Genomic DNA, 55203 nt, shown 5'->3' on the forward strand with positions numbered 1-55203 from the left:
AAAAACACAGATTTTGCCAGAGATAAATAAACAGGAAAATACGTACTAACCGCACTGGCACCGTAAAGGACTGCTCAGCACAGTTATCGTCAAACTAAGAGACTGCTGCTGGGGGGGTACAAACACTTGAAAAGAGACAGAGATAAGTAAATAAATAAATGTTAAATAAATACATTTCACAGTGAATGATGAGCGAGATCAAAGAGGTATGTCTTAGGTACATGTTTAAAGGTTTCAACTGTTTCAGCCATCCTTAGGTATTCTGGCAGAGTGTTCCAAAGGCTGGGGGCATAGAAACTAAAAGCTGCTTCCCAATGTCTCTTTGTCCTGACTTTTGGAACTGTTAGGAGTTCAGTGCCGGAGGACCTCAGGGATCTACTGGGTGTGTACCTTGAGAGCATGTCTGTTATATATTCAGGTGCATGACTATGGAGTGATTTATAGACATGTAAGAGAATCTTGAAATCTATTCTAAAGCTAACAGGTAACCAGTGCAGTGATTTTAATACTGGTGTGATGTGCGCTCTCCGTCTTGTTTTAGTGAGGACTCACGCTGCTGCATTCTGTATTGTTTGTAGTTGACTAATGGCTTTTTTTGGTAGACCAGACAAAAGCAAGTTACAGTAGTCTAGCCTGCTCGTGATAAATGCGTGCTTCAGTCTTTTAGTGTCAGCCTGAGCGAGAAACGGTTGCACCTTAGCAATGTTTCTTAAGTTTCTGTACTTGAACTGTCTGTTTCTGTAGAAAATCACTGTCATCTTCTACAATTTATTTATAGTTATTGAGGTTAACGAACACAGTTTTATCTCTGTAGGGATCATTTACATGTAGTCAGTCACTTATAACTACCCTATGAGCCTGTCAGTGGCCTATCATGATTACAGTTCTTTAAAGATTGACAAAATTATACAAACAGAAAGTATATTTTGGTGTTGAGAGTTGAGTCAGGCGTTATTTAACACGTCATCATCGGGTTTGGATTTAGTATGGGGCAAAGAAAAAAAAATCTAAAGTGGTGCTTCATCCCCTTGGCCCGGATCGCCAAAGACCAAACAGACTGCCCCTGGGGAAAAGCCCTGTCTTAGCAGTCATGTCAACCTCATTTGATATCCATCACTGTTAAACACATGTACTTTCTTATTTCTTACATATGTATTGAAAATATGTATAGTTTTACTCAACATTACTTTATTTTGGCACTGTGCTTGTGTCTCTCTGTATGAAATACTTTACAAGCAGAAATATCATTGGTTGGAGTATTTTTACATGTTGGCTCCACATGTTGGTCAGTGTGTAAGAGCAAAAACAGATGCCTAAATGAGACCTGGTACACCTATTTTAAGTTAAACTAATGTGCTTTTGTCTTCGTGGGGTTGCTTGTAAGGAACCTATTTCTCCCAGTGTTCTCTAGGAGGTGCCCTACAGCTACTAACCATCCTGAACTAAGATTTCAAACCTCTAGCAAATTAGTGAAGACTTCTGTGTAAAAGCCACTATGCAGGTGCCCTAGAAATAAACCCTCTACAACCCCCAATCAGCTATAAATCTGCTAAATTTTGTTTCGTACCTGGGATGTTTCAATTCATTACCTCAGGGCATTGGGGTTTGCCATATTTGCATTAGATTACTAACACTTACTGAGATGCATGCCAGGCATAATGTGGTGGCTTTTGGTATGCTGTTTCATCCGCTTGTACGAAGGTTTATTGTCAGGTCTACAAAGGGTGCTTTGAGAGGCTCAATCTTTCTGTTGGAAGATTCTCAAGAGGAAGAGTATGCAAATCTCATCCACATTCATGTGGGTCAGACTGTTTGTTTGAGATGAACAATAGAGGCGAAGTATGCAGGTAAAACATGACACGCTGTCATAAATTACAGCGGGTATAATAAGTATTGAACACGTCACCATTTTTCTCAGTAAATATATTTCCAAAGGTGCTATTGACATGAAATTTTCACCAGACGTATGTTACAACCCAGGTAATCCATACATACAAATAAACCAAAACAAATACGTTCAGAAATTAAGTTATGTGTAATAATGTGAAATGACACAGGGAAAAAGTATCGAACACGCTTACTGATATTTAGTTAATACTTTGTACAAAAGCCTTTGTTGGTAATGACAGCTTCAAGAGGCCTCCTGTTTGGAGAAACTAGTGGTATGCTTTGCTCAGATGTAATTTTGACCCATTCTTCCACACAAACAGTCTTCAAAGCGTGAAAGTTCCGTGGGCCTCTCCCATGAACTCTGATCTTCAGTTCTTTCCATAGATTTTCAATTGGATCCAAAAGTCAGGTGATTGGCTGGGCTATTCTAGCAGCTTTATTTTCTTTCTTTGAAACCAGTTGAGAGTTTTCTTGGCTGTTCATTGTCTTGCTGAAATAACCACCCTCGTTTAATCTTCATGATCCCGGTAGATTTTTATCAAGGATGTCTCTGTACATTTTTCCATTCATCCTTCCTTCAATTATGTGAAGTTCGCCAGTACCGTATGCTGAAAAGCAGCCCCACACCATGATGTTCCCACCTCCAAACTTCACTGTTTGGGTGATGTGCAGTGCCATTTGTCCTCCAAACATGATGTGCATTATGGCATCTAAAGTCATTGTCATTTAGCTCTCATCTGACCAGACTACTGTATATTCTCCCAGTATTTCACAAGCTTGTCCAAATGTTGTGCTGCAAACTTTAAACGAGCTTCAACATGCTTTTTCTTCAGCAGTGGAGTCTTATGTGGTGAGCATGCATACTGGCCATGGCGGTTGAGTGCATTACTTATTGTTTTCTTTGAAACAACTGTACCTGCAAATACCTTTCTGAAGCTCTCCACAAGTAGTCCTTGGCTTTTGGACAACACTTCTGATGATTCTTTTCACTCCTCTGTCAGAAATCTTGCGAGGTCACCTGGTCACCTGCGAGGTCACCTGGTCGTGGCCAGTTTATGGTGAAATTATGTTCTTTCCACTTCTGGATTATGGCCCCAAGAGTGCTCACTGGAACATTCAGAAGTTTACAAATGCGTCTGTAACCAATGCCATCAGTATGTTTTTCTCAGAGGTGAAAAGAAGGGTCGAATTGTGCTTGTTCGACTCTGTGTAAAACTGACAACCTTGCATTACAGAAAGCGGAGTTGGGATGACACAAAAGGACTTTTAGTCAAAACATTTATGGAGCCAGCGTTAGATAAATCTTAAATATATAAATCCTGTGCGATGTTTGTGAAATGGCTTCACTTTCATCTTTGTGCTGTGAGTGAGCCCGACAATTGTTGCTGAATAAATATAATCTATATATATGCCATCGGTTCGAGGGTCAAGAGCTAAACCAGCTTAACGTTCAAGTAAAGTTCTAACAGGACTGCTGCCCTCAACTCTTAACAGTTTCACCCAGCAGTATCAACTTGAAAGGTGTGCAAGAGGTTTATACCTGCAATACTGTCTGCCACTATGCAGGTGCCCTAGATATAAGCCCTCTCCAACCCGCAAAACATGACACGCTGTCCTATGTATAATGAGAGATTCAATAAAAGGTTAATGTGAATATACACACATTGGACACTGAGAAATGGGTTGGAAGCAGTAACCTGTCCCTAAAGTTGACCTTGACATAAAAGATGTGATTGTCCTTCAGTTGGGTTCACCAAAAAGTGTTCAACATCCTTAATACACATCTAAACACCATAAGACACAAACAAATACCATTATACACATATAAACACCTTTATACACATATAAACACCATTAGACACATCTAAACTTTTTACCACTGTTGCATTGAAAGTGTCATCACATACTGTATCACTGCATGGTACGTCAACTGCACAGACAAGGACATAAAAATCCCTCATTCGGGTCATAAGGTCTGCTGAGAGAAAAATGGGACTTCCACTGCCTCCCCTGGACGACATCTTTAGGACACGCTGCCTCCACTGGGCATGTGGCATTTTGAACGATGAGACCCCGCAAACCATCTCTTCACCCTGCTACCCTTTGGCAGGCGCTACCGGGCCACTACAGCCCCCACCTCCAGACTGCAGAACAGTTTCATCCCCAGGGTCATCACAGAACTAAATAACCACACAACCCTCCTACCCCCCACCCAGCACAACCGCACTTTCACTTTGTGCCATATATGATGTCTTGATGATCTCCCTATTTATGTTTTTAATATATTTATGTGTGAGTGCGTGGGGTTGCAAGCATGCTTTAATGTGCTTTAGTGTGGTTGAAGGGTGTATGTGGATGTAAGCATTGTTCTTTTTTATTAGTGGTTGCACAAACAAATTTTGTTGTGTATCTAATGCACAATGACGAATAAAGTCTATTCTATTCAATTCTAAACACCATTAGACACATTTAAACACCATAAGACACAGAAAAGCCATACAAGGACAAACCTGGGAAATGAAAAACAAATATTTTCAGTTCTGTATCTCATTGCCACACACACCCACGCACATTTTTGCCACATGAAAGCACAGAGGAGCAGCAATAATGAAAGTGTTGAAAGCCATGATCTGCTGTGCACAATAACATGACAAGGATTTACCTGGAAAAAAAGTGCACTCCTTTGTCACACCTTCTTTGTGCGTGCGTGTGTGTATGTGTTTGAACAGGCCTGGATTCAGATGGATTTGTCATATCTGGGTTCCGCATTTGCTGGTTTGTTCACCACATCTCTCTGATAAGAGACGGCGCTAAAAGGGCTGGAAGGGAATCAGAGCAAAGCCTTAGAACTGATCTGAGAAAGAAGGGTGCACTTGAGTTCTCCATCAGGCCACCCATTCTCCCTATTCAAGTAGGCCATTCTTCCCTATTTGAGTAGGTCATTCCTCCCTATTCGAGTAGGCCATTCTTCCCTATTCTGAGTAGGCCATTCCTCCCTATTCGAGTAGGCCATTCTTCCCTATTCTTTTTGCCAGAATTGATGACTGCATCTAGCCTGACAATGTCATACTCATAATTCTAGTCAGAATATGAGTCTGATACCGCTACATTGGGCTGTGATTATGGGGCGTGTGAAAAAATGCCTCTTCGCTCAATTGGTTACCTACAACCAATCAGAACAACGTAGTATGTGACCAGGGCCAGCTGATAAATTAAACTTTTACCGGATCCCGTAGGAAGGAAGGCAAACACATCTTTTCGATTGACAAATGCCTTGATCGCGTTTCTCTGTTCCTCTTTCAAAATGAATGCACTGTCAATGTCTAAATGGACTCGAATCTATACATTTCAGCTCTCCAGCGGCAGCCATGTTTGTTGAAAACGAATTCAACCCGTGTGTTGGTGACGTGGTTGTTTACGTTACTGTTGATCATCTGTCCATCATCGTATAAAGCCCGCCTTGACAATTTGATTGGTCCGACTATTCCTGATCGGAGATAGTTTCTCCCCAATGGAGCAACGCCAGACCGAACTTCCCGACTTCAAATGTTGTGGGCGGGGCTAAGTTCGGTCTGGTATCCAGGCTAGACTGCATCTTTACTCAGGTGAAACAATGATAGGTTGTGTGCAGGTTAAGCTGCAGGAACAGGTTTGAGAATCCCTGGAGCAGAAGGGGCTTGGCTGTTAAACTAGGCAGTGAATAAACTGTATTTTGACAGGGCAAGTTTATCTAAATAGCACAATTCATATACATTGGTAATTCAAAGTGCTTAACAGATAACAGAAAAGATTCAAATGTAATTAGCTTCTGTAGTTAGCTTAGCTGACTGAATACACATACATCAAATGTTTATTCCCATATTCCTGTTGACAACAAAAGTTGCTCTTTTAAGGGACCAAACCAACCGATGCATACTCCATGAGAAGCACAGTGCTTGGGACAACACAGTCAGCCACAACCCCTGAAGGATCTAGCTCTGGGGACGACCCTGGATGGATAGACGGTAACTTTGGATAGACGGATAGAACTTTGTGTCCAGCGAGAGTCCTGTGGAGACGACCAAAACTGAAGGGGAAAACATCAAAGAACAATAAAAAAGAACTTGAAGACCTCAGTGGCCACACACCCTTATTCATTTATTTTAAAGGAAAGGCCTTTTCGTGTAGGTGCACCGCAGTCGAAATGATGTCACTCTGTTTGTACTCAATATTCTATCATGTGGGCGTAGATTCAGATTCTGTCCCACTTTGTTGTTACCTTTTCTCTATGTTCTGTTAACCTAAAATCTCAGTGCAAGTTCAAAAAATAAGTTCAAGGTTGTTGAATTTGCTTTTTTCATCCTGAAATGTTTAAAATTCTAGTGGTTTATTCTTTGAATAAATAATGAAGAATAACATTACCGTGGCATAAAAAGGTCATAGGAAGGTATAACTTTTCATGACCATCATGAAATAATATTATAATTATTATTATTATTAATAATAATAATAATAATGATGTAATAGTGTCATATAATTATGAAATAAAGATAAATAATAATAATAATAATAATAATTCATTTTATTTGTAACGCACTCTTCATTCAGAAGAATGTCAGCGTGCCAACATATTAGAAACTAACTATAATAATACAATAAAATAAAAATTAGTAAGCATAATAGAAAACTTAACATTTTAACAAGATTACATTTTAAGATTATCGGTAAATGCCACTATTTTGTTCTCATGTATAATTTTTCTCTTAACGGTCTAGTCTGGGTTTTCAAGATGTGTGCTTTGTAGAACAGGTCATGCGAGTAATAAGGTGACAGCTGTGTAGGTGTTCTTTTTTAGAGTATGGTCAGAATTACCATTATAGAGAAGCCCATTGGCAAAATTTAAGGGAGGTTTTTGGAAATGGAGGATGTTTTTCTGTGTGCTTATTGTGAGTTGGATTACTGATAAGTAATTGCTCATCACATTTGAAATTGTCACAGAGTTAGGCATTTAGTGCTGATGTGCCTATCTTCCCTGTCATGAGAAAAAAATTGAAAATTAACATCGTTTCTAAATTTAGATGATCTCTTTGAAGGTACGCCCTGAAAAAAAATGTGATTGTGAAATTTGCTAAAAAAAAAGTGTGTAATAATATTGCCTTAAATATTTGTTTACACTGTAAGCTGTTAAGGTTGTGATACTTTGGCCACTTTATGAGTATCGCTGACCAGTTCCAAGTGTTCTAATTGGATGATCGCGACAAGTTGCCCACTGACCATTTAAGTCCTCCAGTTCTCTCATTTGTTGCCCAATATCCGTTGGAACGTGCCTGAACAACATCGCTCAGCAATGCCTGGCAAAATTGATCAAAAAGTTGCCGTATGTATCATCACCTCAATATTATGTTAACCTTATAAGGAACGTTAAAGAGTGTTGAGATGTTGCCGTGGCAACCTTTGACCTAAATTGTCATGATAAAGATATACTATCTGCCACAACAAGTCTAACGCTCATAATCTAATGTTCAAGTGAACTGTTAAAGAGGCAATCGTTACCTAGTCGCTTATCCTATATGTACCCAGTCTATGAATGTCTTAGGATTGAGGCTATCGTTTTGTTCTATACATTGCATTAGAGGACAGGCTTTTAACCCTAAAGAGTACATAGCTTTTCTTTCAAGGATGGCCATTTTCTGACCAGCTAACTTTCTGCAATGCACAAAGTGCAACATACTGCAATCTATATAAATATTTCAACATTACATGTTTTTGGACCAAATGTTTTTTGGGAAAAATGTTGCTAAACAGGCTTTCATTAATTCTTAAGAATAGCAGCACTGCAATATCAAATGCTTTTGACGGAAGGAATTTAATTAGGGTATCAGGATGTATCTGTCACGATTCGGATGGCAGAGACCCAATCGCAGACCAGATGCAGGAACTGTTCAGGTTTATTTACAAAAGGTTAACAAAATAAAGTCCAAAAGGCAAACACACAAAAGATCCGGGCAAAAACTAGAATTCCAAAACACAGAAGACACAGAAGATCCCAACTTAGGGACCCAAGCACTGGCAAAGCAACAATACAAAAAGCAAGGAAGGAAGGCAGAGCAGGAATACATGAACGCACACAGCTAATTGAAACAGACCTCTCACCATGCTAGTATGACAAACCCACATGGAACAAAGGACAAACTGAACTTAAATAACAGAGGGGGAACTAGACAAGGGGAATTAACAAGACACAGGAGGTACCAATCAGGGAAACAAACAGGGTAAAGATTGGGAACAGGTGAGGGTAAAAACCAGGAAGTGGCAGAGGGCAGGTGGGGGCGGAGTCTCAGGACAAAGACAGGAAACACATGGCCGGACAAGACAAACACAACAAGCACATGACAACATAAACAAACAGGAAAAAGCAGGAATCAGGTAACACCAAAGGGAAACAGAGCAGGATCCTGACAGTATCTATGCGCCTTAGTGTGTGTGTGTGTGTGTGTGTGTGTGTGTGTGTGTGTGTGTGTGTGTGTGTGTGTGTGTGTGTGTGTGTGTATGATTTTGACAGTAAGGATGTAGTCTCGCTGTAACTGTGCGTCACTGTGCCATAGTGATGCTCAAGTGAGTCACCCGTGAAAAATTAAGAATTCAGAATACAATCACTGGGGCTGAAGCACAGAACAGAACAATCTGACACGACAGAAAGGTGGGGTTTAATCCTGCCAACAGAAGCCACCCAAACCAATTATTTACATAATTTGTTGTAAGAGCATTAAAAAATTATGTCATGTTCAAAATAAAAACTTCCTTGAAAGCAAAAGGAAAAGAAAATATTTTCAAATTAATTTCCATGGTATATGTTGCTAAATAATTCCCATGGTCATGTGAAGGACAGATAAACACACAGGTAATTCCAACTGGCCAATCAGGCTATGCACTAGACAGTTCTGTGAAAATGTAAAATTGTTTAGCATGCAATCAAGCCTTTTATCAGTGCCAACTGTGCTGCTGATGGTGAAGGGTTGGCATGCCTTGTCAGTAGTTGCTAGTTACTTTTGCTAGTTGCTACTGCTTGTTTTTGACTAAAACGTTGTACTGCTGTTTTAAGTAAATTTAGGCATGAATTCTGCGGAAAAATGGGGGTTGGCTATACCATACCATCAAACCACAGAATAAATTAGCCAGATGGGGGGGTCCTTATGACATGAGGGTTAGTTAGGGTGTGTGGATGTATCTATGTGCCTAAGTGTGTGTGTGTGTGTGTGTGTGTGTGTGTGTGTGTGTGTGTGTGTGTGTGTGTGGCTCCTTATGACAGGAAGGGTGATCTGCTGAGCATTTGAATCTGGAATTTGAAATAACTTTATGTTTTCCCTCCCAGTGTACATCAAACTTCCCCATGTTGCTGATTCATGTACAATGTCCTCCTCATTAATGTGATGTCAAGATGACAATGCTTTTTGATTTTATAGAGATCAACCCATGGCTAGGAATCCCAACAGAACATCCTTGTTATTTGTACTCACACAAGGGTTGTTTTTCTTTCTGTGACGTATGACTTTGACAGCCAAAGGTTCATTAGATTCTATGACTAATAAACAAATTATGTGAATGAATGCTGAATACAAGGCTGGCTGGATGACCAGGCGAGAGAAGGTGGGTAAGCACCTGCGTAATACTGTGCGTCTGATGACAGACCAACCAACCACAATAGAAAATATCAGACGTCAGATGAACAGGAGTGGCAGGTTGGCAACATTCTTATCAACAGTATTAATAAGCCAGCATCCTCTCATCTTCACTCAGACTCACTCAGGAGAGAGGACAGCAGTGTCACATATAATCAGGATTCACAAAAAGGCTCTTCACAGAGGACATCACACTTTAGAGGTAAGCTATTAGTTGTGACTTCATAGAGACGCATACATAACTTTTGTAGGAGACTTTAAGACTTTACATTGTTGTCCAATTATCAATATATAATTTGTGTTGAAATGTGGAAAAAATACTTACATATAATTACATTGATTACATAATTATATTTCAGTCATATGGTGTACTCAACTACTGTGTATTAATCATACATTTGTAGAATTCAATTTGATGAAAATGCCATGGCACTATAACTGAAATTGGCCAATACTGGAAGTACCTCTTTTTGCCAGAAAAAGCAGTCATAGTGGTGCTGGCACCTTAATTTATCATTGTAGTGTATATTATATTAATACAGTTAACCAATTGTTAATCTTATGTTATGTTATGTTATATCTATCTCTTTCTCATTTCAGATAAACTGATAATCATGTCCATTCATCTGCTCTCCACAGGTCAGTGATATTTATTTATATTTAGCATCAGGGAAGAATCTATTTTCATTTACTTTTTTTTTTTTAAGAAATTGTTTCCTGTTCCTAAAAGAATAAAGCTACCCCAGTGTGAAATCTCTATTCGTGGAAACACAAACATCAATCTCCACATTGCAGCATTAACTTCTAAACCATTTGGTCGATCTTGCTTTACGTTTTTTTTTTTACATTTTTCTACCTTTTAACTTCCACTTTTTAACTTATTGACCCATTTTTTGCCAATTGGTATGTTATGTCTAAAATAGTGGTGTTAATATCGACTCAAGGGGCAAAGAAATGCACAAGGTTTTTTTCCTTTTTTTTTTTTTTTTTCATGACCGTTAAAGGTTAAATTCAATTCAATTCAATTTTATTTATAAAGCGCCATAACAATACAATTGTCTCAAGGCACTTTACAGAGCCCAGAGCCTAGACCCCCTTAGTGCAAGCACAATGGCAGCAGGGAGTTTTCCCTGTAAGTCAGGAAGAAACCTTAAGCAGAACCACGGCACAAAAGGATGGGACCCATCTGCTTGAGGTCGGCCTGGTGGAGATAGGAAGGGGGGGATGGGGGAGGGTTGTGTGGCAGAAGGGGAAGGGAAACAACAATTGTTGTACACAGCATGCATTTGGTAGATGTACATAATTTATATTCAGGTTGTAGATGATACATACAAAACCACCTTAGTGGGTAAACGCTGTGCTCATAGGGTTACTGTTACAGGGGTAAGGAGAGTAGGAACCAGGGTGGAGGCAATAATATATTGTATATAAATGCTAGCATAGGGTATGGCAGTACGGTAGCGGTGGGTGCAGTGGGCAGAGGGTTTCTACAGGTAGATCGGGTGGAGAGACTACAGCAGCGTCCCGTAGCGAAGATAGTCTAGTCTTAGAGAGAAAGAAAAATGTGATATAAAAGGAGAGGGAGAGAGAGAGGCTGCCTGGCTAAGTGTATGGGAATATTATTTAGCATTTAGTTTGGTTTGGTACATGTGGAGATTTTAGTCATAGGCTTTGTAAGGGTGGCAGGGTGAACAGCAGTGCCCAATTGGCTGGTGACAGCTGCAGTAAAATGCACTCCTTCACGGTACAACATTCGCTGTCAGTAGCCCAGTTTTATTGATTTGGGTTTTTTGGTATGTGTTTAGATATGTTTAGTTATGCTGGCATTTAGCATTTAGTTTGGTTTGGTACATGTGGAGATTTTAGTCATAAGCTTTGTAAGAGTGGCAGGGTGCACAACAGTGCCCAATTGGATGGTGACAGCCGCAACACGCGCCGTATGTTGTACCCGGGATCAGTAAAACGCACTCCTTTACGGTACAACATACGCTGTCTATAGCCCAGTTTTATTGATTTGTTTTTTTTGTATGTGTTTAGATATGTTTAGTTGACGCAATTACTTGTGGCTATAGGATGCGCTAAAGAGGAATGTCTTTAGTCTCGATTTGAATATAGAACGGTTGTCTGCATCTCGGATGGAGGCAGGGAGATTGTTCCAGAGGAGGGACTCGGTAGCTGAAGGCTTCTTTTGTGGTTTTTGATATTCTTGGAATTACGAGGAGGCCTGCACTCTGGGAACAGAGCGGTCTTGGAGGGCAATAGGGGACAACTAAGAAAACAACAAAGAAAGGCTCAAGGAATCAGCTGATTAAAACTTGGCTCTGCCCAATCTAGAACTCTTGCAGCACCACCAGGGGAAAGGGCACCATTTGAACCTAATTACAAAAATGTAGTTGCTTGGTCTCATTATCACTTTTTAAATTTAATTGAAATGCTTCTTCCCATTACCTCTCTCCTGCACAGGTCTTCTGGCTCTGCTATTGTGCCTTTCCAGCAATGGTTTCACCACAACATTTGCTGCAAATACAACTGCAGCATCTTCCACTGCAGCACCTTCCACAACAGCACTGACAACAGCTCCCACCACTACCCCCACAGCACCCACAACAGCTCCAGAAACTACCACAACACCTGCAGCAACTACCACAACAGCACCCACGACTACCACAACAGCTCCTGCAACTTCCACAACAGCACCCACAACAGGTTCCCAAACCACCACAACAGATGCTGCTGCAACCACCACAACAGCTCCAGAAACTACCACAACAGATGCAGCAACTACCACAACAGCTGCTGCAACCACCACAACAGCTCCAGCATCTACCACAACAGCTCCCACCACTACCACAACAGCACCCACAACAGCTCCAGAAACTACCACAACAGCTGCTGCAACCACCACAACAGCTCCAGCATCTACCACAACAGCTTCCACTGTTGAGGTGAAATGAACATTGTCAGTCTTGATTTCGGTTGACTGCTTAAAAAACTGCAAGTCCCACAATGCACCTGCCTGCACAATGCAGCCTGCTCGTTGGTTTGAGTGGGAGCACCTGTGGAGGAATGGAAAAGCCTCTCAACAAACATTTCAAAAGAGAGAGACACACACACACTTACAAAGGATCTACTCGTGGTGCAACCAGAGGAGCCACTGGTACGGTAACTTTATGGGTTTTATTGCAATGATTGTTTTCTGTTGGAAGTGCTGTTAGTTAATGATGGTAGTATAAATTGTTTGATTTCTGTGGTGATGATGATCAAGCATGCAGGATGAGTTTGGCTTTTTGTTTGAGTGTATTTTGTTGATTGTTGGAAGTTTGTTTGTATTTTTTGTGTAAATTGTGCTTTTTGTATTTTTTAAGGTTTTCAACCTAAATGAGCCAACCAGTAAAAGAAATAAAAATCATTCTGAGTTGGAACGAGTTGTCCCATGCGTCCTTTGGGATTAATGCACCAGGCCGTTTTCAAGTTGGGCCAGAGAGTAGTCAGAAAACACCTGAGAACTTGACAGTTGAAAACCACGCGAAGCAGCCTGGACTGAGGATAAACGGCTTCAGACATCCAGAGACAAGCTGTTGACGCAGAGGAAATAAAGATGGCAGAAGACGCGCTGGGGAAGACGGTCAAGCAGCTCAAAAGAGAGAGGACCACTGCAAAAAGCAGCTTCACCAGACAGGCCAACTTCATTTCCAGAGGGGTAAGCAGCATGCTTGAAGCAGAGTTAAAGGAGGAGTTCATTAAACTCTCACACTGTTTTAGACAACTGCTTGATGCCAATGATGACTGCAGGATTGGACTACTGGCTGAGATTAAAAAGCCAGAAGAGGAGGAGGAGGAGGAGGAAGAGGAAGAAGTAGTGCTTGAAAAGCAGCAAGAGCGCGACATTAAAAGGACAGAAAATGAAGCTGAAACAAAATTTGAAGAAGTAAAAGATACTGTCCAGACGAACCTGTGGTCAAGGTATGGCAAAAATGAACTCGAAATGGCAATCTTAGAAGCAGAAAATGCCTTTGATCAAGCAAATGGTGTAGTTGTGGAAAGTACTAATGTGGAGTGCTATGAAGTGCACCTGACCCTCTTACTGAAGCGGCTAAAGGAGCTCACTCCAGTGATGTCAGCTTGGGAGCGATGGATCCCTGCGTTATCAAAGGATGAGCTAGACAACAGAGTCAAGAATCTGAGAACGGCTAGCAACAGGCTTGAACATAGAAAAGCTGAATTCGTCACTGCACGTAGAATTGCAGAACAAACACTAGCCGCAGAAGCTTCAGGAGCTGGGAGGGGGAGAGCACTGCCCACACCAGCCACACCAATTGTGAAGATCAAGCCAACCACTCTGCCCATCTTCAATGGATGCAAAAGAGAATACCACAGATGGAGGAAAGACTGGGAGAGCCTACAAAGGCAAGGAGAGCCAACGGGATCACCTGAAGTCAAGAAAATTCAGCTCCTGGGTAGTGTGGAGGACAAGATTTCAAAGGACCTCAGACTTTCAACCAACAACACTGCTGAGGATATCTTCAGAGTCATGGAGAACAGGTATGGCAACAAGTCAACCATCGCCATAGAAATCCTTGAGGAGCTGGAGAAGATGCCACATGTGAGGGGGAACCAGCCAAGGAAAGTCATTGACCTCATACAGTCTGTGGAGAGGGCCCTAGCAGATCTCACAGAGCTGGGAAACTCCGGAGCCATGAATAACCCACTGGTAATAAAATCTATTGAGAGTAAGTTACCTGACTTTATATTAAGAGACTGGTTAAAGTTTATGGTCGACCCTGCAAATGATGTCACTTCAGACAACCACTTTGGCATGCTCTTAAAATTCCTAAAAAAACAGGAAGAAATCCTAGAGAGGCTTGAACAGCTAAGGACTGTGGAGAAGATGGAGAAATCAGACCATCCAGAAAATAGATATGAGCGAAAATATGCTTCAACAAGAACCACAGAGAAAGGAGAGCTGGAGGATGTGTGTGGTGTGTGTGGTGATGGTGGACACAAAAACAAAATCTTCTTCTGTAGGAAGTTTAAATGGCTGAAGCTACCTGAAAAGAGATCTGTCTTAGAAAAGCTGGGAGCGTGCATAAAATGTCTTGGATGCCATGATGACGATGGATATTGCAGAGATACCTTCCTATGCAGAAATAAAGACTGTAAAGAGGGAGGAGGCACCCCAGACCACCATTACTTTCTCTGCCCAAAAGGAGAACTAAAAATGGGTGAGGAACAGAGTGGAAAAGGCAGCAGAGGTAAAAGCAAGCTAACAGAAGAACAAGAGGAGTTCTTGTCTGAACTTTCCCCAGAACTAGCAGAACAGTGCAAAAAGGCTTTCACCAGCAAAACCGCAGTTACCAGCAATGCTAAAGACCAGTCAGAGCTTTTAGAGAAAAAGGGGCTGTCTGAACTTCCTGTCATCATGATGCTGATGAAGGTCACTGCAAATGCAGGGCAGAAGATTGGGACTTTGGTTGACCTTGGATCTGACACTAACTACATTACCCATAAGGCTGCTGACAGGCTGAGGTTACAAAGTGAGAAGATAACCTTAGTTGTGCACGGGGTTGGTGGAATGACCATGAAGGTGAACACTAAAAGATATGTGCTCAAAGTCAGAGTCAAAACTCCTCGAGGAACAGAGAGGGCACATGAACTTGTCTGCTACGGCCTGGATGAAATTGCCAAAGTGCACAAAGTGATTGAACCTAGGAAGTTGCAGAAATTCTTCCCAGAGGTCGAGCTTGAGGAATTGAGAAGGCCAAAAGAAGTTGAACTCCTCATTAGCCACCGAGAGGGAAGACTCGCTCCGCAGAGGCTGAGAGTTGTAGGAGATCTTGTCTTGTGGGAAAGTCCATTGGGTAAGACAGTGGGCGGAGCACACCCCGACTTGTTTGAGGAAGTACAAGTGGCAGCACACGAGTCCAAAACACACTTTGCTCGCTCCATGAGGACAGCTGCTGTCAAGTATGAGGAAATCCTCAGGAGTTCAACAACTGAGGCAGCCCAGTTACAACAGAAGTGGAAAGGACCAGAGTGGTACGTAAGCCATCTGGTGGCACCAAACCCTCATTCAACTCAACCTGCAGGTGAAGCAGGGAAAAAGAAGATGAGGGATGGCAAGGATTTTCTAAAACAGGAGGTGAGACCAGAGACGCCTAACCCTCTGACTAGGAGGGGACTCCTAAGCCAAGTAGCTGGACTATACGACCCAGTTGGCTTAGTTACATCTGCCAAACAGAAAGGGGCAATCCTTGTCAGGAAAGTGTTCCAGGAAGGTGGAGGCGGTAAGCTGACCACGTGGCAGAATGGACCAGACCTCCTGAAGTGGTCAGTAGACAAGTGGCCTAAAAAGTCTGCTGGAGAGGTTGCAGCTAATGCCAGGGAGAGTGTAAACAAACTCCAGAGGAAGGCATTCACAGCTGTAGTGACAAGAGCTCAAGCAAAAATTGGCCAGAAAAAAGAAAACATGCAGACTCTTCAGGAGAACCTGAGAAGTGAAATTCCAGAGGAAAGAACTGCATCAAACCCAAGTCCTTCTCTTCCAAAAAGGAAACCTGCTGGCTGGGTAATCAAAAAGCTTGTGAAAGTGAGGAACTTCAGTAGCTTGTCCAAACTGGTCAAGGTCATCGGCTGGGTGGGGCAAGCAGCACATAAGTGGCGCGAGAAGAAGGGCCAGACCAGAGGTCCGTCAAAGTGGGAGGCAATGTCTCTCAAGAAAAGGACCAAGGGAGTGGCTGGGACCCTTCTCAGAACGAGGAAAAAAGCCTGGGTGAGTGACTTCACAACCATGGACCTGTTCGGCCCTTATGAAGTGAAGACGCAAAGTGTGGGGAATTGTGTTCTATTGCATGGCCTCCAGAGCCATACACACTGATGTGGCAAGTGAATAAGTCTGAGGCTTGAGAATCTGGTGTGAGCTCCCTGGGTTTGGAAAACCAGGAGCTCAAGTGGGAGGTGTTGAGGTGAAATGAACATTGTCAGTCTTGATTTCGGTTGACTGCTTAAAAAACTGCAAGTCCCACAATGCACCTGCCTGCACAATGCAGCCTGCTCGTTGGTTTGAGTGGGAGCACCTGTGGAGGAATGGAAAAGCCTCTCAACAAACATTTCAAAAGAGAGAGACACACACACACTTACAAAGGATCTACTCGTGGTGCAACCAGAGGAGCCACTGGTACGGTAACTTTATGGGTTTTATTGCAATGATTGTTTTCTGTTGGAAGTGCTGTTAGTTAATGATGGTAGTATAAATTGTTTGATTTCTGTGGTGATGATGATCAAGCATGCAGGATGAGTTTGGCTTTTTGTTTGAGTGTATTTTGTTGATTGTTGGAAGTTTGTTTGTATTTTTTGTGTAAATTGTGCTTTTTGTATTTTTTAAGGTTTTCAACCTAAATGAGCCAACCAGTAAAAGAAATAAAAATCATTCTGAGTTGGAACGAGTTGTCCCATGCGTCCTTTGGGATTAATGCACCAGGCCGTTTTCAAGTTGGGCCAGAGAGTAGTCAGAAAACACCTGAGAACTTGACATCCACCACTACCACATCAGCACCCACAACAGCTCCAGAAACTACCACAACAGCTGCTGCAACCACCACAACAGCTCCAGCATCTACCACAACAGCTCCCACCACTACCACATCAGCACCCACAACAGCTCCAGAAACTACCACAACAGCTGCTGAAACCACCACAGCAGCCCCCACAACAACCACCACGACCACCACAACAGCCCCCACAACAACCACCTCGACCACCACAACAGCCCCCACAACAACAACGAATGGCCCACGTGAGTCAATGAGATTGCTATCTAGCGACTTTTTCTTAGCGACTATCTAGATCTCCTCAGTGACAGCTATCTACTTCTCTCTTAAAGGCTATCCACATTTCATTGGTGACTGCTTAGTGACTCCTATCTAGATGTCCTAAGTGACAGCACTTCTCCTTAGGGAAACAACACTAACTTGCAGTCAAAGAAAGGGTGCAGTGTGTGAACTAAATCTTCAACTTATGCACCAGTGTGTGACATAAATCTTCAACTTATGCACCAACATTGCCCTGCCTAAAAAGTTAATGGGTGTTGTCAGGTCTTGGTTTAACCTGACATGTGTGCTCGAAAAATAGTGTTTAGACTTTTTGAGGGTGTCACTCACCTCTGTTGTCTCTCTCTTTTGTCCCGCAGCCATCATCGCCGGCAACTCTGGTGACGTCAGCAGCAGGATCAGCCTCTTCACCACCTTCAGCCTCACCCTCCTCTCCGTGCTCGTCACACGGCCGTGGTAGCTGCCTACATGAAGGAAATACGTCCTCCACAGATACATGAAGGAAATATGTCCTCCTCGATGTGCATTCAATTTGCGCACCCCTGATGCGCTTAAGGCCTGACATACTAAAGGGTTGGACTGGACCCATTTTATAATTGCAATAAATACTTGTAGGAAGTTATAATGTGTCAGTGATATATGAGTAATCTATGTACATGTAATCTATTTAAACCCTTATTTTTCTATATATTGGCCGTATAAAATAACTTGTGAAGAATGTTGATATGTTGAAATGAGAGAGAATGTGTGTGTGGGTGTGTTTGTTTTTAACTAAAATCACAAAGGTAGTCCATATTCTGTGATATCTATGTTATGAGTAATTTGAAGGAGAATATTTCACAGGATGGATATTTCTGTAATTTTAGTTGTTGCACTTTCAGGGACTGGAGTTCACATGTCTCCTAGAGTCTTATTGTGGTGGTTTAAGAAAAAGATGCCTGGAGCAGTCTTAGCCTGTATGCCTCTGAGACGACAGCAATATTTATATGATAAATTAAAGAATAATGATCAGTCATCCAGTGTTTGTCCCTTTGTCTCTTTACCCAGATCTCTCACCTGTGATATTATTTCTCACACATATGTGATTTATTTGACTTCATGTGTAAATAATAAGTGTGTCATAAAGACATGCATTGCATCGTATGAATATGAATGAATGTTGGTGGTGGTCGGAGGGGCCGTAGGCGCTGATTGGCAGCCACGCTTCTGTCAGTCTACCCCAGGGCAGCTGTGGCTACTGATGTAGCTTACCACCACCGGTATGACTGTGTATGAATGATTACTGGACTCTGGACTCTGTAAAGCGACTTCGGGTATTTAGAGAAGCGCTATATAAGATTGAATTGATTGATTGATTGATGTGTAAATCAACTCACTAGGAACTCAAAACAAGAACAATCAACAATGCAAAGATATGCAAACAGCAACTAATTCAAAACACAACAATACTTACCTGAACACATCAAGTTAACAAAGCTGACTAAAATCACCTTGCCTATGATAACCTATATATTTCACTGAATAGGTAGAGTACATAAATGAACAAAGACACACTCATGTCGTTCATTGGAGTATAAAGTAATAGTATTTTGAGTGCATTAAGGGTGTTTTCTTAATACCACACCCCTGTGTTCTACCTGACGGAATGGTATACAACCCCAAATCATAAAAAGTTGGAGCGGTATGTTAAATTAAAATTAAAACTGAAAACAGTGATTTGTAAATCCTCTTTGAATTGTATTGAAAACAATACAACAGCACAATATCTGATGTTTTACCTTGTGAATTGTATAGTTTTAAAAAAAAAATAAACATTAAATTCAATTTAGATTCTTGCAACATATTTAAAAAAAAACTTGGTACAGTAAAGTATTTACCACAGTCACCAAGTGATGATATGTTTTAGGTGTAACTTTGTCTAATTCTTCCTGCAAACAAGTTTTAAGGTGTGCAACGGTTATATCCCCAAAGCAGAACTCGTTACATTTCGCTGTTATCTTAAAATCAGGAGATCTGTATTAGCGCCTTTAGGCAGAGTAAACATAACAGAAACACGTATACATAAACAATTCAAGTGTGGTTATTAACGTAACAAAAAAGTATCAATGTTCCTCATCATAAAGTCCTTGGAAACAAATATTTAAAGTCCCAGCGTGACCCAGTGTTCCGACAGGCCACAGTGTCGGACTCGGCCTGCTTCCTCGATAATAATCAAAAAAGCTCCCGTGTGTAGACGTAATCCAACCAAAATAAACAATCCTCTTCAGAAACAAAAATATATATCTATATTGCCACGTAAACACAAGAACAAAAAATCCTCCATATTCCTGTAGTCCTTAAACTCGCTTTTTGCCCCCCCAGAAACACTGTGGCATTAATGACCGAAACTGAGAAGGTCGCACCTAAAATACAGAACTGAGGAAGTTATGGTTTTAGCACCTGCTATTTGAGACAGCAACCTGTCAGCTGGTGGCTTAAAGGGAAGTTGTATTGTGGGACGTGTTACGGGTCAGGACTCGGTCACGTCCGGCAGCAGTGGCAAGGAAGCCAGCAGCAGCTTGTCAACATTTATGTAGGCTACTCCTATGCTTCTTTCTGTTCTTCTGGGGAAGTGTGTTTGCCCTGTAAGGCTCTGAGGTGTGTTACCGCTTCCCCGGTATTGCCAGTATGAATGTGATCGGAATGTGCGGGTGTGGGGGCGAGTGTATTTTTCTTCTTGTGCTGAATATTCTCATTGCCTTTGCTGTCACGGAGCAATAGCAGGGTGGTATGACCTTAATTAGATACAAATAAGTGATGGTGTTCCCCAAGGCTTGTACCCTACCTTTAGGCTACCCTTGGGTGCACAATACTTGAATGCTCTCTCCCCCACCTCCCCATCAATTTTATGTATGTATCATGTTATGTTTGTATTTATTGTGTACATTTACCACATGTGAATGTGGCAGAGTGGGCTACGCCTCCACAGTCCATTCCCCCAGGTGTAATAAGAAACACTGATTACTGGGCGGGCTTGTATTTTGATATATAGCCCAGCTCAGGTCACGGGGAGACACGTCCTCCTAACCTTGTTTTGCTTCCGGGTGCCCATCAGTTTGTATGGTGGCGTGGGATTGCAAATTGCACTACTTGGACTAATGCTGTTACCGAAGGTAAGCAACTTTGGCGTTAAGCCACTTCGTCCATTGCGGCACCTTCTTATTGTATCTAAAAAGGCTCGTTCACTTTTCTGTTTAGCACGAGTGGTTCATTGTCGCGACAAAGCCGGTGTAGCGGTTGCTCTGACGCCGGGTGCTCGGTGGGAATCAGCTGGAGGTAGGCTGGTTCAGTTACTACTACCGCTCGGTATTTTAATATGCAGGGTTAGTTACCAGCACCGCTCTGTATTTTAATATGCAGGTTTAGTTACCAGCACCGCTCTGTATTTTTAAATGCGCATTAGTTATGAATAACAATGCTATCCTCCTCTCTATCATAGCTCCGTCCATGACTCGCTGTCCCTGAGTGTGCAGTCATTGCAGCTCGGCACGTTGAGCGGAGGGCCATCCACTGCCTCCGCCCGGGAAGGGCTGCTGTTCTGTTTTACTGTCAAATGCATGTTTATAATTGACCGGCATGCTCATGTTTGGTGTGTAGCTCTCGGTGATTTCCTGCATGCATGGGGCTAGGCTGGGTATGCTACCTTCCATCTCCGCTTGCTCTGCCTGATATCGTTTTGTTGGTTTCTTTTGATTTGATGCATGGGGCTGTGCAGTGGGCTGCTGCTTTTCCCTCTCGGCTTGGCCTGCATGTTTTGTGCTGCTGCTATGTTAACTGTGGTGGTAATTCTGAGTGATTGTTAACTAGCCTAACCGTGTCTTTGCTGAAGTGTGTGCGTGTGCCTCTGTGTGTGGGTGTGTGCATGTAGCTAAGGTAACCCAGGGTACTGTGACAAAGCCTGCTACTCCCCGCTGACCGTCGGAGGTCCACCCCGTCCTAAGTCCCTCCGCCAAAGCTAAGTAGCCTCAGTAGGATAGCCAGACTATTAAATCCTCTCCTTGCATCTTTACTGTCAAGTGTTTTGCTAACCCCAGTGCCTTTATCTCTCTCCCTGGACAGGTGCAGTGGGTTTCACTTGAGCGACAGGCTGACCCCCAGGTGGTGGAGCCCCCCCCTCACTTTTCCTTGCTGTGTGCATAACGGTTGCCCTATTTTGGAGTGCAGTGCTTACTGGTTTTATGCACGTGTGGTGTGTGTCTTCTGGGCCTCTCCTGTCCCCCTCTTGGAAAGTCCTGCTCGCTGCGGTAAGCCACTGCCCTGCTCCACCTTTGAGTCCTGACCACTGGCCCATCTCCGTAAGGCTTTGGCCATCTCACCTGCTCATATTCGGGTCATAGCCCACTGGCCTAACATTGTACGTGTCTACTGTGTGTGTTTAGTGTATGTGTGTATACTGGAAATAACTCTGTTTGGTTGTTGTGTGAGAGGCAACAGCCTGTACTAGAATTGCCCTGTACTCCTTTTACTACTGTTTGTATACTTGTTAATAAACTGTATTTATGGAACCCATGTCTCTGGCCTAAGAGTGGTACGAACTTGTGTTTGCCTTGTTAGAACTAAAGTAACACTGAGTCTATATCTGTCCTAGGGTGACTACCTAGGTGGCGTAGTCGACAATTAAAACTATCCTAGCAAATTACCTCGCCACTGTCACATATAGTAGCATGCTCATCCTGATACGTGTATGAATTAATCTGCCATGTTTCTGATCGTCTCCCCTCCCCTTCTCCTCCCTCCCCTTCTGCCACAAGAACATGTAGGGGGTAGTAGAGAGCAGGGTGTGCCTACCCCACACACAAACGTCTGGTTACACTATGCCTAAACACTGAAAAGTAATGGACTCTCTTAGAAGACATAGCCTATGTTGCTTTAGCCTGCACCATTTAATGTGAGATAGACTAGCATTATTATGGCCAAAATTGTCTATCAAATGTTCTTGCGTAGGGTACATGTTGTGTATGTCTATTTTTTGTAAGGAATTGTCTACCTCTACACCTACGAATGATAATTATTGCGGTCACTGCATAGTGACATCTATTTAAAAATGTCAGCACATTCAGGCTCACAAAGAAACAGAAAGAAATACATACCAGCACATTCAGGCTAACAAGGAAACAGAAACAAATATATTTCTGTTTCCTTGTTTGCCTGAATGTGCTGAACATTTAAAAATAGATCTCACTATGCAGTGACCGCAATATTATCATTCGTAGGTGTAGAGGTAGGCTGTTTCTTTTTTGACCACGTGAGCCTTATAAACGCGGCGGGAATACAACCTTAATCAAACACACTTTTATTAATACCGTGGGGCTGTGGTCGTGTCACACGCAGAAAGCATTGGCGTGCGGGAGCAGGAAAAACAAGCCAAAGTTTAAGAATGCCCTTGATCAATTTAATATGAGTCCCACACTTACCAGTTGTAGTGGAGCTTGTTAGTTGTGCAAAAACATGTATTAGTAGCCCAAGGCGATACATTTCTGGAAGAGAGAATGCAAAGGCTTATTAAGACTCGCAGCCGACAGGACAAAGTCCAGAGAGCGTTACCTTCAAGCAAAATGTAGCTAAATCAATCACAACAAAATACTTACATACAATTACATTATTACATAATTATATTTCAGTCATATGGTTTACTCAACTACTGTGTATTAATCATACTTTTGCAGAATTCAATTTGTAGAAATTCCATGGCACTATAACTCAAATTGGCCAATACTGGAAGTTACTCTTTAGCCAGAAAAAGTGGTGCTGGTACCTTAATTTATCATTGTAGTGTATATTATATTAATACAGTTAATCTATTGTGATATTTCATTATTTTATATTATATTATAACCATCTCTTTCTCATTTCAAAACTGATAGACATGTCCCTCCATCTACTGTCCACACGTCAGTGATATTTATTTATGTTTATTTAGCATCAGGCATCTATTTCCATTTATTCATTTCATCTTTTTTTTAAACAAATTGTTTCCTGTTCCTAAAAGAATACAGCTACCCCAGTATAAAATCTCTATTCATGGAAACACAAACATCACTCTCCACATTGCAGCATTAACTTCTAAACCATTTGTGTCTTGTACGTTGTATTATTAAATCTTGCTTTACATTTTTTCCCCCATTTTTCTACCTTTTTTTTACTTCCACTTTTTAACTTATTTACTTATTCTTGGTAATTGGTTAAAGTATATTATATCCAAAAGAATGCTGGATGGTGAAATGCACAAGATTTCTTTCCTTGTTTTTTTTTTCCCTTTCCGCTGAATGACCTTTAAAGGTTTAAGACATTGGATATGGCTCTGCTTCATCTCTTGTGGTGTTCAGTTAATAACAAACATGCCTAAATAGATTTTGCTAATCTTTCAACACATCTAGCATAGCATTGAGCTTCCACAGCATTCTTTTCAAATGTGGCCAAACCTCTTAATTGAGTCCGCCATGTGTGTTTTACACTGCTGTTGATTACATGGATCGCTGAAAGACAAAATCTGATTTTGAGCACTGGGTTTGAACAAGAATAATGTCATCTGAATGGTTCTGGAGTCATGGCCCATTTAATTGCCAACGGTTCAGGTTATAACCGTCAAAAAAATATGTTTATAACTTAATTAATAAATGCATTTTATAATAGAACATATAGTTACAAGATGTTTGGGTTAGGTTTAGAGAAATATTACTTTACGTGGAGTATTAACTTGAGAAGTACACACTATTTGTCCTAAATTAATTATGTATGTGTTCACTGCTTGTTTTTTTTCTGTATGTCTTCGGTGTTAATAATCGGACGGCGTGTGTTATCCGCAAACGTTCGCGTTGTCATGTTTACCCATTATTAAATTGAGCATATCGATTGTTAATCCATTAATAAACTTAGCATTGTGATTGTTTAACACAATGGCCGATGTTTGACATTGAGCTAAGCTATGTGTGTTAATCATATGCCTTTGTGAGCTGAAAAATGACATTTCATTTCTGTGTGTGTGTGAAAGCAAAGGCTGATAAGAATAACTAGTAGTCTTCTTTCTATATAAACCTTGTGTGATGTGTTTAATTTTGCTTCTCTCTTGTCTGCTGCAGTCTGGGGGGTGATCCAGGGCGCTCTCTCTCTCTGAGAGTCGGCCCGTGCCTCTGTCTTGTCTGCCAAGACATGAGTTAGCCTGATGCGCTTGTTGTTGTTGAATAAATATACTTATATGCAATTCTGGAGTCCTGAGGTAACTTGAGTGAATTTTCACCTAACACAGTCTTTAACTGGCCAGAATCAGACACCACCGCTGAACTGCCATCTATTTTAAGTAAGGAATTTTTTTGGGCAAGTACGTATTGACCTGTAGTAATTACCAAGATATTAGTTGGAATGATAATTAATTACAGAATGAGAATTAAAGATGTTGATTCCGGAACTGTGACCATACATTAGGCCTAATGAATGAATGCTTGACCAAAACTGTGATCTCTTCCATGGGAACAGAGGTAGGAACAGCAAGAGCTCAGGAGACTATAGCAGGGTTTCTACTTACACTGTGTGCAGATATGACAGTGCACATTTTTACACATGATGACCTCAGAGTTGGTGATGTGTCTTGTTTAACAAATAATGATTCATGGATTGGAATATTTGAAATGAGTCCTTGTTTTCTGCACTAATGTGAGCATTGATTGCTATTATTCTAGAGCGTCCCTCACCAGATGTAACCTCAGTGTCCATGGGGGCTCGGTTTTATATTTAACTGTCAGTCATTTCCCGACCCCCCTCCCTATCTCTTTCCCTCTCATCTCCTGTCTATCTCTATCCACAGTCCTGTCCTAATATTCTGCTTTCTTTTTCAAATAGGTAGGTTGTTTTAGACAAAAGTGTCTGCCAAATACCTTACCTAAAACTGTAACTATAAAACCCCAAAATTGCACTGCAAATGACAAAATAAAGAAATAAAGAATATCTGTCATGCTGTAACCCATTCTATTACATCATAAAAAATCTCCCTGAAGTGCCTGAAGGTAATAAAAGCGCTTAAAGATGAGGAGCTTCTTTTTGGATGTGCTGGATCCAAAAGGAAATAAGACAGACATGGTTCCAGGCAGATCTAATTCTGTTTATAATTTGTTCACATGGCTACACCACATTCTAAAGACAAACACTGACAGTGATATTATAATGAACTAGAAAATGCATTTCCTGAAGGAAATACCAGTGCATGAAATGCAAAAGTTAAGAAAGGAAGAAGAAAAGAAAGAAGAGTGAAAGAAGGAAAGAAGAGTGGAAGAAGGAAAGAAGAAAAGAAAGAAGAGTGAAAGAAGGAAAGAAGAGTGGAAAAAGGAAAGAAGAAAAGAAAGAAGAGTGAAGAAAGGAAAGAAGAGTAGAAGAAGGAAAGAAGAAAAGAAAGAAGGGAAAGAAGAAAGGAAAGAAGAGTGGAAGAAGGAAAGAAAGAAGAGTGGAAGAAGGAAAGAAGAGTGGAAGAAGGAAAGAAGAAAGAAAAGAAGAGTGAAGAAAGGAAAGAAGAGTGGAAGAAGGAAAGAAGAGTGGAAGAAGGAAAGAAGGAAAGAAGAGAGAGTGAAGAGGGAAAATATTAAAAGAAGGAGAGAAAATGGAGTGAAGCAGAGAGATGGAGTGTGAGAGAAAGTAGAGTGAGAGGGATAGAGAGAAAGATAGAGAGAAAAAAAAGTAGAGAATGGAAGGTGTCTCTTAATATTCCTAATTATACAGTTGAATGGAGAGGGACAGAGAGAAGAGGAGCCTTGGCGCAGGTGTCAGTGAAGCACAGGTGCAAGCCAGTTTAAAGACCCTATTATGATGTCATAATGGCCCAATGTAAGTCAATGGGAGGAATTGTATTAGTTTTTCTTTAATATTTTAAAAAGTATAAAGTTTAGAAAAATGAAAAATACATAGCATAAGTGTCCTTAACAAGACCTATGCAGCAAAGTTTGAACGATGTTTCTACGTTAAGCGGTTCAAGCTGAATTGAGCGCAGAAGTCGGTAAAGAGAATAATAATAAGAAGAAGAACTAGAAAATGCATTTCCTGAAGGAAATACCAGTGCATGAAATGCAAAAGTTAAGAAAGGAAGAAGAAAAGAAAGAAGAGTGAAAGAAGGAAATAAGAAAGGAAAGAAGAGTAAAGAAAGAAGAGTGAAGAAAGAAAAGAAGAGTGGAAGAAGGAAAGAAAAAAAAAAAGAAAAGTGAAAGAAGGAAAGAAGAGTGAAAGAAGGAAAAAAGAGTGGAAGAAGGAAAGAAAGAAGAGTGAAAGAAGGAAAGAAGAGTGGAAGAAGGAAAGAAGAAAAGAAAGAAGAGAGAAAGAAGGAAAGAAGAGTGGAAGAAGGAAAGAAGAAAGGAAAGAAGAGGGGAAGAAGGAAAGAAGAGTGGAAGAAGAGTGAAGAAAGAAAAGAAGAGTAGAAGAAGGAAAGAAGAGTGGAAGAAGGAAAGAAGAAAGGAAAGAAGAGTGAAGAAAGGAAAGAAGAAAAGAAAGATGAAGGAAAGAAGAGTGAAGAAAGAAAAGAAGAGTGGAAGAAGGAAAGAAGAGTGAAGAAAGAAAAGAAGAGTAGAAAAAGGAAAGAAGAGTGGAAGAAGGAAAGAAGAAAGGAAAGGAGAGTGGAAGAAGGAAAGAAGAGTGGAAGAACGAAAGAAGAAGAGTGGAAGAAGGAAAGAATAATATTCCTAGTTATACAGTTGAATGGAGAGGGACAGAGAGAAGAGGAGCCTTGGAACCTTGGCGCAGGTGTCAGTGAAGCACAGGTGCAAGCCAGTTTAAAGACCCTATTATGATGTCATAATGGCCCAATGTAAGTCAATGGGAGAAATTGTATTAGTTTTTATTTAATATTTTAAAAAGTATAAAGTTTAGAAAAATGAAAAATACATAGCATAAGTGTCCTTTACAAGACCTACGCAGCAAAGTTTGAACAAAGTTTCTAAGTTAAGCGGTTCGAGCTGAATTAAGCGCAGAAGTTCGGTACAAAGAATAATAACTAGAAAATGCATTTCCTGAAGGAAATACCAGTGCATGAAATGCAAACGTTAAGAAAGGAAGAAGAAAAGAAAGAAGAGTGAAAGAAGGAAATAAGAAAGGAAAGAAGAGTGAAAGAAGGAAATAAGAAAGGAAAGAAGAGTAAAGAAAGGAAAGAAGAAAGGAAAGAAGAGTCGAAGAAGGAAAGAAGAAGGGAAGAAGGAAAGAAGAAAAGAAAGAAGAGTGTAGAAAGGAAAGAAGAAGGAAAGAGGAAAAAAAGAAAAGTATAAGAAGGAAAGAAGAAAGGAAAGAAAAGTGGAAGAAGTAAAGAAGAAGGAAAGAAGAAAAGAAAGAAGAGTGAAGAAAGAAAAGAAGAGTGGAAGAAGGAAAGAAGAAAAAAAAAGAAAAGTGAAAGAAGGAAAGAAGAGTGAAAGAAGGAAAAAAGAGTGGAAGAAGGAAAGAAAGAAGAGTGAAAGAAGGAAAGAAGAGTGGAAGAAGGAAAGAAGAAAAGAAAGAAGAAGGAAAGAAGAGTGGAAGAAGGAAAGAAGAAAGGAAAGAAGAGTGGAAGAAGGAAAGAAGAGTGGAAGAAGAGTGAAGAAAGAAAAGAAGAGTAGAAGAAGGAAAGAAGAGTGGAAGAAGGAAAGAAGAGTGAAGAAAGAAAAGAAGAGTAGAAGAAGGAAAGAAGAGTGGAAGAAGGAAAGAAGAAAGGAAAGAAGAGTGAAGAAAGGAAAGAAGAAAAGAAAGATGAAGGAAAGAAGAGTGAAGAAGAAAAGAAGAGTGGAAGAAGGAAAGAAGAGTGAAGAAAGAAAAGAAGAGTAGAAAAGGAAAGAAGAGTGGAAGAAGGAAAGAAGAAAGGAAAGGAGAGTGGAAGAAGGAAAGAAGAGTGGAAAGAACGAAAGAAGAAGAGTGGAAGAAGGAAAGAATAATATTCCTAGTTATACAGTTGAATGGAGAGGGACAGAGAGAAGAGGAGCCTTGGAACCTTGGCGCAGGTGTCAGTGAAGCACAGGTGCAAGCCAGTTTAAAGACCCTATTATGATGTCATAATGGCCCAATGTAAGTCAATGGGAGAAATTGTATTAGTTTTTATTTAATATTTTAAAAAGTATAAAGTTTAGAAAAATGAAAAATACATAGCATAAGTGTCCTTTACAAGACCTACGCAGCAAAGTTTGAACAAAGTTTCTAAGTTAAGCGGTTCAAGCTGAATAAAGCGCAGAAGTTCGGTACAAAGAATAATAACTAGAAAATGCATTTCCTGAAGGAAATACCAGTGCATGAAATGCAAAAGTTAAGAAAGGAAGAAGAAAAGAAAGAAGAGTGAAAGAAGGAAAGAAGTAAGGAAAGAAGAGTAAAAGGAAAGAATAAAGGAAAGAAGAGTGAAGAAAGGAAAGAAGAAAAGAAAGAAGAGGAAAAGAAGAAAGCAAAGAAGAGTGAAGAAAGGAAAGAAGAGTGGAAGAAGAGTTGAAGAAGGAAGGAAGAGTGGAAGAAGGAAAGAAGAGTGAAGAAAGGAAAGAAGAGTTGAAGAAGGAAGGAAGAGTGGAAGAAGGAAAGAAGAAAAGAAAGAAGAGTGAAGAAAGGAAAGAAGAGTAGAAGAAGGAAAGAAGAGTGGAAGAAGGAAAGAAGAGTGAAGAAAGAAAAGAAGAGTAGAAGAAGGAAAGAAGAGTGGAAGAAGGAAAGAAGAAAGGAAAGGAGAGTGGAAGAAGGAAAGAAGAGTGGAAGAACGAAAGAAGAAGAGTGGAAGAAGGAAAGAATAATATTCCTAGTTATACAGTTGAATGGAGAGGGACAGAGAGAAGAGGAGCCTTGGAACCTTGGCGGCAGGTGTCAGTGAAGCACAGGTGCAAGCCAGTTTAAAAGACCCTATTATGATGTCATAATGGCCCAATGTAAGTCAATGGGAGAAATTGTATTAGTTTTTATTTAATATTTAAAAAGTATAAAGTTTAGAAAAATGAAAAATACATAGCATAAGTGTCCTTTACAAGACCTAAGCGACAAAGTTTGAACGAAGTTTCTAAGTTAAGCGGTTAAAGCTGAATTAAGCGCAGAAGTTTGGTACAAAGAATAATAATAAGAAGAACTAGAAAATGCATTTCCTGAAGGAAATACCAGTGCATGAAATGCAAAAGTTAAGAAAGGAAGAAGAAAAGAAAGAAGAGTGAAAGAAGGAAAGAAGAAAGGAAAGAAGAGTAAAAGAAGGAAAGAAGTGAGGAAGAAGGAAAGAAGAGTGGAAGAAGGAAAGAAGAAAGGAAAGAAGAGTGAAGAAAGGAAAGAAGAGTGGAAGAAGAAAGAAGAGGTGGAAGAAGGAAAAGAAGAAAGGAAAGAAGAGTGAAGAAAGGAAAGAAGAAAAGAAAGAAGAGTGAAGAAGGAAAGAAGAAAGGAAGAAGAGTGAAGAAAGAAAAGAAGAAGTGAAGAAGAAAGAAAGAAGGAAAGAAGAAAGGAAAGTAGAGTAAAAGAAGGAAAGAAGAGTGGAAGAAGGAAAGAAGAGTGAAGAAAGAAAAGAAGAGTAGAAGAAGGAAAGAGAGTGGAAGAAGGAAGAAGAAAGGAAAGGAGAGTGGAAGAAGGAAAGAAGAGTGGAAGAAGGAAAGAAGAAGAGTGGAAGAAGGAAAGAATAATATTCCTAAGTTATACAGTTGAATGGAGAGGGACAGAGAGAAGAGGAGCCTTGGAACCTTGGCGCAGGTGTCAGTGAAGCACAGGTGCAAGCCAGTTTAAAGACCCTATTATGATGTCATAATGGCCCAATGTAAGTCAATGGGAGAAATTGTATTAGTTTTTATTTAACATTTTAAAAAGTATAAAGTTTAGAAAAATGAAAAATACATAGCATAAGTGTCCTTTACAAGACCTACGCAGCAAAGTTTGAACAAAGTTTCTAAGTTAAGCGGTTCGAGCTGAATTAAGCGCAGAAGTTCGGTACAAAGAATAATAACTAGAAAATGCATTCCTGAAGGAAATACCAGTGCATGAAATGCAAAAGTTAAGAAAGGAAGAAGAAAAGAAAGAAGAGTGAAAGAAGGAAAGAAGAAAGGAAAGAAGAGTAAAAGAAGGAAAGAAGTGAGGAAGAAGGAAAGAAGAGTGGAAGAAGGAAAGAAGAAAGGAAAGAAGAGTGAAGAAAGGAAAGAAGAGTGGAAGAAGGAAAGAAGAGTGGAAGAAGGAAAGAAGAAAGGAAAGAAGAGTGAAGAAAGGAAAGAAGAAAAGAAAGAAGAGTGAAAGAAGGAAAGAAGAAAGGAAAGAAGAGTGAAGAAAGAAAAGAAGAGTGGAAGAAGAAAAGAAAGAAGGAAAGAAGAAAGGAAAGTAGAGTAAAAGAAGGAAAGAAGAGTGGAAGAAGGAAAGAAGAGTGAAGAAAGAAAAGAAGAGTAGAAGAAGGAAAGAAGAGTGGAAGAAGGAAAGAAGAAAGGAAAGGAGAGTGGAAGAAGGAAAGAAGAGTGGAAGAAGGAAAGAAGAAGAGTGGAAGAAGGAAAGAATAATATTCCTAGTTATACAGTTGAATGGAGAGGGACAGAGAGAAGAGGAGCCTTGGAACCTTGGCGCAGGTGTCAGTGAAGCACAGGTGCAAGCCAGTTTAAAGACCCTATTATGATCCATAATGGCCCAATGTAAGTCAATGGGAGAAATTGTAATTAGTTTTTTATTTAACATTTTAAAAAGTATAAAGTTTAGAAAAATGAAAAATACATAGCATAAGTGTCCTTTACAAGACCTACGCAGCAAAGTTTGAACAAAGTTTCTAAGTTAAGCGGTTCGAGCTGAATTAAGCGCAGAAGTTCGGTACAAAGAATAATAACTAGAAAATGCATTTCCTGAAGGAAATACCAGTGCATGAAAATGCAAAAGTTAAGAAAGGAAGAAGAAAAGAAAGAAGAGTGAAAGAAGGAAAGAAGAAAGGAAAGAAGAGTAAAAGAAGGAAAGAAGTGAGGAAGAAGGAAAGAAGAGTGGAAGAAGGAAAGAAGAAAGGAAAGAAGAGTGAAGAAAGGAAAGAAGAGTGGAAGAAGGAAAGAAGAGTGGAAGAAGGAAAGAAAGAAAGGAAAGAAGAGTGAAGAAAGGAAAGAAGAAAAGAAAGAAGAGTGAAAGAAGGAAAGAAGAAAGGAAAGAAGAGTGAAGAAAGAAAAGAAGAGTGGAAGAAGAAAAGAAAGAAGGAAAGAAGAAAGGAAAGTAGAGTAAAAGAAGGAAGAAAGAGTGGAAGAAGGAAAGAAGAGTGAAAGAAAGAAAAGAAGAGTAGAAGAAGGAAAGAAGAGTGGAAGAAGGAAAGAAGAAAGGAAAGGAGAGTGGAAGAAGGAAAGAAGAGTGGAAGAAGGAAAGAAGAAGAGTGGAAGAAGTAAAGAATAATATTCCTAGTTATACAGTTGAATGGAGAGGGACAGAGAGAGAGGAGCCTTGGAACTTGGCGCAGGTGTCAGTGAAGCACAGGTGCAAGCCAGTTTAAAGACCTATTATGATGTCATAATGGCCCAATGTAAGTCAATGGGAGAAATTGTATTAGTTTTTATTTAACATTTTAAAAAGTATAAAGTTTAGAAAAATGAAAAATACATAGCATAAGTGTCCTTTACAAGACCCTACGCAGCAAAGTTTGAACAAAGTTTTCTAAGTTAAGCGTTCGAGCTGAAATTAAGCGCAGAAGTTCGGTACAAAGAATAATAATAAGTATAAGAAACGAAGAATAACAATACAGGGCATTTCATGCACTGTAAATAAGTATAAAGAAACGAAGGAATAACAATACAGGGCATTTCATGCACTGTAATAAGTATAAGAAACGAAGGAATAACAATACAGGGCATTTCATGCACTGTAATAAGAAGCCTAGGAATAACAATACAGGGCATTTCATGCACTGTAATAAGAAGAATAAGAAGCCTAGGAATAACAATACAGGGCATTTCATGCACTGTAACTAGAAAATGCATTTCCTGAAGGAAATACCAGTGCATTAAATGCAAAAGTTAAGAAAGGAAGAAGAAAAGAAAGAAGAGTGAAAGAAGGAAAGAAGAAAGGAAAGAAGAGTAAAAGAAGGAAAGAAGAGTGGAAGAAGGAAAGAAGAGTGGAAGAAGGAAAGAAGAAAGGAAAGAATAGTGAAGAAAGGAAAGAAGAAAAGAAAGAAGAGTGAAAGAAGGAAAGAAGAAAGGAAAGAAGAGTGAAGAAAGGAAAGAAGAGTGGAAGAAGAAAAGAAAGAAGGAAAGAAGAAAGGAGATTAGAGTAAAAGAAGGAAAGAAGAGTGGAAGAAGGAAAGAAGAGTGAAGAAAGAAAAGAAGAGTAGAAGAAGGAAAGAAGAGTGGAAGAAGGAAAGAAGAAAGGAAAGGAGAGTGGAAGAAGGAAAGAAGAAAAGAAAGAAGATTGAAAGAAGGAAAGAAGAGTGGAAGAAGGAAAGAAGAGTGGAAGAAGGAAAGAAGAGTGGAAGAAGGACAGAAGAAAAGTGAAAGAAGGAAAGAAGAGTGGAAGAGAATTTAACTACAATTCAATAGACAACATTGCAGAACTATGCCAGTGTACAGGATTTTTTTTTGTTTTTTTTTGTTGATGTAAGACATTTAGTGTCGGGTGATTGCAGGAAGATAGGTGTCATTCTTCAGGTGGAGGGTCTCTGTATGCTGTGGTCAGTCAAAATGTATTGGGTCTTGATGTGTTAAATTCTGTAGACCTGCGAAAATATTAAAAAAAATTGCAAAGCATATACTTGTTTTAAAAACCTGCTAACTAACACCATTCAAAGCAAGACCTGTTTAGTTGAAAGCCCACTCACCACGTCAAGGTACAGGTCATGGGTGGGGTGTTAGTGAGACAGGACAAGACAGAAGACAAGGTTAATGAAAAAGCAAAGCATGCTTACAGACTTTTATTTGACAAATGTGTATGTATGTGACAAAGACATGTGACAAAGACATACAAACTTCACAGGGACATACTTAGAACATGGCATACATAGAACATAATTTTGAAGGGGAAAATGGATAGAGAACAACACTTACCTGTCCCCTTACAAAAAAACAGTAAAGACAACAACAACGACAAAAAGCAAGCCGCATCGAACCCCAGGTGTAAAAAAAACATTGATTGTGTGAATGTGTGTGTGTGTGTGTGTGTGTGTGTGTGTGTGTGTGTGTGTGTGCGTGTTTGTGAGAGTGCTCTAGCTTGAGCTTACCAAACACCATATACGTAGCTAGCTAGCTAGTTAGCTCACGTAAGATACTGTAAATAAAGACAACCAATTAACTAAACTTTTTACAAAAACCCATCAATTGTGTGTGTCATCAATCACTCATATTATTTACATTTACATGTTTTTACCGCTAGAGATTACACCAACTCAAGTGTCATTCAATTGCTATTAATCTTGAACTTGAACTTCAACAGCAGTGTTTAAACTTGAAGCATCATTAAAAATCAGGCAAACGATATCTTAGCTCAAGGACAAAAGAAAGGTCCTGGTATTGGCCAATCAAACGTATTGTAATTTCCCGCTCTGGTCAGATGACAAGTTTTACCCAAACAGAGACCGGAATGACGCACTCGCTTCTGGTTTTACCACCGATCCCAGCAGATATACGGATCCTTAATCGACAGGTGCCTTTGAATTGGCATATGCATTTCCTGAAGGAAATACCAGTGCATACAATGCAAAAGTTAAACATTTTAAACATTTAACCATTTTAGACATTTAACACAATTCGAGGCCCCCAGAGAGAGACAAAGGGTAAGGAGGTCAGAAATCAACAGGAGAGGTGTGTAAAGTCTGATAGATTGAAAGATAGAAACATAGTGAGAGTGTAAGACTAGGAAGGTGATAAGAACATTACCATAATGCCAAACAGGCAAAGTCATAAGGTTTTTGTCATTCTGAAGTTGATATAATCGGTTACAGCAGTGTAAATAGGACTGAGATAGATCATTTAAGTTAGAATACAAAACACAGGATTGTGATAACTGTAATATGTTTGTAGAACACCTGAATTTGCACAGTGTTGCAGATCAGAAATGAAGATATTGTCCAACAATGTATTCTTATCTGTGGTGGAAGTGTTAATGAGATGTGTATAACCTCTAGACTGGAACAACTCAAAGATGGGTTTCCTTCCATAACCCAATAAGTCCTCATTAAAATCCCCACATACAACAATTGCACTATCAGCAATAACATGTAAAGAGTCCAATAGGTGACAGAGATTTGGCAAAAATAGGTTTGTGTTGTAATCTGGTGGTCTGTAAATCACTGCCATTAGTACCTGAACTGGGGCTACCACTTTTAATACCAGGAATTCGAGGTCAGTCACACCCTGTATGTATTGCATGTGATGAGCTTGAACATGGCTTTTTACAAACACAGCAACTCCGCCACCATTCCTGTTTGATAGATGAGAATGAGATGAATATGAGACATGCCTGTTGCGCTTAAACATATGATAATTTTCCAACTGGAGATTTTCTGGGACAAAGGTGCCGAATAGGTGTGTTTCAGTGAAACACAAAATATCTGCAAAACACATTTCATGGTGTTTCTTGACATCATCAACATGGGCTGACAATCCCTCTGTGTTATGGTGAATCAGTGTCAGAGAAGATGATGAATTGGAGAGACAGTGAAGAAGGGGCATAGCATTTTCAAATTCAGCTTTTTGCATATTTTCCAGAGAAGTTGTGATTTCTGGATCAGAATATATTTTGTCCTCATCAAAATCAATTATGTGCAGTCCTTGCAGTGAGGTGGTTCTACTGAGACCAACATATGCCATACCTGGTTCAAAAATGCGGTTTAATGAGACCACTGCGGAAGCTGTTGTCATTCCTTGACATTTATGTGCTGTGCAACCAAAGGCAAGTTTCATGGGAAACTGGTGACGAACCACTCCTTTTTTACTCAGAGGTTCCTCCACTCTTTCTATATAAACCAAGTTATCTGGCCCTCCTGGTACCTGGTTGCGATGTCTCTGCCCTGCATTGGGATTGTCTAGTTCGACACCAAGCAGCTTTACAACTGTTTTGCTACCTTGGACATGATAAACAATTTCACAAATCCCTTCCAAATGAGCCATTCACCAGTCCATCTTCCACATCTATGTTTCTGATGAGCATCACACGGGCTCCCTCAGCAACTTGTAATCTGTCAGGTAGATCACCTTTACGTCCTTCAAAGGGTGCTATCTGTCTTTCCATGCGACCAGTTTTGGAGATCTTTTCTATAGTCACGTGCATCAACATTGACCAGTTCAGAGTGTAGAGCAGATATGGTGTTTGCATTATGTTTGTCTACCTCTTTATTTGTGGCAAAAACATGCAGGAGATCCTTGGGACAGTCCTCAACTTGATACATGGCCTGTGCAAGTAAAGCTCTATCTGGTTTAGATAATGCTTCTCCCTTGCGTTTCACTCTTATCCTGTTAAGCAACTCAGCAAATGCCACATCATCTTTCTGGCGCATGATTTCTGTGAGAGTGATTACTTGGAACTGATCCTGCCAGAAATCAAGAACATGATCCTCAAATACACAGAGAGGTTTTGCTTTACCTGGAGGTGGCAGCTGATAGAAGTCACCCACTGCTAAAACAGACATTCCTCCAAAAGGTTTTTTGCTACCTTTGATCTCTTGCAGCCTCCAATTGACATATGTAAACAGTGGTTTTGATACCATGGACACTTCATCAATAATAATTATCTCAGCATTGGACAAGGTTGCTCTCACTTCATCTAGACGATTTCCAATGCACTGGTAAGGTGGCTTAAGGCTTCTTGGCAGTTTCAAGACCGAGTGCAGTGTCTTGCCTGATATGTTGAATGCTGCTGTGCCAGTAAATGCTGTGAGAAGGACAGTGGGCATGGACATGTCTCTTTCCTCTGTAATACGGGGCAACCTACGAAGTATCTTTGATGCCTCTGTGTAGATGCACTTGATAAGGTGTGATTTGCCAGTACCAGCTCCACCGGTAACAAAGTAAAAAAACTGATCGTCACTCTGTCCACACACACGTCTTATGCACCACTTGCGCACTGTATAGAAGATTGAAGCCTGCGTTTGATTTAAATTCTGATACATTTTCCGCATAACAGTGGGGTCTATTTGAGGAGCCTCAAACATTGGTGCAGCACTTTCTCTCCTTGTGTGACTATATTCAGGAATTTCATCCTGTTCATTAAGTTCCTCTGGATTTATTTCCTCACGCTCTGAAATGCACTCAAGCCGAAGAACCTCTGTCTCAGGTGCAAGTGTCGTCCATGCATCCTCCATAGGTCCATTTTCTTCCAAGTTCTCAATGGCTTTCTCTATAGCTTCGTTATTCTTTTCAAATTGTGACCTGTTCTCCTTGACAATAGAAAATACTCTCTCATTAAAGTCTCTTCCAGGAAGCCTCACAGAACCAGATGCATAAAACGACTCATATGTTGTAAAACCTGTAGGTTTCAACTGTGAATCTGAATGGTAAGGCAGGTAAAGTTTGAGCAATGTTCCATAGAATTTTTCTGGAGATTTCTTCTCAGAAAATCTGGCATATCTGATGATAGCAGGCTTTCCGTGGGTTCGCTTCTGAATAAACCCCATTTCATTTTGAAGTGGTAAAGCTCTACTGCTTTCTTTCTGTCTCCCATACACCACTCTGTAGGTGGAAGCAAATTCTGCCATGCACATTGCTGCAAACTCTGGTGTATCAGGTCTGTTTTTGTATTTGTCTGCCATTCCGGACATCCAAACATTCTCTGACTCAGGAATTCTGTTATTCATGTACCTTAAAGGGAGGCTCATTTTCAAAGCATTGTCATCAGTGGGTATAAATATTACACTTCGAGAACAAGATTTCAGTTTCAAGCTACAGACTCGTGCAACAGCCTCTTGGACACTGACCTCTCTATTTTTGGAATATGCCTGCATGATCTGTTTCATTTCATCACAATCAGATGTAGTGGAACGAGAAGTGTCAGTCACAACCCTTTTCAGATAGTCACTCATCTCATGTTCAGCTTTAGAGATATATGATAAAATGTACATTATACAGGAGTAAGGGTTCAGGATGTACTGAATATCTATGTTTGCATTCCATGCCCTTAACAAATGTTTGTTGTAGCCATTTATCCAGCAGTCCTTTGGTTGACGTTTCATCACTAACACACTGGACGTTGTTAATGAAGTGATACAGTTTAGGTATTCCTCATAGCTCAAACTGCATTGTGTGAGTAGCTCAGGGATACTTTCAAATGATGTTGTTGGCTTATTAAGCAGTTCCCATACAGACTTCAGTTTTTTTTGGCCTCTTCAGGAGTCATGAAAGAAGGACCATGGTTTGATTCATCTTCAGATCCATCTCTGATTTCTTCTGGCATTTGTCGCGTTATAAATGTATTCTCTACAGGTTGTTTAGGAAATCCAAATCGACAGTGCTTATTTCCTTTCTTACATGACTTCGAGTGTCGTTTGCTGTGGGTTTGCACCTCTGTGACAATTTTGAAAAGCTCGGGATCTGTGTTTGGGTCAGGCAGCTGACATGTTATGTATGTAGCGCCCCCTAGTGTACAGCTGACTACGCCACCCCTTGATCTCAGTTTGTCTGTGCTAAGGCCAGAGCAAGGGGAACTCTGTCTCAATAATCCGTACAGACACAGGTTCTTGGAAAAGTATAAAAATAGTCTTTTTTATTAATACATGGTATTAAAGTGTTGGTTTGGTTGGTCAACAGTAAAATAAATAACAAGGGAATACAGTGGGGAATCGCCAAGCTAACGGCACAGGAGCCAGAGAAGACAATGAGAACCACAACTAGAAGGGTTAGGGTCCCAATCACACGTGATCACTGTCTATAGACACACTGCAACTAAATGTCACTCTGATAAACTTAATTTAAGGACTTAAGACTTCATGCTTCACAGCAACTTCCTGTCACACGTCTAAGCTATACATTAAGTGCAAGAGGGGGAACTAGGGAGATTGCCTTCTCAGAAGGGCCCTGAATGCTACCCTGGCTCCACCACCACCGAGGCTGGCTACACGAGAGGGAGGGGGGACAAAACAAAGGAATGATGAAACCACTCTAGCCTGTGATGTACAATAACTGCACTCTCACTACAATACTCGTTACGATCAACAGGCTAGAGGAAAAACAAACCAAAATCTAGTTAAACAATAATCACCACCACAATCATACGTGTAGAGAACAGCAACAGCAACACTCCAAATGCTGGTTGCAGTTAAACAGTCTAAAAACATAAACAGACAATTAATACCGGTTGATCACATTCCATTGGCAATACAATTCATGATCTAGATTTATTCATCACAACAAACAGGATAAAGATGCCACATGACAAAGTGGTCAATATAAAAGGCAGGCCTACTATTAAATCGCTATAAAGCGACCAGGGAAATAGCATCTATGCACATTCCTCCGGGCAAATGAGCTACACCACTACGGCAGAGCATAACTCAGAGACGTACCTGCCGCTCACGTTACCGGATGCAAGGAACGCTACGTTTATAGCAGGTACCCAACGACAGCCACAATACCCAGCGGGTGCTGGGTGAAAACAAATACACATCATATTACAATCTGTCAGTTAAAAACAGTGTACAACAACGGTTATGCTTGCCGTTACATTATCGTACCTTGTCCATGGAAATGATCACGCAAAACACTGGTACACCGCGGTTCAATCAGCGTCTGCTTCCCCATACACACTATTGAGACAAACATTTCTTAGCATGCTTGTGAATCAGAATCAAGGAAAACCGCTTTGACATACCTTTGTAGTTCGAGACAGCACCCACATCACTGCTTCCTCACACCAGTGCCAGCAGCAGAGTGATAACATACCGGCATAAGGACCCCAGGTGTCTATATATTGATGAACGACTCACAAAAGAATGAACCTGACAGCCACGACATGGAGCCGCACGCGGGTTAGGCTCACAGTCATAGACATTCTCTGACTCACATTCACACTCATATCCCATTCTCATACTCATTTAACAAATGTACGCTTTGCTGAGATTGTTTGAAATATGTATTAATCATATGAAAAACGTATGCTTTGATGAAATTGCTGGAGCTATGCTTTATAATCATCTGAACCAAGATATGCCTTTTACAATGATTGCAGAATGCCTGAATCATGCCTTATAATCATATGATAGTGTGTGTAATTGCTTGAGTGATGTTTAACAAATCTATATCTGCTGCCGATTGCTATGATCAAGAGTGAAAATTGCTTATTGTGTAAGGAAACATTTTCAGTGCAAATGCTTGTGAGGGAACAATGCTGATGTAAACTGTGAATGATCAAAGGGAACTGTAAAATGGGTTAAGCACAGGAAGTGTAACCGTTGGGGCCCGCGAGAAGGGCGCAGGCTGTAAGCAGGTGTGAGCAGCCGGCATATAGATGAGTCATACCTCTGTTGCAAAAACCCTGACATGATAAAAGTACATTGTGTGATGGAATGACCTTATAAGGAGAAGTCTGTGATGAAAAGACGGAAGCAGGTTGCAGTTAAAAGCTGAGACCAATGCTTGTGGTAGCTCTTCTTTTTGACTGTGTGATATATACACTGTTTTGCTGAACGCTTAAGCGACTTGGGGGAACAAGTCTTATTGCTTTTATTTTCTTTCTTTTTAATTACTTGTTGACTTGGGGAACAAGTCTTATTGTTCTTTTTCTTTACTTTAAATTTTTGTTGACCTTTTTGACATTAAATCTAAAGGTACTTTTTAAATACCACAAAACTTGCTTCTGCGTCAGTTAATGAAGTGAGTTAAGTTCCGCGTTTGAATCGCACCTCGCCTGACTACACCGGTCTATATCATCAGGCTGAGTGCCTTAACGTCCGATACCTAAGAGAGGTGGGGACCTTTGGCACAGAATCCTGTCGACTACGTGGAAAAGGTGAGTTGTCCCTCTCTTTCATTCTAGAAGAGAGTACTTGAAGGTGATCTCAGTAGGCACACTGAGTGATACTTTATAGTATCTGGGTTGAAACAGTGAGGCTTGGAGCCATGATGTGACATGATTTCTCTGAACTAAGTTGTATTCTGATTTGCGTGGCAATAACCGTAGTAATTACTTGTGAGAGTGTATAAGCAACTCGGGCGTCGAAAAGCACACAAATTAATTATCTATAGGTGCCACGATTACGCATTTCTTAACATGGCGCCCAACGTGTAGGCTATGAATGGTCATTAGTAGAGGGGTAATGCTAATGATCGCGAGTAATAATTAGTCCGTACGCACGAACCTAACCGATTTCTGGTCCTAATCAGAGTCTGGCATACCACCAGATAAGGAAATCGATTAAGTACACCTATCCGGTAATAGAAGAACGATCTAGATACGTGGTAATCGCGAGCCAGTGTTTAGACCGAAAAGGCACCTTTGGGGAACGGAATTAGCTACTCGCGTTCTATTAAGGTGCGCTTCTTAAATTTGGTCAAGTCCAACCATTTTTGAGGAAGGATCGTACACCCCCCAGACGATGGACGATGCGGTGTCAGAGTGGGAGGAGGGAGAAGATCCGCGTCCTCCCCATATCGATGAGTCCGGGTGTGTTGTATATGATGGGATTAGATGTTATCCGACTGAATTAATTCAAAACCTAAATTCAAGTGAACAAACACATAAAACACAACCAGAAAATCAAGCTTTTCCATTGCCTAACTGTACCTTGCTGCAGGGTGACATGCGCACAATCCAATTTGACACAGTCAAGGCAAGCGTATTAAACCCAGCTAATTTATACCTGAATCATAATGCAGGGATAGCGAAAGCACTGAGGGCCAGGTGGCCTATAGAGGTGGCAGGGCATGCTGAAACAATGAAAAACAGTTTACCTTTAACAGACGGGGAGTCTACTAGACATGCGCTATATTCAGACCCCGAAGTGGGAGAAATAGTGCATGTGGCTTACACTCCCTGGGATCAAATAATGGATGAGCAGGATCAGATAATATATTTATCTGAGATGCTCGAATCAGGGGTCAACGCTGCTACCCCGGGTAAGGAAATAATAACAGCTCCTTTCGGAAACGGAGCCTACAGATATAGCTCCACAGCAGCACATAGGGCTCTGAAGGAAATAATTCAAGCACACCCAAACAGGAGGTTTGTGGTGATTGCATATAACCACGATGATTTCAATATGATAAATGATTGTCTAACCAGACAAAGTCCCACAAGTCCGGAGGGTCCGGAGGAATGTTGGATGAATGACAGTCATGTTAGCCCTTCAGCTCCCTCTGTAATAAGAGAACCAATACTCAGGCTGAGTCCACATCACCTTGGGTTGCCGCCACCCCCTCCACTTATGCGGGCAGCAGATGATCCGATTTGGGACACAGAGCACGGAGAGGTTAGGGGTAGCGAGCCGAGTAGGGGAGTGATGGCACAGGTGGGCAGAGTTTCATTCATTGTCATGGCAAACAAACCAGATGAGGTTCCGCAGCATAAAAAAGGTGGGCTGCTGGTTATAACACAGGACAGTTTGAATGTCGACACAAAGGAGGAAGCTGAAATCAGACGAGCTTTTGGATCGGACTGGTACAGACGAGCTAAGGCTAAAACTCAAACGGAAAATGGACAGGGCGATATGAACCCTGGAGAAATAAGAACTTTGTCGGGAACGGGCAAATTAAGGGACTTATATACCAGAGTAGCCCTAGGACGAATTGCATTAAAATCTAGAATAGAGGATTTAAATAAAATCTTGGCACAAGCAATGTGCGATGCGGAAGACGAGTCAGAAGGAATTTTGACAATAAGACTCAGAGCCCAAACGGGCAAATATGTGGGTTTGCCCTCTCTAGAATTCTGCACAGCTGCGGCAGCAGCTTATCCATGGGAAATGGAGAGCGAAAATTTGATTGTGAGATTCTTAGTTCAACATCCAATCGAGGAACAATACCTCATCTCGGCACTAGTTGAATCAGAACAGCAGTACGCAAACGCGGGTAATGCGAGAACAAACCAGCAGGAATCAGACTCGGACGGTGACTATGAAGAGCTCATTCAGTACAGTTTACCGCCCCCAAGGCCAGTACGAAATAGAACACCGACCCCCGGACGGCACAAAAGCCCCGCTAGGGGTCAAAACATTGTCCCTGCAAGGGAAAATGAAACCATAAACACACCATGCGCGCCTGTCAGAGGACGCAGCATGCAAAGGCAATCAATGGTGAGATTTGAAACACAACCAGAGGCGGGCCATGCCAGGCAGGCAGCTGCGCTCATAAGGGGGATTGACAAAAGAGCCAAACCAATTCAGATTAGACAACAAAATATCGAAAAACCGCCCAGTAAAGGGCCAAGGTGGTTAACTCCGACAGGCATATCATATGCGCCCCTGACTACACAACAAACATATGAATATGTTGAGGAAAATAACCATAGACCTGAAATACCCTGGTATGAAGCACACAGAGAGGAAAGGGAGGTAATCCCACACATTCCCTCCGCGGCGGAAATATTAGGGATGGATAAGGTTACAAAAACATGGAAAGAATCTCAAATGGCTTTGGGATACGATTACATGAGAGAGGGGTGTGAACGCAGAGACCGATCTGTGGAAAGAGAATACCAAAAGAGAAGGGAGACAGAGGAGTGGTGCGAACAATCTGGATGGGGAACACAGGAGGTGACTAACCCCAATGGCAACTATGCGCTACCGCGTAAGGGACCGTGGGTAAACTCCACGCCCTATGCTGGGGCGCACACACGCTCTACACAAAATCACTCCCCCATTCAAATGAGACCTCTTACACAATCTTTTCAACAGACCCCTGCACGGGAGTCTGGCGTTTTTAACCCGAAATACATGACTCAAAGTATGTTCACAGGACAAAGTAGCATACTAGGGACAGGTAGCCCAAAATTAAAATTAGAGGATATCTTTCCAGCAAAACCAAAAGACCAGTCCGATGTGCAATATTTAAAGCACAGGAAGGATGATGGGATTCCTGAAAGTTTGCTGACAGATGCCTCAGTTAATGCTTTCTTGAGGATTCGTAGAGGCTTAACTATCCCGGATGGGACGCACGCAGGTGACTTAGCCTCACAATATAGGCGAGTCCCGGGTGAAGATGAGGTCGAAGAGAGAATAAAAACACTCTCCATAAAACTATGTGAGAGGCAAATCACGTTGAAAACAGCCATGAAAGAGTTAACTAACAAAGGCGCAAGCCTAGCTCAGGAAGAGCGACTATTGAGACAAGTGCCTAGAGGCATACCACTTGCTGCAGGGTGGGCCTCATGGGGTACAGCAAGGAAATCAGAACAATTGGAGATTTATGATCGTGCAGCTTTAATGACATCCACTAAGGAACGAACAAATAATAATGTTTCCGCCCAGCCACGAAATGCCACTCAAAATCACACAGGGAGAAACACGCAAACAAACAATAAAGACCGCAGCGAAGGCGAAAATCAAAATCAAAACAACCCAAGACAAAGTAATAGACAGGAAAATATCCTGTCCTATAGCCGATCAAAGGATCAAAAAGGATCAAAAAACGAACAGGGTCCCCTGACAGAGGGTACTCTGGGTGGGGGACCGATGAAAGGGACAGATGCGGAAACCACTCGCAGGCCGTGGGTGGAGCCCGAAGTCTGGAATGCGCTAAGCAGGGAAGAGAGATATGCGCATATGGAACGCCAAAAAGAGTGGAAAGCAAAACATTCTCGATTCTCACAGAATTAAACAGAATAAGTTTTGAAGAAGGAGGAGAGTTAAAGGCGATGGTAAAACAGGATGGACAAAAGGTGCAGTTTACAGTAGACACAGGAGCAACTGTATCAGTAATGAAGCCCACACAAGGGGGAACCCTAAACGCGAAATTAGCAGTGCGTCTGGCAGACGGGTCAATAGCAGAAATACAGAAATGGAAATGGGGTAACCTAGAAGGCATAGCCGGTAATGAAAATCTGTTAGGTCTAAGGGACCTGGACAAAGCAGAGAACCGCAGCAATGCTAACTATGTACACGCAAGGTTTATAAAACCAATAGACAACCATGCCGTAATTGAAAAAATTTGCCAAGAGACGATGATCAAGGACCATCAAGAATTAAAACGAATTTTAAACTTAGGTGTGTATTCAGAATACAAAAATGATGTGGGATTAATGAAGGAAAATTATGTGATAAAAGGTGGGATGCCTCCCAGTGAAGCACAATACCAAATCAACAGGAATGCTTTGAAGGAGCTCGGTGAGACCATAAAAGAATTGACAGCACTGGGTGTGTTGGCTTTGGAGGACAATCCTCCATGTTCCATGCCAATACAGGCAGTACCAAAACCTGATGGCACGTGGAGAATGGTACATGATCTCAGGGAGCTCAATAGGAGAACAGTAAAAGACAAACGAAGTTTAATCAACCCCTTTAGAACAGTCACTCAATTACAAAACAAACGTTTTAAAACATGCTTGGATCTAGCAAATGGGTTCTGGTCAGTCCCAATAGATTACCATAGTTCACTTAAAACGTGTTTTACGTTTCAAGGAAAAGGCTATCGCTGGAACAGATTACCACAAGGTTTTTGTAATTCACCAAATGTATTTCAGACACGGGTGGAAGAGGTGTTAATAGGTCTGGAGGTGGAAGTGTACATTGATGACATCTATTTTACCCACGAGGATGAGAAAGAACATTTGGATTTACTAGAAGAGGTAATTCTTAGGTGTAAAGCAGCAGGGTTGAAAATTGGACTGAAAAAATGTGAAATAGGAAAAGGCAAAATTAAATATTTAGGATTCTTGATAACTGAGACGGGTAAAGCTCCAATGAATGAGTATATCCAGTCGGCATTTGCGATCCCTGCTACAGGTGTAAAAGATTTGGAAAGATTGTTGGGAAAAATGGAATACATCTCGCATCATATTCCAAATTACAGTAGCAGAGCGGCACCATTACATGCCGCTAAAGGTAGACTTGCCAGTGCAGAGGCACGAAGGAAAAGGTTAAACCCGCCTCTAACTTCTGAAGAATATGAAAGTTTGGCCATTCTCAAAAGGCATTGTCTTGATAATGTACAAGAGCTAAAAAGGAGAAACACAGGGACGAAATCAGAGGCGTGGCTACACGTGGATGAAAAAGGAGGGTGGATTGAAATTAGAAATAAAGGAGATAAAGTTGCTGCATTATTTCTGTCAATGACATGGTCCAGCACTGAATCTCGTTTTCCAGAGGAAGAGAAAGTTCTCACGCTGGCATTCAAATTCTATCCATCCATAATAAACTTCGGTCAACCAACAGAGGTTCTGTTTATATCAAGCAATGTGATGCTAGCGGAAGCATCAAAACACACAACTGAGGGCAGCCGAGCATTATCGTCAAGATGGGGAAAATGGCAGATAATGCTAACAGATGCGAGAGTCAAATTCAGATGCACAAACAAAACCAGTTCAGCTCGGAAAAAAGAGATGGATGAGTGCGAAATGACCCCACAAATTGTAGTGTTTACAGATGGTTCTAAAAGCGAAAAAGAAAGATACGGAAAATGGGCTATTTTAGTAAAAACACCAGAGGGTAAGAAAATTGACCACCGGACTGGATACGTTGAAGGTTCTGCTCAAACAAACGAAGTTACTGCATTAAGAGAAGCTTTAGCTTGGGCAGACAGTAAAAAATACAAGGTAATACATATAATAACTGACAGTTATTATTGTTATTCTGGTTTCAATGAGGATTTAGCGTTCTGGGAACAGCGAGATTTCCAAAACTATAGGGGAAAGGAGTTATCACATGCACAGGAATGGGCTGTGATTGCTGAATTACGAAAGAAAAAATTTGTGACGGTGGAACATGTGATGAGTCATACCAAGACTCGGGGTTTCACACACGATGGAAACAGAGAAGTGGATGCACTGGCTCAGAGCAGGGAGGATTACCCGGATACTGTGAGAGCAGTGTTCACGAATGCAGTTTGCCTCTTGCCCACAGAGTGGGAGAGTGAACAAGGGGTTGTGGTACCAAAGGAAGAGGCAGATCAAATCCTCCGCAAAATCCATGTGGCCATTGGCCACAGTGGATTGTCACGAACGAGACTTTGGTTGCGAAAAATTAAAGTCAGCATTCCTAACTTAAACATACGTTTTAATAAAATCAAGGCAACCTGTGAAGCGTGTGCAAATAAAGGAGGAATGAAGAAAGACAAAATCATTCTGGGACAAATAAAAACAGACAAAGCAGGTGAAGAATATTCATGTGATGTGGCAGGACCACTTGATACTTCTGCAAGAGGGCATAAGTATTTTTTGGTATGTGTGGACAATGCAGGTGGTGATACCAAAGTGTATCCCATCAAAATGGCAACAGGGAGGATAATTACGGAAAGGTTGGCAAATTTTTTCACTGGTAAGAACCCAAAATCAGTGAGAATGGACAATGCGTCTCATTTCAAAAATTCACATGTGTTAGAGTTTTTGGAGGGCATTGGGGCGCAAGCTATTTTTTCCATACCATACAAACCAGAAACAAATGGTGTGGCAGAAAGGGCGGTGCGCAGTGCAAAAGATTACATAAGAGCAAACTCACAAAAACACTGGGACAGCCCAGGAGAACTCCTGAAGATGAATGAATATTTGTCACTGCCAAAATTAATACCAACTGTTAGGTCTGATACTGAAAAAGGAATCTCTCCTTTTCAGGTCGGCCAGGAAGTTTGGGTTAATAGGGGCCGCAAAATACAGGGGGAAGGAATCAGACATCCGAACGAAGGTAAAGACATCATAATTGCTGTAGAACACAATTACATAACATTAAAAAACACTGGTCCAGTACATCCCTCCCAGATACAGCGCATCCCGGATAGTTGATAGCTGATACGCATGCGATAAAAGACTTCGGCCTGCCGTACTTGCACACTTAAGTGTAAAATTAGCAGAGATTTCTTTGGCAGTGATAGGAACGAGCAAAACCCGGACACTTGTTTTGAGTCACTGTTTTCTCTGCCATCGTGTAAAAAGGAGAATCATGTCTCATCCCAAGCTTATCTGCTTATCCAGGGGGCAAGTCGTGCTGAGTTCTTGCGCGGAGACGAATCCGATATTAATAGGTAAAGCTGACCCGGGGGTCCCGGAAGGCACCTATCTGGTTTGGGAAAAATACGAGCCAGGGACTTGTGTATTATGCAAGAAGGAATGTGGAAAGGTCGTGTGGAAGGGTCTGAGGAGAGACCGTGGAAAAATGAGAGTGCGAAAAATGGTTGGGGGTTCTCGACCACTGGGGGTAGAGTTGAGCGGTCCCGTTAAGATTACCTTTTGTAAAGAATGCCTGGACCGTCGCAACGGCAGGAAATACAACGTGAGTAGAATAGATCATGCAGCCGCTGGACCATGCTGCCTAAAAGGCGCTCATGGCTTGGTGCCATGCTCTGTATTACTGACGCCTAAAAATTTTGAATTAGGTTACATGTCAGTGAGATCCCTTTCGGAATACACTGACAACAACATCAGCGATGAGTTGAGAAGGGCATACAACTGCCAGCAAGGCGGTGATCAGGATCTAGAGATAAAACTAGGAAAGGGGCGTAAAGCGCAGTACCTTAAAACGGATTTAGGACAGTATGTTGCAGCAAACTGGACAAGCTGGTCCGTTTCTCGAAGTGAGCCGAGGGCAGAAATAAAGTGCCCTCCTAGCCTAATTGACTGGGTTACCACCATAACTCAACAGTCAGAAGCGATTTCCCAACAACGATGGGAACAGGAATTGAAAGTAAAATTTCAAGGACAGAAAATGGTGCTGAAAGCACACGTGATCAAGTACACGACTGACTCAGGTAGAACCTGTTCATTTACACATAACATTTTTGTGAAACCAGGTTCTGAGGACAAATCTTCTGCTGCGGCTGCAGCAGCTCTCCTTATGTGAAAAACACTACACATTGGAAAGGGCGTTGTAGGAAGGCTTTGGTTTTATGGTCTTTACATATAATTTTGTTTTATTTTTTCCTACGTGTTTGTTTGTTTTTGTTTAATTCTGGGATCAGGTTTTTGGATTTAAATTTTCTTTGATTTCATTTTTATTGTTTATCTTTGACTTATTGGTATTCGCGTTCTATTCGCTTTTATTCATTTAAGTCCCGGTTGTTGCTCTTATATGTGACTACGTTCTGTAAGCTGTTTGTCTCCACAGGACCAGAGGAGGGGAATGGAGGTTGTACCGAGCATTGGTCCTGGAGAGAACACACAAGGAAGGTCAATCAAACCCCAGGCAGGGAGGATTAATAAAAAAAGTAGAAAAAAGAAAAGCAAGAAATGGCAAGCGGGGCTGTTTGTAATTTTAATAAGCATCTTAAGTGTAATCCTCTACTTACCTTGGGTAAGCCCTAGAAAGACGGTGTGGAAAATAGGACCTACCATGGAGAGAGAGTATACAGCTGATGATGGTAAATGGATAGTTATAGAAACTTATAAATACCTAAAGGAAGTAGAGATCCCTATCATGTCAAAACTAGAGTTGGGAGACACGGAGGAAAGGAATAGAACAAGGCTGGGGGCATTGGCCATAGGAATATTGAAACCAGGATGGGAATGGAATAAATTGCCAAAAACTAAGAATGAACAAATTTTGAAATGTGGTCAGAGTCCGTGGACAGATGCAGACCGCCCATTGTGTGAACGGTTGAATGATCCTAGATGGGAGCAATACCAGGGTGGTAAGGAGTGGGACTGGAAAAGGTTTTTGGAGTTATTTGAGGGAACAAGTAACATTAAACATACTACAAACTGTCAGGGAATTCCTGGAAGCTGGTATATAGAGAAAGAGGGTAAACTGATAGTGAATCTGCTTATGAAATGTCTAAATCATGTTTCTCGAATTATCACAAAAACCTGTAGATCCACGCTGGTGAGAGGGATGACCTTTCACCCGTGGAATCAAGGCCAAAAGGCGATAGGTCCGCTGGAATTCTGGGATTGCAAATGTCGTAAAGAAAAGGATGAAAAGGGAAATGTTACTATTTGTGAAGAAAACCTGAGAAAAGAGACTGCAAGCGAGAGAGACGAAATGAACATGGAGGGGGCAGAGGAAATTAGGATAACCCTCTCTAACCCCCCGTCTCTAAGCCAGGAAACGGAGGACTTATCAGATCACATTTGGAACAGACCAAACAAAGAAAAAATGAAAAGAGCTGAACCTTCGGCTATAGGACAGGATCAAATATGGGCAAGGTTTACATACAAACCGGGTCCGGTAAAATGTAAATATTGCAACCTGGAGAGGTATACTCTACAAAATGCTTTCTATTTTAATTGGACCTTGTTCAATACTCAGGGTCCTAATTTAGGCATACAAATAAATCCAGCTCAAAAAATGCACAAACTGGCCAGGGGAATCTTAAATGTATATGAACATTACATAAGAGTCCCAAACTGGCACAACGAGCAGACTAGAGACTGGTTTACACAAACTAATATAACAGAGCCGGGAATGGCCAAATGGGAATCAAATATGTTGGATTGTTTGCAAAAAAGCACGGGGGACCGTTCTTTCTGGACTTCACCTCGGTTACCAAAATTTAGACTGGAGGGTCAGCCTCGGTCAGAATGGGACGGAAAAATAGATCAACTGTGGGATAAAAATGCATGGGGATCTATACAGGAAATGGTTGGAGAAATGTCTCTACGACAGTTAAAAAACTCGATAAGTAAAGAGGTTCTTATGAAAAGACTAGCAGAGGGCATAAAACAACTCAAGGAAGACCGAGCGGTGAACTGGGTTAAACAACTATCATTAGACACTGCCCCTAATGAACGATTCATTTTAGCAGTGGGGGCGTGTGCCAGGCAAGTACACACACAAGCCAAGGGGGAATTACAGGAAGTGATGGTGGAATTTATGAACAATCAATTCGCAGCCTTAATAACTGGAACACTAGACTTAACTATACCATTTGTGTTAATAAAACCCACTCCCCAAGAGGTATGTGATAGAGGGAGAGGTCCTCCCTCGATGTTTTTTGATAAAGGAAAGAGATTTTGTACAGACTATAGATTGCTGATGGAAGCATCTATGTTGGGACCTGTTCAAGCAAGAAAAATACCTGGATGGTTGGGGAGGGTCAGGTATGAGTATTTCCCATCTGAATGTGATAAGCCTAATGGAGGTATTTGGGTGTACCAATATGATGCTGACCCTGCGGCCACCGCTAGACGGGCAGCTTATTGGGAGACTCTAATGATGGCGACGCGATCGCTGCGAAATGACGAGGTAGTTGTGCATTGGATAAAACCAGAGCGCATACGAGGGAAAAATACATGGGTGCCAAAATGGTGCAAATGGAACATAGCCACAAAAAATGTTTGGATACCTCCACCACTCATAGAAGAGAAAGGAAGAAGAGTGTGGAATATCTATAATTATTTTGTAGAATACGACTCGGTGAGTCAGGGAATAATAAAATGGAACACCAAGATGGCACAAACAGCTAAAAAATTAATGCGAGATTCTGACCATTGGCCTACGCTTGTCCCAAATACTGTAGTGATCGGGGCAGCCATGGCAAAATGGAAAGTTTATTGCAAAGGACCGAACAGTAATTTAGACGGTTTTTATGGCCAACTGCCTACGAAAGATTGGTATGAGGCCATGGGTAAAAGACTGATGGAAGAGCAAGATAATGAGATCCACGAAATGTTAAACAGTAAGGCCCCTGATGGGGAGATATTTTGGAGATGGAAAATCAAAAATGGTGTGCAATGCTACCCATCTCACCAGGCGACTCTGGTTACCGGTAATTACACCTGGACAGGAGTGTGGTGGACTTTAATTCAGAAGGGAATAACAGAACTCCCAGGGATGGCTGCAGAGACAGCGGCTAGTATCGTCAAAACGATGTTTGATAAAACAATCTCACCTGTTCTTTACACTTTGTGGGAAACGGTTCAATACATAGCGTATCCCCTATTAGGACTAGTGATAATCGGAATGATGACTAAGGCATCTTTGCGAGTGAGGCAGGTGTCACTGCGATGCAGAAAAACAGGAAACGGTTTGACCGCAGAAGAGGCCCACCTGCTAGAGAGGCGTCACGAGTAGGCAGTGAGAGAGACCCCTCGGATAAATATCAGGTCTTCAGAAGAAAACAGTTAGTCACTCACGGGCGTGAAAGACAAGCTACACTTCTTTACGAATAATACCGAGCAAAAATAGAAACAGGTTACCATGGCAAACAACTCTGCAAATCAGACCACTCCTGATCTAGGAGGACAATCGGGTGGTCAAATCGAGTGGTCTTCTTTGGTAGGAAATATTTTAATGTCCTGTGTGCTTACTAGTTGTACAATAGACAAAGTATCATTATACATAATAACTACTATTGTGTATGGAGGATTGAATTTAGCTCGATTTCTTTTTATGGGAAGGAAGCTACCAAGTTCAACGATCATTTTTATAGGACTAGGACTGAAAGGAATCAAACTAAAAGGATGGAAGATAATTAATTTCACTATGTTTTGTGTCAGCCTGCTAGGAAATATTTTAGAATATTGTAGAAAATTTCCTAAATGGATGGGCTTGCCAGGAAGATCGTGGATGGCATTAGGAGTACTTTCAATGGATGTACTATTGGTCTCCACTTACTTAGCATATCTGAGTAGGATTATAACCAACAAAACCCATGAGTTAATAGGACGAGTGGCTATTCGACTAACAGGACTGGCATTGATCAGTACTGCATTGTACATGTTAGGATACGCTGCATGTATTCCGCTGATAGCTTATACGTTTTATACCGCGGGAAAAGAACGATTGAACCCTCGCTTTTCAGGTCAAATACATACCGACAGAGAAAGCGAAATACTGTAAAGAAAATAATCCCACCCCTCACTTGTCACAGGAAAAAGACGGAGGGCGGCAGGTGGACATTGGGGAGCCAGGAGAGGAGACCATCCGGGTCTCTTTGTTTTTTGCGAGCTACAGGGAGGATTTGATGTCAGGTGGAACAGATGGAATGGACACTCGGCCCAATACGCCTGTTGGACAAGTTTCATTAGATCAAAAGGGTACTGATTATGATAATATTGACTTTGATAATATAGGAAATGTTTATGTAAATACTGAGGATTTGGGTTTAGTTGACTTATCGGACACGATAGATCTTCAGCCTGAGGAGAATGAATGGGGTGCGTCTGAGGGGGTGTATGCAGAAATGCAAAATGTGAAGCAAGAAGGGGAACCAACCCTTCCAGAATTAATGGAACCCATAGGGGGCATACAAGTGACTTTTACTCAGCCAGAGACGGGGGAGGTCGAGGGAAGAATTGGGGCTCCAGTTAATCCCGAGGCAACCACTATGCCCCCTGAAGGCGATTTAACGCATAGCTCAGTAGAGGCGGGCGCACCGGCCGATGAGAAAAACCAAGAACCTAGCGTTGTAGACGGGAAGTCTATCATTGCGCCAGCACCATCTGTGATTATGCAAACTGGTCGAGACATACTTTACCCAATAGACGGGATTGCCCTTAGACAGAAAGACAAAAAGAAGTTGCGACTGCCCCAGAGACATGCTGCTGATTCTAATTTCGTCTCGCATGGGAGAAGTATGAAAGAAAGTACGAAAGAAAGTATGAAAGAAAGTGTGAAAGCGGTCTCTGAACCCGTGAATGAGAAGAGAAAGCAATTTATCGGAGTGACTGTTCGAAATAGAAAGGGAAGTCCGATCAAAACTTTGTTTTGAGTTGATGGCCGTTCCAATTAACTGGCGGGCAATCCATTACATTAGACTGGGTGGGGAGCACTCGATACCGTGGCTGAATGCACGTTGGAATAAGAACAAAGTGGAAGTAATGTTGAGAAATTCAAGCCTGATTTACAGTTTTGACAAAGGGTGGGAGGGGAGAGCCCACCTACAATTTACTGATGTAAGACCTGCGATGGTGCGTGTATACAAACACGAGGACTCTGGGTCTTTTTGGGCAGCGATAAGAGCCGATCTGGCCCCTCCACAATTAAGCCAAAACGGGGAGTTTGTTGGGAATTACACTGTTGGGTGTCCTTTGGGAAATCCATTCTGTTTGTGGGGAATTTTTTCTGGTGCGGGGTGGAGGTGTATTAATGAAGATAAACATGTGCCTATCACTGCTGGGGACATTGTACGGGCGGGATGGGATGAGTATTATTGGACTGACAGAGAATGTGTAACTGCTGTGAAATGGAACTTTGTGTTGGAGAAAGAGGCCCTGCGGACAAATCCTTGTCCGGAGAAGTCCCTGGGGGTTGTGTGGAAAGGACTGGTACCACCGGGGCTCGTGACTGGCAGGTCCAAGAGGCGGGTGATGAACGACTCACAAAAGAATGAACCTGACAGCCACGACATGGAGCCGCACGCGGGTTAGGCTCACATTCATAGACATTCTCTGACTCACATTCACACTCATATCCCATTCTCATACTCATTTAACAAATGTACGCTTTGCTGAGATTGTTTGAAATATGTATTAATCATATGAAAAACGTATGCTTTGATGAAATTGCTGGAGCTATGCTTTATAATCATCTGAACCAATATATGCCTTTTACAATGATTGCAGAATGCCTGAATCATGCCTTATAATCATATGATAGTGTGTGTAATTGCTTGAGTGATGTTTTAACAAATCTATATCTGCTGCCGATTGCTATGATCAAGAGTGAAAATTGCTTATTGTGTAAGGAAACATTTTCAGTGCAGGTGCTTGTGGGGGAACAATGTTGATGTAAGCTGTGAATGTTCCAACGGAAACTGTAAAATGGGTCAAGTACAGGAAGTGTAACCTTTGGGCCCGCGAGGAAGACGCAGGCTGTAGGCAGCCGGCATATAGCTGAGTCATACCTTTGTTGCAAAAACCCTGACATGATAAAAGTACATTGTGTGATGGAATGACCTTATAAGGAAAAGTCTGTGATGAAAAGATAGAAGCAGGTCGCAGTTAAAAGGCTGAGACCAATGCTTGTGAGTGAGATCTTCTTTTTTTGCTGTGGGATATACACTGTTTTGCTGAACGCTTAAAGGACTTGGGGAACAAGTCTTATTGCTTTTATTTTCTTTCTTTTTAATTACTTGTTGACTTGGGGAACAAGTCTTATTGTTCTTTTTCTTTACTTTAAATTCTTGTTGACCTTTTTGACATTAAATCTAAAGGTACTTTTTAAATACCACAAAACTTGCTTCTGCGTCAGTTAATGAAGTGAGTTAAGTTCCGCGTTTGAATCGCACCTCGCCTGACTACACCGGTCTATATCATCAGGCTGAGTGCCTTAACGTCCGATACCTAAGAGAGGTGGGGACCTTTGGCACAGAATCCTGTCGACTACGTGGAAAAGGTGAGTTGTCCCTCTCTTTCATTCTAGAAGAGAGTACTTGAAGGTGATCTCAGTAGGCACACTGAGTGATACTTGATAGTATCTGGGTTGAAACAGTGAGGCTTGGATCCATGATGTGACATGATTTCTCTGAACTAAGTTGTATTCTGATTTGCGTGGCAATAACCGTAGTAATTACTTGTGAGAGTGTATAAGCAACTCGGGCGTCGAAAAGCACACAAATAATTATCTATAGGTGCCACGATTACGCATTTCTAACAATATATATCTACACGCCTACCTCTACGGCATTTAGGTGGCCTACCAGATGCCCACTCCACCCCCCAATTAGTGACGTGATTGGCACTGGGAAGAGAGCGCACAACGATGGAGGAGAGACTAATGGAGCCTAGTCCTAACCGGTGCCCAGGCTACAATCCACCCTCCAAATGAATCGGCGACCCGACGATGGCAATTCACACTCCCCGGTCTAGGTCTGCGCCCTCTGACAGTGACCCCTCTTCATTCCTGGTGGAAACGGATTGAGGGAGCCGGTAGGGGTTGGAATGCTGACCTGCTGTCGATCTGGTCCAGTCCCAGA

The 55203-nt window shown here is 41.4% G+C and overlaps 1 protein-coding gene and 2 long non-coding RNA genes across 3 annotated transcripts; 2 read left to right on the top strand and 1 right to left on the bottom strand.

Annotated features, from left to right (window-relative positions):
• The first annotated feature begins 20331 nt into the window (after positions 1-20331).
• LOC116224760 lies at positions 20332-21922 on the top strand. Its single transcript, XR_004165716.2, has 3 exons — positions 20332-20526; positions 20612-20689; positions 20853-21922. It is a non-coding gene; the product is annotated as an uncharacterized LOC116224760 (long non-coding RNA).
• Positions 21923-38022: 16100 nt separating this feature from the next.
• LOC116224759 lies at positions 38023-39176 on the bottom strand. The gene is made up of 4 exons (XR_004165715.2): positions 39083-39176; positions 38946-39017; positions 38778-38856; positions 38023-38539 (listed from the first exon to the last, which is right to left on the bottom strand). It is a non-coding gene; the product is annotated as an uncharacterized LOC116224759 (long non-coding RNA).
• Positions 39177-39878: 702 nt separating this feature from the next.
• Positions 39879-52934, top strand: LOC122133773. Its single transcript, XM_042710567.1, has 2 exons — positions 39879-40219; positions 46970-52934. Exon 2 carries the CDS (start codon positions 48471-48473, stop codon positions 51357-51359), a length of 2889 nt encoding a protein of 962 aa, XP_042566501.1. The 5' UTR covers positions 39879-40219; positions 46970-48470; the 3' UTR covers positions 51360-52934.
• Positions 52935-55203: the final 2269 nt, after the last annotated feature.

The sequence above is a fragment of the Clupea harengus genome, chromosome 18 (genome assembly GCF_900700415.2).
Source record: "Clupea harengus chromosome 18, Ch_v2.0.2, whole genome shotgun sequence".
NCBI classification, from domain to species: domain Eukaryota; kingdom Metazoa; phylum Chordata; class Actinopteri; order Clupeiformes; family Clupeidae; genus Clupea; species Clupea harengus.

What these genes read in the sequence shown, in the direction of transcription:
- LOC122133773 (XM_042710567.1), top strand. Translation starts at nt 48,471, where the DNA reads ATGGAGGTTGTACCGAGCATTGGTCCTGGAGAGAACACACAAGGAAGG.